Below are 72,089 nucleotides of genomic sequence, written 5' to 3' on the forward strand. Positions count from 1 at the left end.
AGTTGGCTTCCATCCAAGCTTCAATAACACATCAAAGGAATCATTACTCTGCATAAGGAGTTCATCTAATTATCTGACATCAATAAAGAAAACCTTTTCAGATAATTGAATTAGGCAACAACAATCATACCAGGATGCTATGGAAGCATCAAGGCAGGTCACCAATACATGGCGAGAAGCTACAGAGACATAGCAATAACATAGGACATTAAGTAAAAGGCATGAGTAATGAGCCAGTAAGTAAATCACTAGCACATGATGATCATTTGACCATTTAGAGCATGCACACACAAGCAATAGCAACAGTAGTTCACCAGGACAATGACAACAACAATGACAGCAAGCTAGCAACCGTAGTTCACCAGGACAATGACAGCAACAATGACAACAAGCTAGCAACAGTAGTTCACCAGGACAATGTACAACAACAATGGCAACAATGACAACAACAATGACCTTGTGCTCACGCGGGAGAGGAATTAAGAGGGAGGGGAGGGGAGGGGAGAGAGTTCACCAACGACAGGGGTGGAGGAGGAGGTTGACGATGACGGCAGGGGTGGAGGAGGAGGAGGACGCGGCGGCTCCTCCACCATGATGCGATGCCGGCCCCTCCTCCACCTTGATGCGGCGGCACCTCCTCGCCGCAGCGGCAGCTTGTGCTGTAGGTGGCGGGGATGGGAGGAGCGTGGCGGCATGCGGCCCTCGCGGAGGAAGGCGACGGCAACGCCAGCGCTCACTGATACGCGTGAAGTACACGTCCGTTGGGAACCCCAAGAGGAAGGTGTGATGCGTACAGCAGCAAGTTTCCCTCAGTAAGAAACCAAGGTTATCGAACCAGTAGGAGTCAAGAAGCACGTGAAGGTTGATCGTGGTGGAGTGTAGTGCGGCGCAACACCAGGGATTCCGGCGACAACGTAGAACCTGCACAACACAATCAAAGTACTTTGCACCAACGTAACAGTGAGGTTGTCAATCTCACCGGCTTGCTGTAACAAAGGATTAGATGTATAGTGTGGAAGATGATGTTTGCAAAGAACAGTAAGAACAAGTATTGCAGTAGATTGTATTCGATGTAAAAGAATGGACCGGGGTCCACAGTTCACTAGTGGTGTCCCTCCAATAAGAAATAGCATGTTGGGTGAACAAATTACAGTTGGGCAATTGACAAATAAAGAGGGCATAACAATGCACATACATGTCATGATGAGTAGTGTGAAATTCAATTGGGCATTACGACAAAGTACATAGACCGCTATCCAGCATGCATCTATGCCTAAAAAGTCCACCTTCAGGTTAGCATCCGCACCCCTTCCAGTATTAAGTTGCAAACCATGACAATTGCATTAAGTATGGTGCGTAATGTAATCAACACAAATATCCTTAGACAAAGCATTGATGTTTTATCCCTAGTGGCAACAGCACATCCACAACCTTAGAACTTTTTGTCACTGTCCCAGATTAAATGGAGGCATGAACCCACTATCGAGCATAAATACTACCTCTTGGAGTTACAAGTATCAACTTGGCCGGAGGCTCTACTAGCAACGGAGAGCAGGAAAGATCTTAAACAACACATATATGATAGATTGATAATCAACATAACATAGTATTCCATATTCATCGGATCCCAACAAACGCAACATGTCGCATTACAAATAGATGATCTTGATCATGTTAGGCAGCTCACAAGATCGAACAATGATAGCACAAGAGGAGAAGACAACCATCTAGCTACTGCTATGGACCCATAGTCCAGGGGTGAACTACTCACACATCAATCCGGAGGCGATCATGGCGATGAAGAGTCCTCCGGGAGATAATTCCCCTCTCCGGCAGGGTGCCGGAGGCGATCTCCTGAATCCCCCGAGATGGGATTGGCGGCGGCGTCTCTGGAAGGTTTTCCATATCGTGGCTCTCGGTACTAGGGTTTTCTCGATGAAGGCTTTTTATAGGCGGAAGAGCAGAGTCGGGGGGCTGACGGGGGCCCCACACGCTAGGGCGGCGTGGGCCCCCCTAGGCCTTCGGTCTTCTGGAAGCTTCGTGGAAAAATAAGACCCTGGGCATTGATTTCGTCCAATTCCGAGAATACTTCCTTTGTAGGATTTCTGAAACCAAAAACAGCAGAAAATAGCAACTGGCTCTTCGGCATCTTGTCAATAGGTTAGTGCCGAAAAATGCATAAATATGACATAAAGTGTGTATAAAACATGTGAGTATCATCATAAAAGTAGCATGGAACATAAGAAATTATAGATACGTTTGAGACGTATCAAGCATCCCCAAGCTTAGTTCCTACTCGTCCTCGAATAGGTAAACGATAAAAAAGATAATTTCTGAAGTGACATGCTATCATAATCTTGATCAATACTATTGTAAAGCACATGAGATGAATGAAGTGATTCGAAGCAATGGTAAAGACAATGAGTAAACAACTGAACCATATAGCAAAGACTTTTCGTGAATAGTACTTTCAAGACAAGCATCCATAAGACTTGCATAAGAGTTAACTCATAAAGCAATAGATTCATAGTAGAAAGCTTTGAAACAACACAAAGGAAGATATAAGTTTCAGCGGTTTCTTTCAACTTCAACATGTTTATCTCATGGATAATTGTCAACACAAAGTAATATAACAAGTGCAATAGGTAAACATGTAAGAATCAATGCACAGTTGACACAAGTGTTTGCTTCTAAGATAGAAAGAAGTAGGTAAACTGACTCAACATAAAAGTAGAAGAAAGGCCCTTCGCAGAGGGAGCATGGATTACTATTTTTGTGCTAGAGCTTTTATTTTGAAAAAATAGAAACAATTTTGTCAACGGTAGTAATAAAGCATATGTGTTATGTATAAGATATCCTATAAGCTGCAAGCCTCATGCATAGATTACCAATAGTGCTCGCACCTTGTCCTAATTAGCTTGGATTTACATGGATTATCATTGCATAGCATATGTTTCAACCAAGTGTCACAAAGGGGTACCTCTATGTCGCCTGTACAAAGGTCTAAGGAGAAAGTTTGCATTAGATTTCTCGCTTTTGATTATTCTCAACTTAGACATCCATACCGGGACAACATAGACAACAGATAATGGACTCCTCTTTAATGCATAAGCATTCATCAACAGATAATATTCTCATAAGAGATTGAGGATTGTTGTCCAAACTGAAACTTCCACCATGGTTCATGGCTTTAGTTAGCAGCCCAATGTTCTTCTCTAACAATATGCATACTCAAACCATTTGATCATGATAAATGAAGGGATTCGTTGCATAGAAAACAAAAATTTTCCTACCGCGAGAACGCAATCCAAGCCAAGATGCAATCTAGAAGACGGGAGCAACGAGGGGATGATCGAGACTCACCCTTGAAGATTTCCAAAGCCTATAAGAGTAGGCTCTTATTGCTGCGGTAGACGATCACTTGCCGCTTGCAAAAGCGCGTAGAAGATCTTGATCACGGTGCCACAATCGGGCAGCACCTCCGTACTCGGTCACACGTTCGGTGTTGATGAAGACGACGTCCTTCTCCCCGTTCCAGCGAGCAGCTGTTGCGGTCAGAAACCCACCGGCGAGCAGCGACGGGCAACACAGTAGAGCCAGGAGGCTCCCAGGACTGCGGCTGGCCCTGGTCCCTCCGAGCGACAGCCCGCAAAGACTCGGCACGCACGTCCGATGCTGGTGCAAGGGCGTGCCACCTGACCTATACCTGGTCAGGAAGGTGATGGATGTGCCTCTCTTAGTTTCCTGCATGGCATACACGTAAACATTAAATACGAGCCTCGATCGGCTCTCAGGTTGTCCTGTGAATCGGCTCAAAGAGCCGATCCACCCATGATCCGTACGAGGTGTACGAATATATGGTGGTCCTGCTTGATCAAAATAAAGCTAAAACGACCTACTATGATCTAGGGTTTTCACCACATAATCGGAACATCCTACTCGTGATTGAGCCTGGCGGCCACGCACGGTGATCGTAAACCGACCCTAGACAAGGCCTAAAAACCAACACGAGGTTGATCCCCGGAACATCCTGTCAAGGGCTAGCAAACTACACCCTACGCGCCACTGGATCCTTCAACCCGTTTGTAAGGCCTAACGATGCAGATATTAAACTAATCCTTGAAGAACAAGGAGCAACCATAACGGATCGGATCTACTAAATAATGATCAAGCGGGGTGCCGCCCTTACACCTAAGATAGGTGTAAGGGCGGCTAGACGTCTCAGGGTTGCACGACGACAGCATATGAAACGATGAACAATGCTAACCCTAATACGTCTAAGATAACTACGTTGCTCGCCATAAAAAAGGCTTCAGTACGAGCAACGCATGAACAGCGGATAAACGTGTACTGCCTAGATCGCAAGATGCGATCTAGGCAGCATGATGCTTACCTGGAAGAAACCCTCGAGACAAGGGAGTTGGCGATGCGCCTAGATTGGTTTGTGGTGAACGTGATTGTTGTTTATTTCATAAACCCTAGATACATATTTATAGTCCGTAGACTTTCTAACGTGGGAATAATCCCAACCGTGCACGAGCCAAACTCTAACTAACCGACACGTATCCTACTATATTACAGATACACGGGCAAACTAGCCCAAACTTTGCATATAAGGCCGATTCATGTATTTCTTCCATGTATATCCTTCAAGCCCACCTTTAATCGTGGCCCACCTCTGATCCGGTCAAATTCTGGTGATAACACATGCCCCCCTGGTTTTGGAATTGATAATTCCAAAATCACTCTGCTTTTTCTTCGTCGGGTCATGTCGTGGCAGAACCGTCGCAGTATCCTTCATCATGATGCCTTTCCTCTTCCACTTCTGCGTGTCCTGGCAATTTTTTTTTCGTTGGGCACCACTTCCTCGGAAACTGCTATGGCATTGAATTTCCACTATATCCCCTTTTATTTAACCGCTCCAAACAGTTTGCTTCTTCATCCCCTTCGCATTAGCACTCCAAAAGCCCTCCTGCGCCACCATGTCTTCTTCCTCCTCTACCTCATCGGGTCCTTCCACCCAATCCTCCTCCTCCCGCGAGCCGACGCCGGAGTGGAACCCGGAGGAGGCTCATGCGGCCAACATCCGCCGCGCCATCGAAGCCGGGGAGGAATCCAGTCACGATTTCTCCGTCTGGTCTGAGGACGACAAGTCCTCGACCGACGGGGAAAGTGACCTCCGCTTCCTTGCCGACGGGGAAATGGAGGAGGAGAGCGATGACGATCGCTTCTCCTGTGATGACTTCACCTCCCCCGAGGAGGAGGAGGAGGAGGAGAAGGAGGAGGAGGACGACACCTCCTCCGACGAACCGCCGGCCAAGCGCTTCTGCCCCTGGCCGGGGAACCTCAGCGACTTCGACAGCGACGACGACGACGCTGACGAGGAGGACGAGGACAATGAGGGCCCGGCCGGCGGCCGCTGCAGCAGCGACGACGAGCCCGCCGGGAGTAGCGCCGACAGCGGCGACGACGGCGACGACGAGGGCAGCGACGGCCCGTAGATAGGACCCTTAGCATAGGATCAGCAGTAGTAGATGGGGCAATGTACCCCCTAGTATTTCCTTTTGAGAGCAATCGGCTCTTTATGTAAGAAATCCTATTTATCAATGAAGAATTTCCCCCAGTTTGATTTTGCCGATTCCCTTTAAGCTAATTTAGCCGATTCCCCCTCATACTGACTTTGCCGATTGTTCACTTAGCCAATGCTCAATGAGCCGATAGCAACGCATCGGTTCTTCACAATCTATCCTTCAATTCTTCAACTGATGACTTTGAGATCTGGTGGATAATGTGGAGTCTTCAAGAGAGCCCTTAAATTCCTCCCACAGGTCCAGTGATCCTCTTCTGCAAGAACTCACCATTTTTGAAGAAGGTTGCGACGAAGGATCAGCCGATGACACCCCAATCGGCTTCTAAAACAGAGCATCTACCAGGCCAGCTGGCCCCCGAGCCTCAGTCAAGGCAAGAATATCGGTGAGGATGCACAGATCAGACAAAGGGCTTTGAACTCAGGTAATTCTGAGACAGCCACCCCCGAGCTAGCCAAACTTGCCCCCATCGATCGCATCTTCCTCCGTTGAAAGCCGATATTGTAGACGAAACACCAACGGCTTAATGAGCAAAAGGCTGCCTTGCATGCCAAAACTGACGCTTACGTCGATCTTTGAACTGGCGCAAAGGGTTGGAAGTCCTCGAAGAGAAAGTTCGGGCACCAAAATCGGCTCATTGCGGCTGAGGAAGCTCTCATTGTTCACTCCCTCAAGGAAGCAGAAGGCCTTGAAGCTGAACTGAAGACCGACTTGGTGAAAATCCGCGTCTTGAACACGCAGCTGGTAGATCTTGTGTAATTTGTACTAGAGTCGATGGCTGTGCATCGGCTTTGTTTCTTAGCTCTAAAGTCGATGTCCATGCATCGGCTGTATACAATGAGAAATTTTTTTTTACTGGCCGATTTTTCTATCGGCCCCCAATATTTCACTGCACATGTATCGCACATGTTCATCTGATTAGGTGCCCCCCGAGCCGAATCTGCTGTGCTTGCGGATATCGGCTTTGTAGTTAGCCAAGGCACTGTATTTGCGCGTCGGCACCGGTAGGACCAATGTTGATTTTTTCAGCTCATCAGCCGACGTAAAACCGCTGCCCATTAGATCGATGTTGAACACAGGCAGAATGTGTGGTGAGGATAATTTTGGCCGATTGCTGGAATCGGCCTCCACGTTGATTGAATCGCTCAATGAAGGTTTTGCAATGTTCCTCCATAGATCTTTGGGGCCGATCCCAAGGATCGGCCTCGCCACGTTTGTCCATACGTTTGTTCTTGCTAGACGGTCAGGCCGGTGGATAAGACCAGCCTAACCCCGTCCTTCGTCACGTCGATGCGCTCGCAGTCGTCCAAATTGATGCCTGAGAGTGGCTCTTGGCCTGTTGTCTCCCAAGCGTTCATGCCAGCCGTTGAAATCTCGGCTGAGTCATCTGCATGGACGACCTCTACTTCATCTCCATCCCACTGTATTACGCATTGGTGCATCGTGGACGGAATGCAACAGTTGGCGTGGATCCAATCTCTTCCTAGCAGGACAACATAGGTGCTCTTGCTATCGACAATAAAGAACGTCGTAGGGATGGTTTTCCTTCCTACGGTCAGGTCCACGTTCAGAACACCTTGTGCGTCAGACGCCTGGCCATTGAAATCGCTCAGTGTCACGTTGGTCTTGATCAGATCCGAGCTAGAGCGTCCCAACCGACGTAGCATGGAGTATGGCATAATGTTGACTGCCGCTCCGGTGTCCACTAGCATCTTGTTGACAGGCTGCCCATTGATATAACCTCGCAAGTACAGGGCCTTCAGATGTCTGTAGCTTCTTTCTCGTGGCTTCTCAAAGATAACTGGCCATGGGCCGCAGTCAAGTTGTGCCACAGGTGCTTCGTCTAATCCTGGAGCACTAAACTCCGTCGGAAGGATGAACACCATGTTTGTGCCAGCCGATGTTTCATCATCGGCTTTCTTTTGTCTGGGGCACCACTCTTTCCTTTGTGGCCGACCCTCTTCGTCCAGGGTTCGCTGAATTTTAGCGGCCAGATCAGGCCGCGCCTTCCTCAACGTGTGCAGGTATAACCTTTCGGCTTCCTCCAAACCACGTAGTCGCTGAACCCTACGCTTTTGGGAACGGCTGAGTCCATCAGGGCACCACCTTGGTCGGTGGTACTTATCTTCTTCTTCTTCTTCTTCGTCGTCTTCCAATTCCTCGAGATCTTCCACCCGAGAGGACTTAGCGTGCTTGTTCCGAGGCGGGAGAGGCCCTAGACGTTTGAACACGGACACGTTAGCTGCATCCTTCCTCTTCTGTCTACATTCTGGGCAGTTGCCGATTGTAGGCAATTGGCTCATTCCTGAATCCCAGCAGTGTCTGAAGAAGGGGCAGTCCCAGTGCCTATCCTCGTCGTCTTGCTCTCTTGACTTTTCCTTGGCGTGGCGCTCATATCTCTCCTCGTCGCGATCATGCCGACGATGTCTCCTGGCGTCCCTAGCCAGACGATCTCTTTCATCATCGTCGTTGGGTCGTCGGCGTTGGTCATATTGACTCACATACTTGTTGAGGAGGTGATCAGAGAGAGGTCGCTGATATCTCACGTTCCTCACTTCTCCCTCTGTGATGTAGCGCTTGCCATCGTGACGGAGCCGATCACGTGGAACGGCTTCCTCTGTGTCCTTGCTACGAGAGCAGTTGCCCTCGTCTCCGTCCTTACCAGAGTGGTGTCCAGGTCCTACCATGTTGATATTGTACGAGAATCCTGGCTGGCACCCTCCAGGGTAAGTGCACTCCACCATGTTAACAGCGGGGAAAGGGTGCGTGTCGACTTTCATGGCGTACTGGCTGAAAATTAGACGCCCTTGTTCTATCGCCATTTGGACTTGTTGCCGCCACACCCTGCAGTCGTTGGTGGCATGGGTGAACGTGTTATGCCACTTGCAGTATGGCTTTCCATTCAGCTCCTGCGCCGTGGGGATCTTGTGGCCTTCGGGTACTTTTAGCTGCTTCTCCTTAAGTAAGAGGTCGAAAATCTGCTCAGCTTTGGTAACGTCGAAGTCAAACCCTCTGGGAGGACCTTGTGGCTTAACCCACTTGCAGGACACGGGGCTTGCCCCCCGAGTCCATTCAGCCACTGCTACCTCTTGATCTCCCGCAGAGCCTTCGTCTTCATCTGCCTCAACCAGGACCACCGCACGCTTGAATTTATCCTGGTATACATCTGGGTGGCGCTGTTCATATATCGACAGCTCACGCACCATGTGCGCCGGTGAGGGGTAGTACGCTTGGGAGGCCACGTCCTTGATCGGTGATGCGAGACCCACCACCGCCAACTCGATCGCTTCTTTTTCAGTCACACGAGCCGAATAGCATCGGTTCCTAACGGTCTGAAGCGCCGGACGTATTCGACACCGTTTCTCCGCGCTTCGACGTACTTGTGTTAAATCGGCAATGCCGGCCTCGGAAGCCTACGAGTGATACCGCATGTGGAATCGCTCTTCCAAGCTGCTTCCAAGTCCGGATCGAGTGCGGTGGCAGCGATGTGTACCACCCGAAAGCCGATCTGTGAGGGACTGTGCGAAGAACCTCACACGCAGCTCATCGATGCCGAGATCGTGCCCACTGTGCCAAATATCGGCTCACATGCTCGATGGAGCTGGAACCATCTGATCCATTAAACTTGGAGAAATCAGGGAGCCGATATTTGGGTGGTAGCGGGATCAACTCGTACTCGTTGGGGTACGGCTTGGAATAGCCGATTGTCCTCCTTTTTGGCACCATGCCGAACTGGTCTCTCAGGATGGTGCGATCTGATCCGCGGTCTTGGGCTGCGGGGAGTCGAACTACGAAGATTCGCCGGAGTGGCATACTTAGCCAGCCATGCTTGCTTTTCTAGCTACGAGCCAAGCTGCGGGAGCTGAGCTCTGGAGGTTTGTCGGAGTGGCATACTTAGCTAGCCACGTCTCGCTTCTCAAGATCTGTTCCCGAGTTCCTCTGTTGTTCCGAAGTCCCTGTTGCGATCTGGTTTGTGAGTGCCCGATTCTGCGATCGGCACGTATGTGCACGTGTATCTGTGAGGGATCTCCTTAGGCGCCTCATGCAAGAACTGGTAGTCACTAGGGTCACCACCGATCTTGTAGACGACGTATGCCGGTGAATTCGGCACTTCTGGTGCTGCCAACGCGAATGGCAGCGGTGGACGGGACTGGAGTGGCATTTCTCCTTGGTAAGTCCCGAGAGCTGGTCCTGACGGAGAATGCGATGCCTCATGATTTCTGGATCACCCGAAGAGCGACACGCTCCAAAGTGTTCACCAGGCTCTCGTAATGGCGGTGCAGCGAGTGAGCTACCATGAAGTTAACCTCTGACGCGGGGACCTGGTGCGTTCTTCGACGGGGCGGACAGGTCCACTCCATCGAGCGCGCCTTCAGGTGAGAACCCTTTCCACGATGCCATGTGAGCGGGTTCTGTGAAAAGAGCCGATGAGGTCGGCTTCGAGGATTGCTTTGACCTCGTCATACTTCTTCTTGAGCTCCTCGGTCAGATCCTCGTACGTGACTGGGGTGCCTTCCGCCATCTCAGATGTAGATGGCAATGCGGTTGATGTCGAAGATTGTCCCACCGGGCGTGCCAGAATGTGTTGCGGTCAGAAACCCACCGGCGAGCAGCGACGGGCAACACAGTAGAGCCGGGAGGCTCCCAGGACTGCGGCTGGCCCTGGTCCCTCCGAGCGACGGCCCGCAAAGACTCGGCACGCACGTCCGATGCTGGTGCAAGGGCGTGCCACCTGACCTATACCTGGTCAGGAAGGTGATGGATGTGCCTCGCTTAGTTTCCTGCATGGCATACACGTAAACATTAAATACGAGCCTCGATCGGCTCTCAGGTTGTCCTGTGAATCGGCTCAAAGAGCCGATCCACCCATGATCCGTACGAGGTGTACGAATATATGGTGGTCCTGCTTGATCAAAATAAAGCTAAAACGACCTACTACGATCTAGGGTTTTCACCACATAATCGGAACATCCTACTCATGATTGAGCCTGGCGGCCACGCACGGTGATCGTAAACCGACCCTAGACAAGGCCTAAAAACCAACACGAGGTTGATCCCCGGAACATCCTGTCTAGGGCTAGCAAACTACACCCAACGCGCCACTGGATCCTTCAACCCGTTTGTAAGGCCTAACGATGCAGATATTAAACTAATCCTTGAAGAACAAGGAGCAACCATAACGGATCGGATCTACTAAATAATGATCAAGCGGGGTGCCGCCCTTACACCTAAGATAGGTGTAAGGGCGGCTAGATGTCTCAGGGTTGCACGACGACAGCATATGAAACGATGAACAATGCTAACCCTAACACGTCTAAGATAACTACGTTGCTCGCCATAAAAAAGGCTTCAGTACGAGCAACGCATGAACAGCGGATAAACGTGTACTGCCTAGATCGCAAGATGCGATCTAGGCAGCATGATGCTTACCTGGAAGAAACCCTCGAGACAAGGGAGTTGGCGATGCGCCTAGATTGGTTTGTGGTGAACGTGATTGTTGTTTATTTCATAAACCCTAGATACATATTTATAGTCCGTAGACTTTCTAACGTGGGAATAATCCCAAACGTGCACGAGCCAAACTCTAACTAACCGACACGTATCCTACTATATTACAGATACACGGGCAAACTAGCCCAAACTTTGCATATAAGGCCGATTCATGTATTTCTTCCATGTATATCCTTCAAGCCCACCTTTAATCGCGGCCCACCTCTGATCCGGTCAAATTCTGGTGATAACAGCAGCGGAAGTAGTAGATCCTCCACGGAATCCAGGCAGCACGACGGCATGGTGGCGGTGTCGATGGAGATCTCCGGCGGAGCTTCGCTAAGCATATGCGGGAGAAGTAGTGGAGGAGGGGTGCTAGGGTTTGGGGAGAGGGGGTGCCTTGGGCGCCGGCCACAAAGGGGGCAGCCAAGGTTGGAGGCAAGAGTGGCCAGCCACCCTCCCCTTGTCCCTCATTATATAGGTGGAAGCCCCAAGAGTTGTAGTCCAAGTCTTCGAATAAGACCCCAACACCAAAACTTCCCAAAGGTGGGAAACCTACTCAAGGGGGGAGTCCTACTCAAGGTGGGATTCCCACCTTTCCTTGAGGTGGGGCTGGCCGGCCACCAAGGTGGAGCCCACCTGGGACTCCTTCCCCTTAGGGTTTGGCCGGCCATGCTAGTGGAGTCCCCACCTTCCATAGTTCCTTTCTTCCGGACTTTTCTAGAACCTTCTAGAACCTGCCATAAATGCACCGGATCATTTCCAAACTTGGAATATGACTTCCTATATATGAATCTTATTCTCCGGACCATTCCGGAACTCCTCGTGATGTCCTGGATCCCATCCGAGACTCCGAACAAAACTTCGAACTCCATTCCATATTCCATATCTACTAAAACGACATCAAACCTTAAGTGTGTCACCCTACGGTTCGCGAACTATGTAGACATGGTTGAGACATCTCTCCGACCAATAACCAATAGCGGGATCTGGAGATCCATAATGGCTCCCACATATTCAACGATGACTTAGTGATCGAATGAACAATTCACATATGATACCAATTCCCTTTGTCACGCGATATTTTACTTGTTCGAGGTTTGATCATCGGTATCACTCTATACCTTGTTCAACCTCGTCTCCTAACAAGTACTCTTTACTCGTACCGTGGTATGTGGTCTCTTATGAACTTATTCATATGCTTGCAAGACATTAGATGACATTCCACCGAGAGGGCCCAGAGTATATCTATCCGTCATCGGGATGGACAAATCCCACTGTTGATCCATATGCCTCAACTCATACTTTCCAGATACTTAATCCCACCTTTATAACCACCCATTTACGCAGTGGCGTTTGATGTAATCAAAGTACCTTTCTGGTATAAGTGATTTACATGATCTCATGGTCGAAAGGACTAGGTAACTATGTATCGAAAGCTTATAGCAAATAACTTAATGACGTGATCTTATGCTACGCTTAATTGGGTGTGTCCATTACATCATTCATATAATGACATAACCTTGTTATTAATAACATCCAATGTTCATGATCACGAAACCATGATCATCTATTAATCAACAAGCTAGTTTATACAAGAGGCTTACTAGGGACTCCTTTGTTGTTCACATAACACACATGTATCAATGTTTCGGTTAATACAATTATAGCATGGTATGTAAACATTATCATAAACTTAAAGATATATTATAATAACCATTTTATTATTGCCTCTTGGGCATATCTGCAACAGTCTCCCACTTGCACTAGAGTCAATAATCTAGTTTACATTTGTAGAGATATAACACCTTGGCCTTCCGGTGCTTTATCATGTTTTGCTCACGGGAGAGGTTTTAGTCAACAGACCTGATATGCTCAGAACCGTATGTATTTTGTAATTCATTTGCGTCTCAACGCATCACTCATTTCCAAATGAGTCGGCATTAAATATGTTTGGTCTTCTGGTGGAACCTTAATTTCGCGGTCTGAAATATGTCACTAATATTGTCACACACAATATAGCTTCAAACTTCTGACTCTGTCGGAACTACACCAAGTTCTCAAAGAACCTCTTGACTTAACATCCTTTGCTATTGTCAAAACAATGACATACTCTGCCTTCTTTTGTAGAATCCGTCACAATATTTAGAACTCTTCTAAATCTAGCATAGACAACTTCTAGCTCATTGTGCTACCTTTTAAATAACACTTAGTCTAATTTGAGATTGAAATTTTATTTTCATATGTGACAAAACAAATATTGGTGCAACATCTTATAGCGATTTGTTTGTCATTTCTCCATACAAAACTATATATATATATATACTTGGTTCTTTAAGAATATTCTTACTGTTTTTCAATGATCATCACATGAATCATTCTGGTACATGCTCATAACACTTTTAGAGCATAGGACATCTGATTGTTAACATATTATTCGTGATCTATAATCACTCATGTGTTTTTACTCATTGAGTGTCAGATACACTCAAGTCTTGTTAAACCTTCACATGACAAGAACATTTTCTTAATATTTCTATATTGAACTACTTCAATATCCATCCTATGTACTTTGACTTAAACTTATTTATGTGTTTCAATCTATCTTCATAGATCTTGACACTAAATTTGTTTCAGTCCATATCCTTTCATTGAAATTAATTCTCAATGAAACCTTTTTAATCAAGTATATAATTACATCATTTATAACCAACTATATGTCATCTACATAAAGTATTATAAATATGTCTCAGCGCTCCCACTTAATTTCTTGCAAATGCAAGCCTCTTCATCGTTTCTGATGAAATCAAAAACTCTTTGACTATTTCATCTGGTGAAGATTCCAACTCCATGATACTCACTTCATCCAATTGAAGTTTGTATACCTATTTAGTATTCCACGGACTAGCAAAACAATTGGTTGTATCTTGTATACACCTTTAATACACACGTCTGATAAGTAATGTATTTTGCCAAGTAATGTATTTTGCCATCCTACTAGCATATCTCATAAAAGAAATATGTAGTGATTACTAGAATAATCCACATAGACTATAAGCATTGCTACGGAAGATCTAATCTTATCGTAGTCAACTCTTTGAACTTTGTCGTAAACAACTTTTCGATAAGTCAAGCTTCATCAATTTTTATAGATCCATTTACTTTCAAAAAGTATTCATCTATCTTGGATTTCATGGCGTATAGCCATTTTAACGGAGTCAGGGCCCATCATAACTTCTTTGTTTGTAGTTGGTTTATCATTGTTCAAAATCAATCCTTTATCCACAAATCATTTATTTGATCACAAAGTAAACCATACCTACAAGGTTCAATATGTACTTCGATCTCCATGGCTAAAACACTTTGTAGTCATGGGAGCCATGATCGTCATGGCCGCTTCCGGAACCAATTCCGATGCTGCGCTACTCTGATCATTATGCTCAGGTTCATAAACTTTATCAAGTTCTATTGTCCTCCCACTCAAAAACTTCGCTAGAAACAATTTCTTGGAAATAAGAAACATTGACAAACACTTTTGTCTTTGTCTCCATAGTGGGAAGAATTCCCAATCAATTCTCTGGGATAACCAACAAAGACATTCATCCGATTTTGGTTGTAAACTTATTTACTTATGCTATGCATACCAAAATTTAAGAAAAGACTATCAGGGTTCATACCCATGCCATAACTCGTATGGTGTCATTTCAACGGATCATGATGATGCTCTATTCAGTGTAAAAGCGGTAGTCACTAAAGCATAATCCACAAAATATAATGGCGTCATAATATTTTATCTCATCATTAATCCAACAAGATTTGGATACATCTCTCGGATACTATATCATCATTATGATACTCCAAGAAATGTGAGTTGTAGAACAATTTCATGACTCTCTTAGATGTTCGCTAAAACTCGTAATTCAAATATTTTCCCAATGATCCAATCATAGATATTTGACTTTTCTATTACGATGATTTCCACTTCATGCTGAAATTTATTTGAATCCATTCAAATGTTTCAAACTTCTTCCTTATCGAATATATCCACATATATATACTCAATTCATTGTTGGAAGTTTTCATGAAGTAGAAGAATCTCCCGCACACAACTATGCCCAGTGAACCACATACATCATCATGTATTTTTCCACTAAGTTTGTTGCCCGTTCAACTCTTGGCCTATGAACGGTATTTTAATCATTCTCTTTAGAAAAGATTTGCAAGCGCCAAATGATTCAAAAATCAAATGACTCCAAAAATCCATTTGCATGGAGTTCCTTCATGCGTTCCTTTCTAACATGACCTAAATGGCGGTTCCACAAATAAGTGGAATTCAAATCATTTGCCTTATGGCATTTTAGCGTCAGTGTTATGTATGTGTGTTTCACCATTAAGATTTATAATAACTTATCCATCGTACATGGAGTAATGTCATAATTTGAACAACTCATTGTTTTCATTTGACCAGAGCAAAATAACAATTATTAAGTTCTTTATTATAAATTCTAAGGGCTAGATAGAATGCCAACGACGAACATAATAACACTTTATTTTGTTCCAGACGTGTATTCCTATCATATTCCTTGTCAGTCACTTAGGCCATTGTATTCTTGTATTGTGTTGTTTTGTATGACACTTCATACCAACCAATATAGTACTAATACCCAAGAATTTCATAGTGTGACTTAACTAGGAATACAACCATAACATGTATATCATTTATATACACCTGAGCTAGACTTTCTAGTCTTTTCTTTTCTTTTTGCCAAAATATCTTTTGCAGTTTCTCTTTTAGCTTTCCTCATTATTCAGAAAAACACTTTAACATTATTAACTTCTAGGTTTGTTGGTCAAATACCAATAACCTTGAGGTTCTTACTTTAAGTTGATCATCATATGACAAGTGTTTCAGATTTCACTATTAGTAACTTTGTAATATGATGAACAATTTCACTCATAATTTTATCCATCATATCATGACGACTTTCCGAGACCATGTCTGTACATGCTAGGCTCGTAAAGTTTTAACCTTGGTATTCGCATGTCCAAATCTGGCTTGCACCCGTTGTATGCACACGTAGAATCTATCACACCCGATCATCACGTGATGCTTCGAAACGACGAGTCTTAGCAACGGTGCATACTAAGGATGATAACTTCATGGATATGCGAATATTATTAGTGCCCCATTAGTTGGAGGATTGTGACGCCTGGCGTCTTCAACCTTCATACATTCCCATAAAACTTATGAGTTTATGTAGTCTCACCAAATTTATATTCTATCATCTTGCAATAAGGTCTTAGATATCACATATATCTCATACCTTGATTATTTCTGAAAACTAAATTTTCAGCTCCTTACTTTTCAAACAGATTTGAACTTCAAGTTTCACGGAGACAAGATAACTTTAGGTACTAATTGAAACCATAGCTCTTTGAATCAACAATGTGAGGTTTACTAAAAGTTTGCAATAGGACTTAATCAATTCTTGATTCTTTAACAATACGGTACCAATCCGTAAAGTTTCTTGTCAGATTTTAACAATATTTCTATCTCAATAACAAGACTAGCGCATGGTAGAAAATGGATGCCAATACTACAAAATTAATTCAAAATACTACTCAGACTAAGTTCATGATAATTAGTTCATGTTTTAATCTAATTACTAATGAACTCCCACTTAATACAACATCCCTCATAGTTGTTAAGTGGTACACGATCCACATCCACTACACCAAAACCGATCATCACGTGAGATGATGTAGCTTCAATGGTGAACATCAACATGTTGATCATATCATCCATATGACTCGTGTTCAACCTTTCGGTTTCTGTTGTCCCGAGGCCATGTCTGTACATGCTAGGCTCGTCAAGCAAACCCAAGTATTCCGCGTGTGCAACATTGCTTACACCCATTGTATGTGAACGTTGAGTCTATCACATACGATCATCACGAGATGCTTCGAAACGATGAACTGTTACAACGGTGCATACGAGGGGAGAACACTTTATTATCTTGATATTAATGTGAGGGATCATCTTATAATGCTACAGTCGCGTTCTAAGCAAAATAAGATGCATAAAGGATTAACATCACATGCAGTTCATATGTGATATGATATGGCCCTTTTGTCTTTGCGCCTTTGATATTCATCTCCAAAGCACGGACATGATCTCCATCATCAATGGGCATGATCTCCATCATCGTCGGCGTAGCGTCAAGGTTCATGGCGCCGTCTTCATGGTTGTTCACCTCATGTAGCAACTATTACAACTACTTTGAAATACTACTCAACATGAAATTTAAAAACAACCATAAGGCTCCTGCCGGTTGGCACAATACAATAATGATCATCTCATACATATTCATCATCACATTATGGCCATATCACATCACCAAACCCTGCAAAAACAAGTTAGACGTCTCTAATTTGGTTTGCATATTTTACGTGGTTTAGGGTTTTCGAGTAAGATCTAATCTACCTACGAACATGAACCACAACGGTGATACTAGTGTTGTCAATAGAAGAGTAAATTGAATCTTCACCATAGTAGGAGAGACAGACACCCGCAAAGCCTCTTATGCAATACAAGTTGCATGTCGAACGAGGAACAAGTCTCATGAATGCGGTCATGTAAAGTTAGTCCGAGCCGCTTCATCCCACTATGCCACAAAGATGCAAAGTACTCAAACTAAAGACAACAAGAGCATCAACGCCCACAAAACCATTGTGTTCTACTCATGCAACCATCTATGCATAGACACGGCTCTGATACCACTGTAGGGATTCGTTGCATAGAAAACAAAAAATTTCCTACCGCGAGAACGCAATCCAAGCCAAGATGCAATCTAGAAGACGGGAGCAACGAGGGGATGATCGAGACTCACCCTTGAAGATTTCCAAAGCCTATAAGAGTAGGCTCTTATTGCTGCGGTAGATGATCACTTGCCGCTTACAAAAGCGCGTAGAAGATCTTGATCACGGTGCCACAATCGGGCAGCACCTCCGTACTCGGTCACACGTTCGATGTTGATGAAGACGACGTCCTTCTCCCCGTTCCAGTGGACAGCGGAAGTAGTAGATCCTCCTCGGAATCTCGGCAGCACGACGGCATGGTGGTGGTGTCGATGGAGATCTCCGGCGGAGCTTCGCTAAGCATATGCGGGAGAAGTAGTGGAGGAGGGGCGCTAGGGTTTGGGGAGAGGGGGTGCCTTGGGTGCCGGCCACAAAGGGGGGCAGCCAAGGTTGGAGGCAAGAGTGGCCGGCCACCCTCCCCTTGTCCCTCATTATATAGGTGGAAGCCCCAAGAGTTGTAGTCCAAGTCTTAGAATAAGACCCCAACACCAAAACTTCCCAAAGGTGGGAAACCTACTCAAGGGAGGAGTCCTACTCAAGGTGGGATTCCCACCTTTCCTTGAGGTGGGGCTGGCCGGCCACCAAGGTGGAGCCCACCTGGGACTCCTTCCCCTTAGGGTTTGGCCGGCCATGCTAGTGGAGTCCCTCCGGGACTCCACCTTCCATAGTGCCTTCCTTCCGGACTTTTCTAGAACCTTCTAGAACCTGCATATGACTTCCTATATATGAATCTTATTCTCCGGACCATTCCGGAACTCCTCGTGATGTCCTGGATCCCATCTGAGACTCCGAACAAAACTTCGAACTCCATTCCATATTCCATATCTACTAAAACGACATCAAACCTTAAGTGTGTCACCCTACGGTTCGCGAACTATGTAAACATGGTTGAGACATCTCTCCGACCAATAACCGATAGCGGGATCTGGAGATCCATAATGGCTCCCACGTATTCAACGATGACTTAGTGATCGAATGAACCATTCACATATGATACCAATTCCCTTTGTCACGCGATATTTTATTTGTCCGAGGTTTGATCATCGGTATCACTCTATACCTTGTTCAACCTCGTCTCCTGACAAGTACTCTTTACTCGTACCGTGGTATGTGGTCTCTTATGAACTTATTCATATGCTTGCAAGACATTAGACGACATTCCACCGAGAGGGCCCAGAGTATATCTATCCGTCATCGAGATGGACAAATCCCACTGTTGATCCATATGCCTCAACTCATACTTTCCGGATACTTAATCCCACCTTTATAACCACCCATTTACGCAGTGGCGTTTGATGTAATCAAAGTACCTTTCCGGTATAAGTGATTTACATGATCTCATGGTCGAAAGGACTAGGTAAATATGTATCGAAAGCTTATAGCAAATAACTTAATGATGTGATCTTATGCTACGCTTAATTGGGTGTGTCCATTACTTCATTCATATAATGACATAACCTTGTTATTAATAACATCCAATGTTCATGATCACGAAACCATGATCATCTATTAATCAACAAGCTAGTTTATACAAGAGGCTTACTAGGGACTCCTTTGTTGTTCACATAACACACATGTATCAATGTTTCGGTTAATACAATTATAGCATGGTATGTAAACATTATCATAAACTTAAAGATATATTATAATAACCATTTTATTATTGCCTCTTGGGCATATCTCCAACAATAAATCACCCTTACTTCAGACAAGACGAACATGCATAGCAACTCACATGATATTCAACAAAGGTAAAAGTTGATGGCGTCCCCAGAAACATGGTTACCGCTCAACAAGAAACTTATTAAGAAATAAGATACATAAGTACATATTCAATACCACAATAGTTTTTAAGATATTTTCCCATGAGCTATATATTGCAAAGACAAAGAATAGAATTTTAAAGGTAGCACTCAAGTAATTTACTTTGGAATGGCGGAGAAATACCATGTAGTAGGTAGTTATGGTGGACACAAATGGAATAGTTTTTGGCTCAAGGATTCGGATGCACGAGAAGTATTCCCTCTCAATACAAGGCTTAGGCTAGCAAGGTTGTTTGAAGCAAATACGAGTATGAACCGGTACAGCAAAACTTACATAAGAACATATTGCAAGCATTATAAGACTCTACATTGTCTTCCTTGTTGTTCAAACACCTCACCAGAAAATATCTAGACTCTAGAGAGACCAATCATGCAAACCAAATTTTAGCAAGATCTATGTAGTTCTTCATTAATAGGTGCAAAGTATATGATGCAAGAGCTTAAACATGATCTATATGAGCACAACAATTGCCAAGTATCAAATTATTCAAGACATTATACCATTTACCACATGAAGCATTTTTCGTTTCCAACCATAATAATGATGAACAAAGCAGTTTCAACCTTCGCCATGAACATTAAGAATAAAGCTAAGAACATATGTGTTCATATGTAACAGCGGAGCGTGTCTCTCTCCCACACAATGAATGCTAGGATCCAATTTTATTCAAACAAAACAAAAACAAAAGCAAACAGACGCTCCAAGTAAAGCACATAAGATGTGACGGAATAAAAATATAGTTTCACTAGAGGTGACCTGATAAGTTGTCGATGAAGAAGGGGATGCCTTGGGCATCCCCAAGCTTAGATGCTTGAGTCTTCTTGAAATATGCAGGGATGAACCACGGGAGCATCCCCAAGCTTAGAGCTTTTCACTCTCCTTGATCATATTGTATCATCCTCCTCTCTTGACCCTTGAAAACTTCCTCCACACCAAACTCGAAACAAACTCATTAGAGGGTTAGTGCATAATAAAAATTCACATGTTCAGAGGTGACATAATAATTCTTAACACTTCTGGATATTGAACAAAGCTACTGAAAGTTAATGGAATAAAGAAATCCATCAAACATAGCAAAACAGGCAATGCGAAATAAAAGGCAGAATCTGTCAAAACAGAACAGTCTGTAAAGACGAATTTTTCTGTGGCACTTAACTTGCTCAGATGAAAATGCTCAAATTGAATGAAAGATGCGTACATATCTGAGGATCACTCACGTAAATTGGCAGATTTGTCTGAGTTACCTACAGAGAATACTACTCAAATTCGTGACAGCAAGAAATTTGTTTCTGCGCAGTAATCCAAATCTAATATCATCTTTACTATCAAAGACTTTACTTGGCACAACAATGCGATAAAATAAAGATAAGGAGAGGTTGCTACAGTAGTAACAACTTCCAAGACTCAAATATAAAATAAAAGTGCAGAAGTAAAATAATGGGTTGTCTCCCATAAGCGCTTTTCTTTAACGCCTTTCAGCTAGGCGCAGAAAGTGTGTATCAAGTGTTATCAAGAGATGAAGCATCAACTTCATAATTTGTTCTAATAATAGAATCAAAAGGTAACTTCATTCTCTTTCTAGGGAAGTGTTCCATACCTTTCTTGAGAGGAAATTGATATTTAATATTACCTTCCTTCATATCAATAATAGCACCAACAGTTCGAAGAAAAGGTCTTCCCAAAATAATGGGACAAGATGCATTGCATTCAATATCCAAGACAACAAAATCAACGGGAACAAGGTTATTGTTAACCGTAATGCGAACATTATCAATCCTCCCCAAAGGTTTCTTTGTAGAATTATCAGCAAGATTAACATCCAAATAACAATTTTTCAATGGTGGCAAGTCAAGCATATTATAGATTTTCTTAGGCATAACAGAAATACTTGCACCAATATCACATAAAGCATTACAATCAAAATCATTGACTTTCATCTTAATGATGGGCTCCCAACTATCTTCCAACTTCCTAGGAATAGAAGTTTCAAGTTTTAATTTCTCTTCTCTAGCTTTAATGAGAGCATTTGTAATATGTTTTGTAAAGGCCAAATTTATAGCATTAGCATTGGGACTTTTAGCAAGTTTTTGTAAGAACTTTATAACTTCAGAGATGTGACAATCATCAAAATCTAAACCATTATGATCTAAAGCAATGGGATCATTGTCCCCAATATTTTGAAAAATTTCAGCAGTTTTATCACAAGCAGTTTCAGCAGTTTTAGCAGTTTCGGGCAGTTTTGCACGCTTTGCATTAGGAGTAGAAACATTGCCAACAACAATTATTTTACCATTGATAGTAGGAGGTGTAGCAAAATGTGAAGCATTATCATTACTAGTGGTGGTAATAGTCCAAACTTTAACTACATTTTTCTCTTTAGCATTTTCTTCTTTTCCCACCTAGCACGCAATTCAGCCATCAATCTAATATTCTTATTAATTCTAACTTGGATAGCGTTTGCTGTAGAAAATGACTTAATATCTTTATTTTTATTAGGCATAACTTTCAATTTTAAAAGATCAACATCAGCAGCAAGACTATCAACTTTAGAAGCAAGAGTATCAATTTTACCAAGCTTTTCTTCAATAGTTTTGTTAAAAGCAGTTTGTGTACTAACAAATTCTTTAAGCATGGCTTCAAGACCAGGGGGTACATTCCTATTAGTGTTGTAAGAATTCCCATAAGAATTACCATAACCATAACCATTATTAGAAGGATATGGCCTATAGTTGTTACTAGAATTATTCCGATAGGCATTGTTGTTGAAATTATTATTTTTAATGAAGTTGACATCAACATGCTCTTCTTGAGCAACCAATGAAGCTAAAGGAACATTATTAGGATCAACATTAGATCTACCATTCACAAGCATAGACATAATAGCATCAATCTTATCACTCAAGGAGGAGGTTCTCTTCAACAGAACTAGCTGGGTGGCCCGCGAATTCGCGGGTCTAGACAATCTTTGGGCGTTAGATAATTTACGGCTGTTACATTTTCCTTTAAGTTTTTTGAAATTATTATTCAATATTGATATACACGTTTAATATTTCCATAATATTTGATTTAATTTTAAAATTTTATCATTGAATTTCTTTTCTCACATTTGTCTAAATGAGAGCAAACTATTTATTTCCCCATTTGCTAATTTAGACTAATATGTTTGGAATAATGAATTTGTTGATGTTGCATTTTGCTCTCAAATATTTTCATCCAATTCGTATTTTTACGGATTATATGTTAGTTTCCCTAGCCTTATTTTTGTATTGGCATTATTCAATTTTTGAAAAACATCTATGCACCCTTTTTTTTCTTAGCTCACCATAATTATTTTTCCAACAAACTTTGTTTCATTTGTAACCATTTTCCTCTTACTTATTTATTTGGTATATACATGCTCGTGGTCGACCTGGTGAAATTACCAATGCGGCCACTGCAAGGTACAAACCAGGCACAATAAGCTGCATGAATCATCAAGTTGTCCTTGATGCAAACTACATACGGTATCATCAAGTTTTCATTGATACTCTTATGCCATGCATGAATTAAAAAAGTGACAAAATAGTTAATGCAAGCAATACAAATTGGGAATATAACCTTTATTATTAGACTGATATCTGCCGAACATCTTTGCTGATGGAACCTTACCAAATAAATCTGAAAAAATTAACTAAAATTCGGCCTATCATGTTTAACTTGGGTAGAGACTCAAGTATTTGCACATTGAAAAGAAACTACAAAAGCTCAATTGTAGGTGGTTGATAAATAGGTTCGGCCATCAACAAAAAATTAATTATACCACAGGTAGAACCTAAATTTTAGTTGCGCTCTGATTTGGTACCAATTATAAATTCTTTGGAGCAATCAATCAATATGTCACTATCACTGGAGAAAAGAAGGTTTCAAGTTTCTCAGATGAAAATCTGACTGTCTGGTCGAAATAGCTAGAGTAGTCGGATCTGCTCCATGTATCAAAACAGTGTGCAGTTCAACTTGAGTCCGATATAGAATCGCCCTCCTTTGCTCGTGACATGGAACGCCGCTGCCGCATCCTCCACCTTGAATTACTCATGCAGCTAGTGGACTTCATATCAAAGCTATTAATTGGAGAAATACTGAAATCACCAACATGTTTATCCAGTATCTTTAAACACATCTTAGAAAACAAAATTCAGTTAAACATTGTCCATTAGAATCACTAACCAAGAAAAAAAATCATTGCACTGAGTAAAAGAAGTCAGTAAACTCATTTACCTAAATCTTAAAAAGATATATACTTGGACAAAAAATAATGAACACGTGGGAACAATAGTACTTTCATGGCCAACTTGTTAATGTTTTATCTTCAGTTCAAAGGAAGATTTGAAGATTAAAAAAGCTTATTGCCATCCTTTTCTTTGATGTTCAAATCTATCGTGAGTTCGTGACCCCACTACATTCCTGCAGCAATGGTGTGAGTTTAATTTGAATCGGCAGACAATAGTAATCTGTGTGGAAATTTATCAATTTCATCTCATACGACTCAAATCGAGACAAAATATTTTAACAACCCAACCTAGAACCTGTAACATAAATATGTACAATTGCAATGCATCAACAAAGCTACGAATCCAAACCTCTTGGCAGTCAGCACCATTTGTGAATAGAGATATTATGTGATGCCTGCCATCGTCTGTTCGAGTTCTCCAAGCTGACGACCTCCTTTCTGGTGCCAGGAGCATAGGGCAGGAGACCGCCACTCTCCATCTCGTCGGCGAGGCTGAAACCCTATGTATAGGTGCTCTAGTTGCTTGGGCATCGGTACGCTGAGTATAGGGACAATAGAATAACGTGCTAGCTTTTTGTACGATTGGCGCTGTGGTAAAGAATCTGCAAAAGATGCCACCATATTTGAAATTAGTCTGATTAAAAGTAAATTCATAATTGGGGTGAAATATTAAACAGAAGTGTTGGAGATCGCCCATACATTGGGTATAGGCTGCCCAGCAATCATTTTTCTCGGTCCAGTAGATGCTCATGCTCGTGATCGACTGGATCAAATTCCCTAGTCATGAGTCATGACGCACACGTTACTCGTGTATACTAAACACGGGTATGATGTAATCTCAAATCTATGGCATTAATCTACATGCATATTTCTCACAAACGGATGTTTGTAAGCAAGCAGCTAGCTTGTACGATAAAGTATAAAACGATTTTAATCAATGGTACCTGGTCGTAGTTCTTAATGGCAAACATTGTAAGTACGATTGTGAGTGTTCGTCATCATCTTTTCCTCCTTATTCCAGCGAAATCCAGCTCGTATTTTACTTCTTCTCAATCGTAGGCTTGCGCAGGAGCAAATCTAGTTCATAGAGTCCCAGTGACGATCGTTGTGGCGGCTGCAGGATATACATCATGAGAAGAAGTCTTGTATGAATCTGTATATGTCTGAGAAACTGAGAAACAACGATCCAAGAAATTGAACTTACCCGCAGCCATCCAGGAGTACATGGACCACCTAGTGTGTCGAAAGGGAAAAAAATTTGTTCCTCATCGTTGTTCTTGTCGTGCTCTTCTGCTGTCGTTGCCATCCACGACCTTGGTGGACTGGTTCCAGCGCACATGGGTGCACCGTCAATTGAATCCTTGAGGCGAATGATCAATAAGACAAATCTGTGTGAATATCCGTTGGCTTAGTGATGCAACAGAGACAAATCTGAATATCCATTGGATCGGTGATGCAATGCACCAACCCCATCTTAAAGCATTGGTACCTCATGGTCGCGCATAGCTTCGAACTTGCAGCTGAGCTGTGTTGGGCGGCAGCAATGGCGGCCACAGGACTGGCGGCTACTGATTAGGGTTTGTTTAATCCTGGAACCTGAGAACTATTTTCACGGAAGGACACGCTATAAGCAGCGCATTAGGAAGCAAATCTTGGCCATTATTATTGATTTGTCTTATTCTTAGCTAATCTACACCGTTGGTTGGTTGTTGTTTTAATAATATAACTAGCTGAATAGCCCGCGCATTTGCGCGGCTAGATTCACTGTATATTGTTGTTTTTTAGCGTTCTTACTCCAATAATTATCTCATATCACAATCAGATATTGTTTCACCTTGTATTGTATATTATACTTGCTCCGTTCGGAAATAAGTACCTCGGATTGATTCACATGTATCTAAATTTGATTTAGTATGTAGGTTCTCACGAATTTAGAGAAATCCGAATCACGTATTTTGGAATATGTTGTCTCCAAACTTATTGATCTCACATGATTTAATTTTTCACTGATTAGATGTTATTGAAATAGACTGCACCTAAATTTTAACTGCTAAACACGATTCATGCCCATGGAGAAATTATAAAAGAAGAAGGTATATTAATTTACTAATCAGTTGACAAATAGGTTGATTTGTACTAACAAACATGAGACAAACGTAAGATTATATATAGGTTTTCGTACTGACCTTCATATTCTTCTTCGTTAATCTTCTCCTCATCATCTTTTCAGTTGTAGGTTTTGTGCACATCTTAACAAAAAAAAGGGTTTTCAATTTTTTATTTCTTGTCTAAATTCAACATACATAGGTTATAGCTTTTTCTAGAAAATAGGAAACCCCCAGCCTTGATTTAGGTGCACCTATGTAATATGACTTCAAAAAATGACATTCTCTCTCTCTCACTCCAGTTCCTTCATAGCTTGACTCATCTTAATCATGTCCGTGTTGAATTAACTTTCCTATTTCGTATTTCGCAAAAAAAAAACTTTCCTATTTCGTATAACATGATTTTTGCAGGAAACTGATCCTATTTTCCTATTTCCTATTTCGGTTCCGCTAATAACATGATTTTTGCAGGAAACTGATCCTACTTTCTGTTGTTCATGCAAATGACCATATTTTCCGTCTGCAATACAGGTAGAAGATACCGAGTTGTTCAGATGTTAAAAAAAACATCTCCAAGATCATAAACGATCAATCATGCAAATATATTTCATAGTCTGCAGAGGTAAACCGTACATAAAACATTGTCTTTTATGGCTTAATCTCCTATGGCACCATGATCGATGTGCATATGTTTATTGCTCAGCGTCGTATTTTGTTCTCTGCCTATGGAAAAAGAATCTCTTGTTTACCTTCATGGCTTCATCAAATCCTCGGATGACCAACTCGCATGCCCCACGTGCTGTCTCAAGAAAAACTGAAGGTACTTGAAATCGACTTCATGCAAGTAAAGTGTCGCAGATTCTGTGCGGCTGCTGGGTCTTCCGCGTCCATGGTATCCATCGATCCTTTTTTTTCGAGATGTTCGATCCTAAATCTTACCTCTGCGTATTGTAGACTCTGAAGCCTCTGTAGCTTCGTCAGAGCAAGATCATGCGTAGCCGTTGCTGCGTGACGCTGCCATCTCCTGATTTGGCAACCGCCATTGTTGTTGCTGCTGCATAGCATATCCTTTAATTTGCGGCCAACGTTTCATGCTTCTATCGGCCGGTGCTGGCATGCCTCGGCCATCCGCCGCTGCCGCGATTTGTTGCCTTGTACAACCCGCAAACTTAATTCGTGATGGTTGATCCGAGAAATCCGGCTGAATTGTGGCTTATGTGGGCATATATAGGAGTTCTTTTAGAAGAGATAAGAGTTGTTGTTCAGATAAACGTGGAGTTTCGTATTGCACATGTATAACCAACTTTCAAGTTTCAATCAGTTGACGTATCAACGTAGGAAAATGATTCGTTACCCCCGGGGGATAAGGCGCTCCCAGCCCCCGGGTCCTCAGCCATCGGATCAACCATTTTGATGGTTAGATTTGCATGTAGCAAACAAACACCTCCGGCAGCAAAAAATCACCCCCGGCAGCAAATGACTGAAGCAAAAAACGGTTCGTTCAGAAAAAGAAAAATAAAAAGGCTGGGCTCGCTGGAGACCTCCCCGGAGACCACGTAGCAAAAAAAATGTGATGATGTAGCAAAGATGAAAATCGTCAGAGACATCGCCGGATACAACGTAGCAAACATATTATCACGATGTGATGCTATTTTTTTGCTATAATTATTTTGTTGTTTTGCTACTTTAATTTAAAAAATTTGCTACGAGCTCTCCGGCGAGATCTCCGGCGAGGTCTCCGGCCAGCTCAGCCTTTTTATTTGATTTCGTAACTGAACCGTTTTTTGCTACAATGTAGCAAAAGCGGGTTATGTTTTTGCTGCCGGGAGGTATTTTTTTGCTACATTCAGTAGAAGCAGATCTGACCGTCCAAGATGGCCGATCTGACGGCTGGCGACCCGGGGGCTGGGAAATCAGATCCCCCGGGGGACGCCCAGCAGTTCCCATCAACGTAACAGTTTTGTGTGTGCAAAATAACAGATGCTGGTACATGTAACGTTTCATAGTTTTTTGTCCGTGGCTCTCTTTAAATCTGAGACGTTCTTTTCTCAGTGCTAAATCTTGCACACGTATAACCAACTTTCAAGTTTCAATCAGTTGACGTATCAACGTGACAGTTTTTTCTGTGCAAAATAACAGATGCTGGTACATGTTACGTTTCATAGTTTTTTGTGTGTGGCTCTCTTTAAATCTGAGACGTTCTTTTCTCAGTGCTAAATCCGTTTCATAGTTTTTTTTGTGTGGCTCTCTTTAAATCTGAGACGTTCTTTTCTCAGTGCTAAATCCGAGCCGTTATTTGTCTTCTGTTTTATAATAGATAGATAGATAGATTCAGACATACCAAACTTACGTAACAGAACGGTCACACCAGTTTTGTTGCCAGGAACACAACAATATAGAAACCGGCCGGGTGAAACAAATAATAATAATTTTTTTATTTTATAGATTTGCTTACATAAGGATATGTATTCAACCCTGCAAACAAAAGGATAAAATGTCCTTTGCAATTCTTCGCATGTAGCCGTGTTGATTAAATTTTCCATGAACCCAGAAATTCCGAACACATATGGAAATCAACAGATATTTCACGTATGGAAATGAATTGATAAAGATATACAGTCTCTAACAAATTAAGTGGGTATGTACCTTTTGAGTTCTCACCTCTTTGCCCGCCACCACTTTTTCGCATACTGCAAAAGAGAACTTCGCATACTGCAAAAGAAGCATCATGGCATCAATAGTCTTTATTCTGGTGCGCCTGCCTTGTCTGTAGCCTAAGAAACAAAAAATAATCAGATTGATCGAACTTGTTCTAAATTATTAAAAATTCACTGAAAACCCCACATACATGGAAACTGAGTAGAAAGAAAGCTCAAGCTCGGAAGTTTGAACCAATCACTCGCATCAGTTAGGTCCTCAGATTCTTCTTGTGTGCTGAAAAATCCACAAAGGAAAAAAACAATATTTTTAGATACCACGGCCACAAAATAGCTGATGTATCATATTCTGGCTTTTTTTAATAAAAAATACGGGATCAACCGGATATTTTGTGATTGCGATGAAAAACTCATAGTCAATGGATGGAAAATAGACAAATAAATTGCAAGATTTGAGAGTCCTTACTTCCTTCGTGAGAGTACGAATAACCAGCAACAAATTCGAAAGGTGCCTGGGAGGGCGAGCAATCGCGACACCGTCTGGCCGATGAAATTGAGACCGCCATCGCTACTTCTTTTTCTTCCACCTCGATGTGGATGAGAAGGCTCGGTGCTAGAGTTATTTGATAGCACGCGGGTGTTGTTACCTCAGAACCAATCCATGTATCATGTAGGTGCCCCCAAGCTCGTGGTCATATATACATGGTTCAAAGTTGTAGTCTTGTCCAGCTCGTTGATTTAGATATCATGTGCTTGTATCAGGTCCTGATCGCAGGTGTGATCTATGCGTAGCATGGAGAACTCGCTGCATGGCTCCGGATGTGGCGGAGCGAGGCTGCTGGCAGCACGTCAACCATTGACATGCAGACTACACGCACGGCTTCGTCTTCTCCGGTGTGAGCTACGCCATCGGCCGCCTCGGATCTTGCTGCATGTACGATCTTTGTCTCCGGATCGAACCCGAGATCGGAATAAATTTGTTCTTTCGACTTTGTGGGAAGACTCCCGTGAACAACAGCCCCTTATCATGACCGTGGCACAGCTTCGTCTTCTCTGGTCTCGGCTACGCCATCGGCCGCCTCCGATCTCGCTGAACGATCTTCATCTCTAGATCTAACCCGAGTAGATCGGAATAAATTTGTTATTTCGTTTTTGTTGGAGGACTCCCGTGAATCTTTTGGACTCCTAACAACGCACCCCTATCAAGTTTGCCATGTGACTCATATTAAGTTTGCCCGAGCTATTACTCCATTGTGCGGATCAGAAGTGCCTTTTTTCCAATTGTAGGTTCATTAAATCTGATCCGTTCGCTTCCAAACGCTCAATCGGAGCCACTGGTTGTCTTTTGTTTTAATTATATAATAGATTTACCTTCTTACCTTGTGGAGCTCTTTTCGTGTGCCATTCAGAGTAATTAATCATCATATCATCAAGAAGCTTTGTTGCGGCGCCTAGAGTGATGGACATAAAAGTACCTCCAGCAGTTGAATCCAATAGGTTCCGCGAATAAAAATTCAATCCTGCATAAAAGGTTTGGATGATCATCCAAGTAGTCAGTCCATGGGTTGGGCAATTTTTAACCAAAGATTTCATTTTTTCCCATGCTTGAGCAACATGCTCATTATCCAATTGCTTAAAATTCATTATGCTACTTCTCAAAGATATAATTTTAGCAGGAGGATAATATCTACCAATGAAAGCATCCTTGCATTTAGTCCATGAATCAATACTATTCTTAGGCAAAGATAGCAACCAATCTTTAGCTCTTCCTCTTTAGGAGAAAGGAAACAATTTTAATTTTATAATGTCACCATCTACATCCTTATACTTTTGCATTTCACATAGTTCAACAAAATTATTAAGATGGGCAGCAGCATCATCAGAACTAACACCAGAAAATTGCTCTCTCATAACAAGATTTAGTAAAGCAGGTTTAATTTCAAAAAATTCTGCTGTAGTAGCAGGTGGAGCAATAGGTGTGCATAAGAAATCATTATTATTTGTGCTACTGAAATCACACAACTTAGTATTTTCAGGAGTACCCATTTTAACAGTAGTAAATAAAGCAAACTAAATAAAGTAAATGCAAGTAACTATTTTTTTGTGTTTTTGATATAGAGAACGCAAGCAAGATAGTAAATAAAGTAAAACAAGTAACTAATTTTTTTGTATTTTTGATATAATGAGCAAACAAAGCAGTAAATAAAATAAAGTAAAGCAAGACAAAAACAAAGTAAAGAGATTGGAAGTGGAGACTCCCTTTGCAGCGTGTCTTGATCTCCCCGGCAACGGCGCCAGAAAATGTGCTTGATACGCGTGAAGTACACGTCCGTTGGGAACCCCAAGAGGAAGGTGTGATGCGTACAGCAGCAAGTTTCCCTCAGTAAGAAACCAAGGTTATCGAACCAGTAGGAGTCAAGAAGCACGTGAAGGTTGATGGTGGCGGAGTGTAGTGCGGCGCAACACCAGGGATTCCGGCGCCAACATGGAACCTGCACAACACAATCAAAGTACTTTGCCCCAACGTAACAGTGAGGTTGCCAATCTCACCGGCTTGCTGTAACAAAGGATTAGATGTATAGTGTGGAAGATGATGTTTGCAAAGAACAGTAAGAACAAGTATTGCAGTAGATTGTATTCGATGTAAAAGAATGGACCGGGGTCCACAGTTCACTAGTGGTGTCTCTCCAATAAGAAATAGCATGTTGGGTGAACAAATTACAGTTGGGCAATTGACAAATAAAGAGGGCATAACAATGCACATACATGTCATGATGAGTAGTGTGAAATTCAATTGGGCATTACGACAAAGTACATAGACCGCTATCCAGCATGCATCTATGCCTAAAAAGTCCACCTTCAGGTTAGCATCCGCACCCCTTCCAGTATTAAGTTGCAAACAACAGACAATTGCATTAAGTATGGTGCGTAATGTAATCAACACAAATATCCTTAGACAAAGCATTGATGTTTTATCCCTAGTGGCAACAACACATCTGTTGGGGGGATGACCCCCGGTATGCCAAAGGCATGCCAAACCGGATGGTTTGAGCCATCAAGACACCAGTTTAATATTCTTACCGGAGCACAAAGATAAGAATTTGGCTAAGTGAAGCTAAGCCGGTATCCCCAAGAGGGGTATACCGGAACCGGATAAAGAAGATACCGGAAAGAAGGGCCTGTCGGCAAGACTGGTCAAAGATTCTCTTCAGAGCTAGAAGACAAGGATGAGCTAAGCAAAGTGACTTTAATCGGAGCCCTAGCGCCAAAGAGAGGGGTGACGCTGAAAGAAGCCGGAGGACGTCAGCGTCCCTGATTAAAGAAGACCCCGTCGTCATCCATGATTAAAGTAGCTTTGTAAAGTAGTTTGTCCAGTCAAAGATGCCATTAGGTTTCTTGCTCTGTAAGCCACCCTCTCCCCTATATAAGGAGAGGGGGCACAGCCTCTTACAGGCGCGGGTTGATAGAGGAGATTAGACGATAGACCTTGTATCCAGGAATCTGTAACCATGTTGAGATCAATGAAGCTAGCGATCTAGTGCAGAGTTCTTCCTCTTGTCTCTCTTCTTGCATACCAGCCTTTGGTTGTGTTCTTGAGGAAAGCATCCGGAAGTTCATCCCATCTAGTCGCAAACCCTCCCCCGAATCCTCTAGCGCCCATTCGGCCCCAACTTAAGCCATCCCATGGCATCTTCTCGTTCGCCACGACGACAGTTGGCGCCCACCGTGGGGCATGAAGTGGCGCTTGCTGGAGTTCACATTCGGGCGGGCATCCTCGACGTCGCTGGCCAGCGCACGGTCTCCGCGTTGGTGCAGCGCATCTACGCCATGGACTTCATCAACGACAACGCGGGTTGCTTCGCCAACGGCGGCATCTTCCCCAAGAACGGCCGCATCATCGAGTTCGGCAGCCACCGCATCTACTTCGGCACCGTCCCTGTGCGCCAGTGCCTCTCGCCGGTGCTGGTGGCGCCGGATCCGCCAAGGTGGCTACATGCAGGCTGCGCTCCTGGCAGTGTGGAGGTGATGATGGCAGGCACGGTCGACGCCGGCAAAGAAGCTGCAGAGGAAGGCGTTGGGCGTGCGGTTTCGACCCGTGCGGCCAAGCCACCGCTGGAACGCGGCGCAGGCGCAGCGGGAGCATCATCCGCGCCTCCGGAAACACCACTCCAAGCGGCGATGAACATCCTCGCCACCCCCATCGCGCAGAACATCGACCCGGCAGCGGCTCAGGCGGAGCTGGAGGCGCAGCGCCAAAAGATGCTCGAGAGCGGCAAAGACATCGTCAGGGCGCAGCACGAGCTGAACCTAACCGTACGTGAGTATAACACTGCCCATGGCTTTGCTTCTGTTAGCGCTCATGCCGCTAGGATACCGGAAAACCGGCTTAAGGCTCGCAATCTAGACCAGGATTTGCGCAAAGAAATTGCTGCCGGCAAAAGCACATCTGCATCTGTGAGCATTGTAGAGAAACCTAAGTACAGCAGCCCGGATAAAATAATAAAAGCTGCTAAAGCTGCTGTAGCGCTGTGTGATTCGCTTTCCAGGGACGTTCTGGCAAAACAACAAGAGCGTGTCCGGGAACTTCTTGAGACTATTGAGCAGCAAAATGCTGAACAGCTTGATAAGCTGAACAAGGCTGTGGCTTCAAAATCCGCGCGTTCAACATGGAATGCCGGTAGCAAGTCCCATGGGCAGGCTTCGTCCCCCCATCCGGACAGAAGAAGAGAAAAATAGGTGAATGCGCAGCAGATGACTGTGTATGATCCGGTTCTTGCCGGAAAACAACAAGCCGGGCAATTTGATGCCGGCAGAAAAGGCCAAGGGGCAAACAGAGGCTATGCCAGAGAGGGCTATGCCGGAAACAATCATGCCGGTAGACAAGAAACCGGGCAAAATTATCGAGCTGCAAGGGCGGCGTATGATGAGGAAGAAATAGATCCCCCAAGGTACCGGCAGGCAAGGGCCGCGGTACCGGAATGTTATGATGAGGCCGATTCCGCAAGACCGGCAGCATACCGGAACCCGTTGGGAGAATGCTTGGGAGAAAGATACCTACCGGAACGAGATACGAGGCACCGTCTGGATAGAATATACTTGTCAGAAATGATTGAGGAAGAAGGTCCCCCGGGCCCAAAGTGTTTTGGTCCAAGGATCATGAAAGAAAAGCCACCAGTTCGCAACTTTATGTTGCCTCGTGACACAAAAACATATGATGGCACTACGAAGCCGGAAGACTGGCTCGCGGACTACGTGACCGCGGTATACGTCGCAGGCGGCGGAGGAACCGTAGCTGGAGGAGGAAACCGGAGATGGGCCGTGAGAATCATACCGTCGTTTTTGGTTGGACCGTCAAGAATCTGGCTAAACAACTTGCCGGCAGGAAGCATAAATGGCTGGTTGGACTTTGAGGAAGCTTTCGTGAGCAATTTCAGCAGCACCTATCAGAGGCCAAACAGGCCGCAGCAGCTCGCTCTGTGCACACAGCGCCCGAATGAAACAGACCGGGATTATCTGGCCTGGTGGAACACAACAAGGAACTCCTGTGAAGGGGTAATCGAGGCACAAGCCATTGCTTGGTTTAGCAGTGGGTGCATGAGAGGTTCACCGTTGTGGCAAAAGCTGCAGCGGAACATGCCGACAACGTTGGCAGAGATGATACGTGTGGCAGATAGCTATGCGTTGGGAGACCCAACGCAGCCGGCAGTGCAACCTGAGCCGGAACAGCAGCGCCAAGAACAACACCGGGATAACCGGAACAACAAAAGAAGGGAAGATTTTCCGGATCGAAGGTACGGTCCGCAGCAAGTTGCTGCAGTGCAAAAAAACTCTGAGGCCAGCGGCAGTCAGAGGCAGAGAACCGGATCGCAGCCATGGGCGGTTCCTAAAAAACAGTGGGTAGAAAAGAAGCCTTGGGTTCAGAAAAAGAACTGGCAAGAACCCGCGAAGTACACCATGGAAGCTGCCATGGACCAACCTTGCCGGTGGCACACACCGAATCCGGCACACCCGTCAAACCATCTGACGAAGGATTGTACCTGGACCAAGTACTTGATGCAAAAGGGAATGGTAAAAGATGCACAACCGCCACAAGACATGCCGCGGCAACAACAGCTACCACCACCACCACCGCTTACCGGGGCAAACGCCTTACCGGTGCAGCCAAACCGGCAGCAGTACCAGCAAGTTAACCAGGTGGTGGAAGGCAATGGCCAACCACCTCCACCGGCACCTTTGGGCCGGAATGTTTACAAAGATCCAGATATGTGCTGCGTTGTGTTCGTAACTGAGCCAACCGACAGACAGAGCCTATATCGCCGTTCTATGGAAGTGAACACGGTGATGCCAGCAGTACCAAAATATATGCTGTGGTCTGATCAAGAGATCTCGTGGTCATTCAAGGATCACCCTAAGATCATGCCTAACCCGGGTGGCTATGCTCTTGTCTTGGACCCAATCATGCAAGGGCCAAATGCTCGAGTCAAATTCAGCAAGGTGCTGATAGACAATGGGAGCAGCATAAACATCATGTACCGGCACACCATGAACATACTGGGCATAACAGAAAACATGCTTCAACCAACGCGCACAACGTTCCATGGAATCGTTCCGGGACTGTCCTGCGCACCGGTAGGAAAAGTCCGGGTGGATGTATCGTTTGCAGGACGTGACAATTGCCGGGTTGAAAACCTTGAGTTTGAGGTGGTGGACTTAGATAGTCCTTACCATGCTTTGCTGGGGAGACCAGCGTTGGCTGCTTTTATGGCCTCGACTCACACGGCATATCTCAAGATGAAGATGCCGGCACCTCGTGGGCCCTTGACTGTGGTGGGAAACTACAAAGTCTCACTGGAAACAGCTTCCGCCGGATCAAACCTGGCAGAATCGCTGGTGATTGCTGAAGAAAAGAGGAGGATGCAAACTGCAATTGCGCTGGCTCAGTCCTCTCAGCTGAGTTTAGCGGCAATGAGTGCGAACCTGGGTGCACCAGCATTTAAGCCGACCAAAGAAACAAAGGACATTGTGCTAGATCCGGCTTACCCTGAGCGCACCGTTCGTATCGGTGCCGGCATGAATGAGGCATAGGAAAGCGTGCTCGTCAGCTTCCTCCATGAGAATCGGAATATCTTTGCCTGGTCTACAGATGACTTGGTAGGTGTTCCGAGGGAGCTGGCTGAGCACTCATTAAATGTCCGGAAAGATGCAAAGCCTGTAAGGCAGCCGCTGCGCCGGTTTGCTGAAGACAGGAGAAAGATCATTGGAGAAGAGGTGACAAAGTTACTGGTAGCCGGTTTCATTGTGGAAGTACTGCACACTGAGTGGCTAGCCAATCCGGTGCTGGTCGAGAAGAAAAAAGAAGAGAACATGGAAGCAAAAGCTCCAAAGGTGTGGCGCATGTGCATCCACTACACCAACTTGAACAAAGCTTGCCCGAAGGACCCTTTCCCTTTACCTAGGATCGATCAAGTGATTGATTCCACTGCAGGATGTGAGCTGTTGTCTTTCTTGGATGCTTATTCCGGTTTCCACCAAATCCCCTTGTAAAAGGAAGATCAAATAAAAACTGCGTTCATTACCCCGCACGGGGCTTATTGCTATGTCACTATGCCTTTTGGTTTGCGCAACGCTGGTGCAACGTACCAGCGCTATATGCAAAAATGCTTGTTTGATCAAATCGGAAAAAATGTGCAAGTCTATGTGGACGATGTTGTGGTAAAAACTAAGGTAAAAGAAACCTTAATCGATGACCTCCGGCAAACATTTGATAACTTGAGAAGATTCCGGATGAAACTCAATCCGGTAAAATGTACCTTCGGTGTCCCTGCCGGCAACTTGCTCGGTTTTCTCGTATCAAGCCGGGGCACTGAGGTCAATCCGGTAAAAATCCGGGCAATTGAAAGAATGACCATACCGCGCGATCTAAAAGACGTGCAGAAGTTTACCGGAAGCTTGGCATCGCTAAGCCGGTTCATAAGCAGGTTGGGAGAAAAAGCTCTGCCGCTCTATGCTCTCATGAAAAATCTGACACGGTTCGTCTGGACCCCTCAGGCAGACGCAGCGTTTAAAGAGCTGAAAACAATGTTGGCCACAGCGCCTATACTAGCTTCACCTCTAGAGAGAGAGCCTATGCTATTATACATAGCAGCAACAAACCGGGTTGTGAGCGTAGTAGTTGTGGTTGAAAGAGAGGAGGAAGGAAAAACCGTCCAGAGGCCGGTATACTACCTGAGCGAGGTGCTCTCCCTCTCAAAACAAAACTACCCTCACTTCCAAAAAATGACTTATGGTGTGTACATGGCCGCCATCAAGCACAAGCACTACTTTGAAGAGCATCCCATGAAAGTGGTGAGCGAAGCACCCATTTCTGATATCATGTGCAACAAGGACGCTAGCGGAAGGATTGCAAAATGGGCAATTCAGATATCACCGTATGTGCCTGTGTATGAAAGGAGAGATGCCATAAAGTCACAAGCTTTGGCTGATTTCCTCGTTGATTGGGCGGAAATGCAATACAAGCCGCCAGATCAAAGAATAGAGTACTGGAAGATGCACTTCGACGGATCCAAATTGAAAGAGGGTCTAGGTGCTGGTGTGGTGCTTACCTCGCCTAAGGGAGATCATCTCCGGTATGTTCTGCAAGTGCAGGCATCGAATAATGTCGCTGAGTATGAGGCTCTGATCCATGGGCTCAAGGTAGCAAAAGAAATCGGTGTGCACCGGATCATTTGCTATGGAGATTCAGATCTTGTGGTGCAGCAATGTTCCGGAGATTGGGACGCAAAAGATGCTAACATGGCTTTGTACCGGTTTCACGTGCAAAAGATTGCCGGCTTCTTTGAGGGCTGTTAGTTTCACCATGTACCACGAGCGGAAAACGAAGCCGCGGATGCTTTGTCCAAACTGGGCTCATCTAGGCAGGAAATTCCTCCCGGAATAGCCTTGGAACATTTAAGGGTACCATCAATCAAACCAAGCCCGGAATCGGAATCAATTTTCATACCGGAATCACACATAGTACCCATGGACATCGATGAAGGGAACCCGGGGACTGCTCCGGTAAACTCGGGGACTGCTCCGGCAAGCTCGGGGACTATTGCAGTTGTACCGGAAGAAACAATGCTGGTGGATAACATGGAGATAGATGCACCAGTGTTTCTAGTTCGAGAGACACCGTCGTGGGTTAAACCTATTAAGGAATTCCTGATCAACGGCACCTTGCCAGATGACGAAAATGAATCAAGAAGAATCCAAAGAAGGTCCAAGGCATACACATTCATCAATGGCGAGGTGTACAAGAGAAGCGTTACAGGTGTCCTTCAAAGATGTGTGGAGCCAGAAGAAGGAAAGGAAATGCTTGAGGAGATTCACCAAGGAGAATGTGGGCACCACGCTTCATCAAGGGCGCTGGTAGCAAAAGTATTCCGGCATGGGTTCTACTGGCCTACTGCTTTGGAAAACGCTGAGGATCTGGTAAGAAAATGCAATGGGTGCCAGAGGTACGCCAAGCAAAATCATACCCCAGCGTCCGGTTTAAAGACAATACCACTAACATGGCCATTTGCTGTTTGGTGCCTTGATATGGTTGGCCCATTCAAAACTGCAAGGAGTAGCATGACTCACATCTTGGTTATGGTGGATAAATTCACCAAGTGGCTAGAAGTGAAACCTATCGCAAAGTGTGATGGGCACACAGCGGTGAAGTTCTTAAAGGATGTCATTTTGCGGTATGGATACCCGCATAGCATCATCACTGACAATGGAACCAACTTTGCTCAAGGTGAGTTCAAAAGGTTTTGTGAGGACAACAACATCCGGTTGGATTTGTGCTCGGTGGCACACCCACAAGGCAACGGCCAGGTGGAAAGAATGAATGCTTTGGTACTTTCCATATCAAACCGAGGCTCATCGAAGCGGTAGAAAAGTCACCAGGGTGTTGGCTTGATGAGCTACCATCAGTGTTGTGGAGCATAAGAACAACTCCAAACCGGTCCACCGGATACACTCCATTCTTCATGGTATACGGAGCAGAAGCGGTCATACCAACAGACATCATTCATGATTCACCAAGGGTACAGCTCTATACCGAGCAAGAGGTCAAAGAGGCCAGAGAAAATGATGTGGACTTCCTAGAAGAAGCAAGAGAGTTGGCTTTGGCAAGAACAGCCATTTACCAGCAAAACCTCAGACGCTATCATAGCCGGAAGGTTAACCCGAGAGTATTCCGGGAAGGAGATCTGGTGCTACGCCTAGTGCAGCGCACTGAAGGCCGGCATAAGCTTTCAGCACCATGGGAAGGTCCCTTCATTGTGAGCAAAGCTCTTCACAATGACTCCTATTACTTGATCGATGCACAGGAGTGGAAAAAAGGAAAGGCGGACAAATCCGGAGAGGAGAGCAAGCGTCCATGGAACGTAGCTCTGTTGCGTCCTTTCTACTCTTGAAGTTGTGGAGTAAGAAGTTCCTTTTTTGTGCCTTATATGCTATGAATAAAAAGATGTCGGAACCTCGAATGAATCTCGGGGACTACCCCTAAAGTTGCATGCAATATGTTTATTTTTTCAGTTCACCGGTTGCTTAGCGAACATTTTTTCATTCCGGTTTAGTAGCGTGCTAAACCTACCGGAGTCTTCGACTCTGCTGCTGTCCGCAAACCGGCTTCATGGCAAGCAAGATAAACCGGTAGCAACTAAGCAAGCGAACTGCGAAAAGAGAGTGGGAACAAGCAATCCGGAAAAATTTAACTAACCCCGGTTAAACCGGTTTTTTGCAAAATTTCGAAGTTATTTCTAAGTTCAAGAAAATGCTTGTTTGGTGAAAGAACCTTGTGCTCATACGCCAAAGAACGCCCAGAGAAGGCAGGCAGAGCCAAGGCAAAAGAACCAAGTGTGCATCGAATTGGATGCGGAAACAATTTGGAAATCTTTGCAGTGCAGGATAAAATCAAAACCATGAGCAAATATGCTAAGGCAAACATAAGATAATTAACTACCGGTATAACTTACCGGCATAAACTGTTGTGCAGCAACCAAAAGGAAACTTAGAGTTTTACATCATAAACCCCGGCATACCGGGGTAGAATTTAACGGGCATTGTTTTGAGACAACCAGGACAAACGTACATATCACAGGCAAACACTTAATAGAAGATCATCAGGCAGCAGGGGCTTCCGGAGGAGCATCGCCAGCACCAGCATCGTCTAGAGGCTCCTCATCGGCTTCATCCTCCTCCTCGTCGAGATAGTCCTTGACGTCAGGAGGGGGAGGGATGAAGGTGCGCATATCGGTGTACTCCGCGATGTGGTACGCGCGATCTTGCCGCTTAGCTGTGAGGATCGGGTCCAGATCGGTTTCCGCGCCTTCATGCACTCCGGTGAGGGCGTCCAGGTTCAGCTCCGGATACCAAGAGCAGGCGACGCGGAGTGCGGAGTCTGCCCCAGCGCGGGCAGCGGAGCACTGCCATTCGCGGATCTTCCTGCCGGCACCCTTGAGGCGGTCGCTGATCAAGGTGAAGGTATCTGGCACCACTTCTCCAGGCCACAGAGTCCTGAAGAGCTGGGTGGCTACATCAGGAATATCAGAGAGATTCCGATCAATGGCGCGCATGTGAGACACCCGCGCGTTCAGTGCAACCAGATGGTCATAGGGGGTCCATGGCACGCCAAGATTCTCCTGGGCCTAGCCAACGCGATGCTCCTCAACCCTCTTTATGGCAAACGCCTGGGAGTCCGGGAAGAGGCCTACGTAAAGAAAGAAAGAGGCTAAGAAAAGGCAGCCGGAAGAAAATGCAACCGGAAGGAAAGACAACCGAAAGAAAATGCAACCGGAAGAAAAAAGCTTATAAGCAGAAATCGGAAAAGGGAAAAAAGAAGGAACTTACGGAAGGCATGCGCATCAGTCTGCGTAATTAGCCGGTCATATTCCTTCTGCTCCGCCTCCAGCCGCGCGCCCTTGTCCTCGACACCTTTCAGCACCTTGGCGGCCTCCTCCAGCTCGGCCTGCAACACCATATTGGAGTTGCCGGCATCCTCAAGAGCTTCATGCTTCTTGGCCGCCGCGTCGGCTTCAGCAGCCTTTAGCGCCTTGGCATGGTCAAGGCCCAGCTAGATGAGCTGAGCCTTGAGCTCCTGATAGCTGGTCTTCTGGGCGCCCAGCTCCTCCTGGTGCTGCCGGATAAGCTGCTCCTTCTCCCCTGAAACCCGGAAAAGAAGATGTTAACAAAGTCGTACTGTTAAGATGAAAAGAAAAGCAGGCCAACCGGAGAACAGGAAAGTCGTACGTTGGGCGGCGGCGAGCTGCTCCTTGAGGGCCTCAATGGAAGCTTCCGGGATAACTGTTAAACGAAGATCGTAAGTGTTAGGAGAAAGAAAGATTTCCGGTAAAAAGATGCCGGTGGTACAAAAACTTACCTTGGCACTTATCATGTGCCTTAGCAAGATCCCGGTGCTCCCATAGAAGCTCCTCAAAGAGGACCTTCCGAGCGTCAGCCGTGAGCTGTTCAAGAAAAAGAGATTAGTTAAAATTTTGCGCTAAGAACAGAGTTCTTAACCCGAAACTCGGGGACTGGCAATGCCGGTTTCGCGCGTTTTTGAGTTAAGTTTCGTGCTAAGACCTACGCTCTTAACCCGAAACTCGGGGACTGGCAATGCCGGTTTCGCGCGTTTTTAAGTTAAGTTTCGTGCTAAGAGCTACGCTCTTAACCCGAAACTCGGGGACTGGCAATGCCGGTTTTGCGCGTTTTTAGTTAAAGTTTTGCGCTAAGAACAGAGTTCTTAACCCGAAACTCGGGGACTGGCAATGCCGGTTTTGCGCGTTTTTAAGTTAAGTTTCGTGCTAAGAGCTACGCTCTCACCACAAAACTCGGGGACTGGGAAGATAGACAAGATTCAATAAGAGAGAAACCGGCATAGAAAAATTTTCGGAAGTAGGAAAACCGGTAAAAGTTGAAAAGAGTTGCTGGAAACTTACCATCAAGTTGTTCGTAGCATCATACCACGCACTGTCGAGCTCCTTCACGGCGCGGTGAAGCCGCATGAAGTGCTCCTCGGAAGACCGATCCCCAACAGGATCAGGTGCTGGCAGCCTGTCCTTGCCGATGCCGCAGGTTGCCGGGGTCATATCCGCGGCGTTCCACTTCTCTGCGTAGGGCAGAAGATGCCCCAGCTCCCGGCCCTCGCGCTGAAACTTGGTGATCCGGCCGAGCAGGCCGGTGGCCTTCTCGCTGGCAGCGCTGGCGGCCTTGGAGACGTGCAGCACCAGGGGCTGCTGGCCGCCGGAAGGGGCGTTGGAGGCCGTCGCCTTCCCCTTGATAAGCTTGGAGATCTTGGGCGGCGGCGCAGTTGGAGCAGCCCCGGAGGGCTTGATGCGAGGAGCATCTGGCGGTGGCGTTGGAGCAGTTCGTGGAGAAGGGGGAGCGCTAGGCGCGTCACCCAGGTTGGAACTCTCCAGCGCAGAAGTTCCCGGCGCGGAAGTTTTCTTCTTCTCAAGGACGGGAGGAACCAAAGGTTCCGCCCGCCCGGCAGCTTCTTCCTCGGCGCCGATGTTGCTGGCGCCGGTATCTTGGTTTTCTGGAGGGGAGACAAAATCCTCCTCCGTGCGGTGTTCTGGCGATGTAGGGGCCGCACGCCCCGAACTTGTAGTGCCCCCCAGAGGGGAGGCGGAGATGTTGCCGGCACCAGAAGGTGCCAGGCTTGAGTGAGGAGGAGGGGTTGAGGTCCTCGCGGAACCCTCAGAGCCCGCTGGCCTTGAGCCAAGCTTCAACGCAGGGCTAAACAAGAGAAAAAGCAAAGATTTTGGAAAAAGCAACCGGCAAAAGAACTTGGTAAAAAGAAACAAGCAAGAAAAGGAAGAAGCTTACCCGGAGGCGGTCGGCATCTGCTTGCGCTTGTAGCGCCGCATGCCCACTTCCTTCTCCCCCAGAGGCTCCGTCCGGAAGCGCTTAGAGGGAGGGGCCTGGCTGGAACCGGCATCAGATGCCGGCGCCTTGTTCTTCTGGCCCTGGGCCATGAGCTTGTCCACAAACTCATGACCGGCCTTGGCTCACAAGGGCGGCGCGTGCTCGTGGATCTACGAGTTCAAGATAGCTGAGAAAAGATCCGCAAAAGAACAATAATGAAAGAAGTAAAAGAAACTGGAAAAGAAAGGTACCTCGAGCAAGGTCAGGTCATCGGAGGAACCGGTTGGTTTCGGCACGGATCTGTCGAGGCGCGAGGCTTGGGTCTTGCCCATCTTCAGATCCTTCCAACGGATATATGGATCCGGATCGACAGAATCAAGCGCACGCTTCACGCAAGGGCCTCGCCACTCTGCGTGAATGGTGGGGAAGCGATCCTTGGCCTGAAACGAGAAAAAAGAAGGTTAATCACAGTAAAAGTTACCGGTAAACCGACCCGAATTGCGTAATCTCTTACTTCTTGGGTCGGAGGGTTAGTAGTGCTGAGAGGAAGGAGGCCCCATTCCCAGTCAACCGGCATGGCAGTCTGGCAGATCTGCCTAGCCTTGCGGACGATGTCCTTCTTGGAGAGGGGAAGGCCGGTGATCTTGGTGGGATCGCCAGGACCATACATTTCGCTCATCCTATGCTGCCGGCGCTTAAGAGGAAGCACCCGGCGCGAGATAAAAGTGCGGATAATATCATCCGAGCAGATGTTGGTTTCCTTCACCAAGTTCGCCATGAAGCGCACCACCCGGTTGGTTTCGATATGGTCCGTCTTCGGGTTGTAGCTCCAATTGGCTCTGCTGGGAGGCGCCGCGTTGAAGGGCGGCAGATCGATGAGGTTCGCCGGGCCGTTGTTCTTCACGTAGAAGAAGGTCCCTTGCCATAAGCGGCAGGACTCGAGGCCGGAGAATTTGAAGAAAGTGCTCCCTTGGCGGGAGCCGATGATGCAAGACCCGCACTGCACGGGGGGTTTGGGCTTAGGAATTTCCTTGCCCTGAACGGAATTGATCCGCAGAGCAAAGAAGCGGGCAAACGTCTCGTGAGTGGGACGAATGCCAATGTAAGCCTCCATGAAGGTGGCAAAGCAGGAAAGATAAAAGATGGCGTTGCCAGGGAGGTGATGAGGTTGAAGTTCATAGAAATCTAAGAACTTCCGGAAAAACGGCGAAGCCGGAAGGCCGAAGCCGCGCTAAAAGTGAGCAAGGAAAACAACATGTTCACCGGGCTCAAGCACCGGTTCGATCTCGTCGCCAGGAAGCCGGCAGGTTACCCCTTCCGGAATCCTTCGCGACCGGTAAAGCCAGTCAATCTCGTATTCAGTGACGTTGGAGCCCATCCAGGCTCCACGAGTGACAGGGGAAGGATTTATACCGGAAGCTTGGCTAGAGCTACCGGATTCTCCGTGGCTACCGGAATCGGTATCCATCGAAGCTGAATCAGCGGATCTATCGGAAGATTGCCTACGCCGGCTACCGGAAGAAGAGGCAGAGGAGGAGGCAGAGGAAGATTCCTCGCTAGACATCGGTTTAGACGCAGAAAAACAGAAATCCCATAGTTTGCCCCCGCGCGAAGATCTACGAGTAAGAGGAAAATCAAAAGAAAAGGGGAGATAAAAACACTGTCGACCCAAGATCTAGAAAACGAGCAAAGGGCAAGCAAAATGATATTGGAACTAACCTGAGGCGGCGCGCTCGCTGGGGAAGACATTCACCGGTGAAGGAGCGGGACTACGGTCGCCCACGAGCACCGTCGACGGCGGAGCGGAGAAGGGCGCGAGGAAGCTTGAATGCAGCGCTCGCAGCGAGAGCACTGCGACGAATCTCCGCACGGTGAGGTCCGGCGGAGAAGCGGCGTGAGTTCGCCGGGCGGCAGGGCTCGAGCGAACGGCGCCGGACGGAGAACAGCGGAGGCGCAGAGAGCGAGGAACACAGTGCGCGAAGAGTGGGAAATGCGAGAAGAGGAAGAAGAGGCGACGGTTCCACCTTATAAAGAAGAGAGAAGATGGGCCAAAAACCGTCGGGCCGCAGCGGTTCGCACCGCGGGCCGTGACGGTTCGCACCACGGGCCGCCACGTGGCGAGGAGGTACACGCAAAGAAATGAAAAGACACAGGAGGGCGCACACGGATCTGAAGTGGCGAGTGAGATCCGCTGTGGAGCATTTAATACACGCGCGGGAGTCGAAGCGAAGTGACCTCTGACACTGGCGCGCCAGTTAACAGTGCGCATGTCACTGACAGGTGCGGGGCCCGAGATATTCTCGACTTCGCCGAGGAGAGAGTAAATGCAAAGGATACCGGAGAAAAAAGATGCCGGGGGATACCTTGCAAAGAGAAAAAAGAAAAGTCCGGGCAAAGAAGCCGGATCCAAGCTAAGCGCCAGAATGATTAAACCGGTATCCTAAAAGCATGAGAACCTGGCATGGTCTGTAGGATAGAATCCGACAGACTATACCAGCTTCGGGGACTAATGTTGGGGGGATGACCCCCGGTATGCCAAAGGCATGCCAAACCGGATGGTTTGAGCCATCAAGATACCGGTTTAATATTCTTACCGGAGCACAAAGATAAGAATTTGGCTAAGTGAAGCTAAGCCGGTATCCCCAAGAGGGGTATACCGGAACCGGATAAAGAAGATACCGGAAAGAAGGGCCTGTCGGCAAGACTGGTCAAAGATTCTCTTCAGAGCTAGAAGACAAGGATGAGCTAAGCAAAGTGACTTTAATCGGAGCCCTGGCGCCAAAGAGAGGGGTGACGCTGAAAGAAGCCGGAGGACATCAGCGTCCCTGATTAAAGAAGACCCCGGCGTCATCCATGATTAAAGTAGCTTTGTAAAGTAGTTTGTCCAGTCAAAAATGCCATTAGGGTTTCTTGCTCTGTAAGCCACCCTCTCCCCTATATAAGGAGAGGGGGCACAACCTCTTACAGGCGCGGGTTGATAGAGGAGATTAGACGATAGACCTTGTATCCAGGAACCTGTAACCATGTTGAGATCAATGAAGCTAGCGATCTAGTGCAGATTTCTTCCTCTTGTCTCTCTTCTTGCATACCGGCCTTTGGTTGTGTTCTTGAGGAAAGCATCCGGAAGTTCATCCCATCTAGTCGCAAACCCTCCCCCGAATCCTCTAGCGCCCATTCGGCCCCAACTTAAGCCATCCCATGGCATCTGCTCCTTCGCCACGACGACAACATCCACAAACTTAGAACTTTCTGTCACTGTCCCAGATTAAATGGAGGCATGAACCCACTATCGAGCATCAATACTCCCTCTTGGAGTTACAACTATCAACTTGGCCAGAGCCTCTACTAGCAACGGAGAGCATGCAAGATCTTAAACAACACATATATGATAGATTGATAATCAACATAACATAGTATTCCATATTCATCGGATCCCAACAAACGCAACATGTAGCATTACAAATAGATGATCTTGATCATGTTAGGCAGCTCACAAGATCGAACAATGATAGCACAAGAGGAGAAGACAACCATCTAGCTACTGCTATGGACCCATAGTCCAGGGGTGAACTACTCACACATCAATCCGGAGGCGATCATGGCGATGAAGAGTCCTCCGGGAGATGATTCCCCTCTCCGACAGGGTGCCGGAGGCGATCTCCTGAATCCCCCGAGATGGGATTGGCGGCGGCGGCGTCTCTAGAAGGTTTTCCGTATCGTGGCTCTCGGTACTGGGGTTTTCTCGACGAAGGCTTTTTATAGGCGGAAGGGCAGAGTCGGGTGGCTGACGGGGGCCTGATACGTCTCCGACGTATCGATAATTTCTTATGTTCCATGCCACATTATTGATGATATCTACATGTTTTATGCACACTTTATGTCATATTCGTGCATTTTCTGGAACTAACCTATTAACAAGATGCCGAAGAGCCAGTTGCTGTTTTCTGCTGTTTTTGGTTTCAGAAATCCTAGTAACGAAATATTCTCGGAATTGGACGAAATCAACGCCCAGGGTCCTATTTTTCCACGAAGCTTCCAGAAGACCGAAGAGGAGACGAAGTGGGGCCACGAGGTGGCCAGACTATAGGGCAGCGCGGCCCAGGTCTTGGCCGCGCCGACCTATAGTGTGGGCCCCTCGTGTGGCCCCCTGACCTGCCCTTCCGCCTACTTAAAGCCTCCGTCGCGAAACCCCCAGTATCGAGAGCCACGATACGGAAAACCTTCCAGAGATGCCGCCGCCGCCAATCCCATCTCGGGGGATTCAGGAGATCGCCTCCGGCACCCTGCTGGAGAGGGGAATCATCTCCCAGAGGACTCTACGCCGCCATGGTCGCCTCCGGAGTGATGTGTGAGTAGTCTACCCCTGGACTATGGGTCCATAGCAGTAGCTAGATGGTTGTCTTCTCCCCATTGTGCTTAATTGTCGGGTCTTGTGAGCTGCCGAACATGATCAAGATCATCTATCTGTAATTCTATATGTTGCATTTGTTGGGATCCGATGAATAGAGAATACTTGTTATGTTGATTATCAAAGTTATGTCTATGTGTTGTTTATGATCTTGCATGCTCTCCGTTATTAGTGGATGCTCTGGCCAAGTTGATGCTAGTAACTCCAAGAGGGAGTATTTATGCTCGATAGTGGGTTCATGTCTCCGTGAATCTGGAGGAGTGACAAGAACCTCTAAGATTATGGATGTGCTGTTGCCACTAGGGATAAAACATTGGTGCTATGTTCGAGGATGTAGTCACTGATTACATTACGCGCAATACTTAATGCAATTGTCTGTTGTTAGCAACTTAATACTGGAGGGGGTTCGGATGATAACCTGAAGGTGGACTTTTTAGGCATAGATGCATGCTGGATAGCGGTCTATGTACTTTGTCGTAATGCCCAATTAAATCTCACTATACTCATCATAATATGTATGTGCATGGTCATGCCCTCTTTATTTGTCAATTGCCCAACTGTAATTTGTTCACCCAACATGCTGTTTATCTTATGGGAGAGACACCTCTAGTGAACTGTGGACCCCGGTCCAATTCTCTATACTTGAAATACAATCATCTGCAATGTTTTACTGTTTTCTGCAAACAATCATCTTCCACACAATACGGTTAATCCTTTGTTACAGCAAGCCGGTGAGATTGACAACCTCACTGTTTCGTTGGGGCAAAGTACTTTGGTTGTGTTGTGCAGGTTCCACATTGGTGCCGGAATCTCTGGTGTTGCGCCGCACTACATCCCGCCGCCATCAACCTTCAACGTGCTTCTTGACTCCTACTGGTTCGATTAAACCTTGGTTTCTTACTGAGGGAAACTTGCCGCTGTGCGCATCACACCTTCCTCTTGGGGTTCCCAATGGACGTGTCAACTACACGCATCAAGAAAATTTCTGGCGCCGTTGCCGGGGACCTGAAGAAAAGCTACACCACAAAGATTTCTATCTCCCACGCCAACTTCACGCCAGCAGCAAATTTCTGGCGCCGTTGCCGGGGAGATCAAGACACGCTGCAAGGGGAGTCTCCACTTCCCAATCTCTTTACTTTGTTTTTGTCTTGCTTTATTTTATTTACTACTTTGTTTGCTGCACTAAATCAAAATACAAAAAAAATAGTCGCTAGTTTTACTTTATTTGCTATCTCGTTTGCTATATCAAAAAAACACAAAAAAATTAGTTACTTGCATTTACTTTATCTAGTTTGCTTTATTTACTACTGCTAAAATGGCCACCCCTGAAAATACTAAGTTGTGTGACTTCACAACCACAAATAATAATGATTTCTTATGCACACCTATTGCTCCACCTGCTACTACAGCAGAATACTTTGAAATTAAACCTGCTTTACTGAATCTTGTTATGCGAGAGCAATTTTCTGGTGTTAGTTCTGATGATGCTACTGCCCATCTTAATAATTTTGTTGAACTATGTGAAATGCAAAAATATAAAGATGTAGATGGTGACATTATAAAATTAAAATTGTTCCCTTTCTCATTAAGAGGAAGAGCTAAAGATTGGTTGCTATCTCTGCCTAAGAATAGTATTGATTCCTGGACTAAATGCAAGGATGCTTTTATTGGTAGATATTATCCCCCTGCTAAAATTATATCTTTGAGGAGTAGCATAATGAATTTTAAACAATTAGATACTGAGCATGTTGCACAAGCATGGGAAAGAATGAAATCTTTGGTTAAAAATTGCCCAACCCATGGACTGACTACTTGGATGATCATCCAAACCTTTTATGCAGGACTGAATTTTTCTTCGCGGAACCTATTGGATTCAGCTGCTGGAGGTACCTTTATGTCCATCACTTTGGGGGCGGCTACAAAGCTTCTTGATAATATGATGATCAATTACTCTGAATGGCACATGGAAAGAGCTCCACAAGGTAAGAAGGTAAATTCTGTCGAAGAAACCTCTTCCTTGAGTGATAAGATTGATGCTATTATGTCTATGCTTGTGAATGATAGGACTAATGTTGATCCTAATAATGTTCTGTTAGCTTCATTGGTTGCACAAGAAGAACATGTTGATGTAAACTTCATTAAAAATAATAATTTCAACAACAATGCTTATCGGAACAATTCTAGTAATAACTATAGGCCATATCCTTATAATAATGGTAACGGTTATGCTAATTCTTATGGGAATTCTTACAATAATAATAGGAACACACCCCCTGGACTTGAAGCTATGCTTAAAGAATTTATTAGTACACAAACTGCCTTTAACAAATCTGTTGAGGAAAAACTCAATAAAATTGATATTCTCGCTTCTAAGGTTGATAGTCGCCTCTGGTGTTGATCTTTTGAAATCGAAAGTTATGCCTAATAGGAATATTGAAAATAAAATTGTTACTACAGCAAATGCCATCCAAGTTAGAATTAATGAGAATATAAGATTGATGGCTAAATTGCGTGCTAGGTGGGATAGAGAAGAAAATGAAAAACTAGCTAAAGAGAAAAATGTAGCTAAAGTTTGGACTATTACCACCACTAGTAATGCTAATGCTACACATGTTGCTGCACCTCCTACTATTAATGGTAAAATAATTGGTGTTGGCAATGTTTCTACTCCTAGTGCAAAGCGTACAAAACTGCCTGAAATTGCTAAAACTGCTGAAACTGCCTGTGATAAAGCTGCTGAAATTTTTTCCAACATTGGGGATGATGATCCCATTGCTGTAGCTCATAATGATTTAGATTTTGATGATTGCCACATCTCTGAAGTTATAAAGTTCTTGCAAAAACTTGCTAAAAGTCCTAATGCTAGTGCTATAAACTTGGCTTTCACAAAACATATTACAAATGCTCTCATAAAAGCTCGAGAAGAGAAACTAAAACTTGAAACTTCTATTCCTAGGAAGCTAGAGGATGGTTGGGAACCCATCATTAAAATGAGGGTCAATGATTTTGATTGTAATGCTTTATGTGATCTTGGTGCAAGTATTTCTGTTATGCCTAAGAAAGTCTATGATATGCTTGACTTGCCACCATTGAAAAATTGTTATTTGGATGTTAATCTCGCTGATAATGCTAAAAAGAAACCTTTGGAGAGAGTTGATAATGTTCATATTATGGTTAACAATAACCTTGTCCCCGTTGATTTTGTTGTCTTGGATATTGAATGCAATGCATCTTGTCCCATTATATTGGGAAGACCTTTTCTTCGAACCGTTGGTGCTATCATCGATATGAAGGAAGGTAATATAAAATATCAATTTCCTCTCAAAAAAGGTATGGAACACTTCCCTAGAAAGAGAATGAAGTTACCTTTTGATTCTATTATTAGAACAAATTATGATGTTGACACTTCGTCTCTTGATAATACTTGATTCACACTTTCTGCGCCTAGCTGAAAGGCGTTAAAGAAAAGCGCTTATGGGAGACAACCCATGGTTTTTACTACAGTACTTTGTTTTTATTTTGTGTCTTCGAAGTTGTTTACTACTTTAGCAACCTCTCCTTATCTTAGTTTAGTGTTTTGTTGTGCCAAGTAAAGTCGTTGATAGTAAAGTTCATACTAGATTTGGATTACTGCGCAGAAACAGATTTATTTGCTGTCACGAATCTGGGCTGTTTTCTCTGTAGATAACTCAGAAAATTATGCCAATTTACGTGAGTGATCCTCAGATATGTACGCAACTTTCATTCAATTTGAGCATTTTCATTTGAGCAAGTCTGTTGCCTCGATAAAATTCGTCAATACGAACTGTTCTGTTTTGACAGATTCTGCCTTTTATTTCGCATTGCCAGTTTTGTTATGTTCGATGGATATTTCGATTCCATTGACTTTCAGTAGCTTTGTGCAATGTCCAGAAGTGTTAAGAATGATTGTGTCACCTCTGAACATGTTAATTTTTATTGTCCACTAACCCTCTAATGAGTTGTTTCGAGTTTGGTGTGGAGGAAGTTTTCAAGGATCAAGAGAGGAGTATGATGCAATATGATCAAGGAGAGTGAAAGCTCTAAGCTTGGGGATGCCCCGGTGGTTCACCCCTGCATATTCTAAGAAGACTCAAGCGTCTAAGCTTGGGGATGCCCAAGGCATCCCCTTCTTCATCGACAACATTATCAGGTTCCTCCCCTGAAACTATATTTTTATTCCATCACATCTTATGTGCTTTGCTTGGAGCGTCGGTTTGTTTTTGTTTTTGTTTTGTTTGAATAAAATGGATCCTAGCATTCACTTTGTGGGAGAGAGACACGCTCCGCTGTTGCATATGGACAAGTATGTCCTTAGGCTCTACTCATAGTATTCATGGCGAAGTTTCTTCTTCGTTAAATTGTTATATGGTTGGAATTGGAAAATGATACATGTAGTAATTGCTAAAATATCTTGGATAATGTGATACTTGGCAATTGTTGTGCTCATGTTTAAGCTCTTGCATCATATACTTTGCACCCATTAATGAAGAAATACATAGAGCATGCTAAAATTTGGTTTGCATATTTGGTCTCTCTAAGGTCTAGATAATTTCTAGTATTGAGTTTGAACAACAAGGAAGACGATGTAGAGTCTTATAATGTTTACAATATGTCTTTTATGTGAGTTTTGCTGCACCGCTTCATCCTTGTGTTTGTTTCAAATAACCTTGCTAGCCTAAACCTTGTATCGAGAGGGAATACTTCTCATGCAGCCAAAATCCTTGAGCCAACCACTATGCCAGTTGTGTCCACCATACCTACCTACTACATGGTATTTCTCCGCCATTCCAAAGTATATTGCTTGAGTGCTACCTTTAAATTTCCATTCTTCACCTTTACAATATATAGCTCATGGGACAAATAGCTTAAAAACTATTGTGGTATTGAATATGTACTTATGCACTTTATCTCTTATTAAGTTGCTTGTTGTGCGATAACCATGTTTCTGGGGACGCCATCAACTATTCTTTGTTGAATATCATGTGAGTTGCTATGCATGTCCGTCTTGTCTGAAGTAAGAGAGATCTACCACCTTATGGTTAAGCATGCATATTGTTAGAGAAGAACATTGGGCCGCTAACTAAAGCCATGATCCATGGTGGAAGTTTCAGTTTTGGACAATATCCTCAATCTCAAATGAGAAAATTAATTGTTGTTACATGCTTATGCATAAAAGAGGAGTCCATTATCTGTTGTCTATGTTGTCCCGGTATGGATGTCTAAGTTGAGAATAATCAATAGCGAGAAATCCGATGCGAGCTTTCTCCTTAGACCTTTGTACAGGCGGCATGGAGGTACCCCATTGTCACACTTGGTTAAAACATGTGTATTGCGATGATCCGGTAGTCCAAGCTAATTAGGACAAGGTGCGGGCACTATTAGTATACTATGCATGAGGCTTGCAACTTGTAAGATATAATTTACATAACTCATATTCTTTATTACTACCGTTGACAAAATTGTTTCTTGCTTTCAAAATAAAAGCTCTAGCACAAATATAGCAATCGATGCTTTCCTCTTTGAAGGACCATTCTTTTTACTTTTATGTTGAGTCAGTTCACCTATTTCTCTCCACCTCAAGAAGCAAACACTTGTGTGAACTGTGCATTGATTCCTACATACTTGCATATTGCACTTATTATATTACTCTATGTTGACAATTATCCATGAGATATACATGTTATAAGTTGAAAGCAACCGCTGAAACTTAATCTTCCTTTGTGTTGCTTCAATACCTTTACTTTGAATTATTGTTTTATGAGTTAACTCTTATGCAAGACTTATTGATGCTTGTCTTGAAGTGCTATTCATGAAAAGTCTTTGCTATATGATTCACTTGTTTACTCATGTCATATACATTGTTTTGATCGCTGCATTCACTACATATGCTTTACAAATAGTATGATCAAGGTTATGATGGCATGTCACTCCAGAAATTATCTTTGTTATCGTTTTACCTGCTCGGGACGAGCAGAACTAAGCTTGGGGATGCTGATACGTCTCCGACGTATCGATAATTTCTTATGTTCCATGCCACATTATTGATGATATCTACATGTTTTATGCACACTTTATGTCATATTCGTGCATTTTCTGGAACTAACCTATTAACAAGATGCCGAAGAGCCGATTCTTTGTTTCTGCTGTTTTTGGTTTCAGAAATCCTAGTAACGAAATATTCTCGGAATTGGACGAAATCAACGCCCAGGGTCCTATTTTGCCACGAAGCTTCCAGAAGACCGAAGAGGAGACGAAGTGGGGCCACGAGGTGGCCAGACTATAGGGCGGCGCGGCCCAGGTCTTGGCCGCGCCGACCTATAGTGTGGGCCTCGTGTGGCTGACCTGCCCTTCCGCCTACTTAAAGCCTCCGTCGCGAAACCCCCAGTACCGAGAGCCACGATACGGAAAACCTTCAAGAGACGCCGCCGCCGCCAATCCCATCTCGGGGGATTCAGGAGATCGCCTCCGGCACCCTGCCGGAGAGGGGAATCATCTCCCGGAGGACTCTACGCCGCCATGGTTGCCTCCGGAGTGATGTGTGAGTAGTCTACCCCTGGACTATGGGTCCATAGCAGTAGCTAGATGGTTGTCTTCTCCCCATTGTGCTTAATTGTCGGGTCTTGTGAGCTGCCGAACATGATCAAGATCATCTATCTATAATTCTATATGTTGCGTTTGTTGGGATCCGATGAATAGAGAATACTTGTTATGTTGATTATCAAAGTTATGTCTATGTGTTGTTTATGATCTTGCATGCTCTCCGTTATTAGTGGATGCTCTGGCCAAGTTGATGCTAGTAACTCCAAGAGGGAGTATTTATGCTCGATAGTGGGTTCATGTCTCCGTGAATCTGGAGGAGTGACAAGAACCTCTAAGATTATGGATGTGCTGTTGCCACTAGGGATAAAACATTGGTGCTATGTTCGAGGATGTAGTCACTGATTACATTACGTGCAATACTTAATGCAATTGTCTGTTGTTAGCAACTTAATACTGGAGGGTTCGGATGATAACACTGAAGGTGGACTTTTTAGGCATAGATGCATGCTGGATAGCGGTCTATGTACTTTGTCGTAATGCCCAATTAAATCTCACTATACTCATCATAATATGTATGTGCATGGTCATGCCCTCTTTATTTGTCAATTGCCCAACTGTAATTTGTTCACCCAACATGCTATTTATCTTATGGGAGAGACACCTCTAGTGAACTGTGGACCCCGGTCCAATTCTCTATACTGAAATACAATCTCTTGCCAATACTTGTTTTCTTGTTTTCTGCAAACAATCATCTTCCACACAATACGGTTAATCCTTTGTTACAGCAAGCCGGTGAGATTGACAACCTCACTGTTTCGTTGGGGCAAAGTACTTTGGTTGTGTTGTGCAGGTTCCACGTTGGCGCCGGAATCTCTGGTGTTGCGCCGCACTACATCCCGCCGCCATCAACCTTCAACGTGCTTCTTGACTCCTACTGGTTCGATTAAACCTTGGTTTCTTACTGAGGGAAACTTGCCGCTGTGCGCATCACACCTTCCTCTTGGGGTTCCCAACGGACGTGTCAACTACACGCATCAAGCAAATTTCTGGCGCCGTTGCCGGGGACCTGAAGAAAAGCTACACCACAAAGATTTCTATCTCCCACGCCAACTTCACGCCAGCAGGGCCCCAGACGCTAGGGCGGCGCGGCCCCCCTAGGCCGCGCGGCCCTAGTGTGGCGGCGCCTCGTCGCCCCACTTCGTTTCCCCTTCGGTCTTCTGGAAGCTTCATGGAAAAATAAGACCCTGGGCGTTGATTTCATCCAATTCCGAGAATATTTCCTTTGTAGGATTTTAGAAACCAAAAACAACAGAAAACATCAACTGGCTCTTCGGCATCTTGTCAATAGGTTAGTGCCGGAAAATGCAAAAATATGACATAAAGTGTGTATAAATCATGTGAGTATCATCATAAAAGTAGCATGGAACATAAGAAATTATAGATACGTTTGAGACGTATCACTCACCATGGCGGCGCGCGGCGGTAGGGATCGGAGGAGAGGGGAGAGGTGTACGGGCGCGCGGAGGTGAACGGGCATGGGGAGGGTACGGGGCATGATATAAGTTCCACAATTTCTGTGGTGCACCATATCTAGTGCGCCACAGAACAAGTTATTCCTGTGGCGCACCACACCATGTGCGCCACTGAACAGTTTATTTCTGTGGCGCACCACGCCTGTGCACCACAGTTATAGTGGAATCTATGATTAGGGGTGGCAGGGTGTGGGCCCCTTCTTGTTTCTGTGGCGCACCTATCTTCGCTGCACCACAAAAATAAGCTATTTTTGTGGCGCACCGAGCCAGGTGCGCCACAAAAGAACTTTCTGTGGCGCATATTCGTCCAGTTCGCCACAAAAATAAGATTCACCTATAAGGCTTTTCCTACTAGTGAGTCCCCGGGCTCGAACCTAGATTGCTAGAACCTCGAACTCAAGTTGTTCCTTCATGAAGTTATCGGGTTTTCAAAAAACAAGGTCCAAGGAGATCTTGCCGAGAGAGTATGCGGGCAGGGTCGGGATGATACCGTGGAAACCTGTGTCGGATTGTTGCAGCATGTCAGTTCTGATGCCCATTGCTTTTATTGTGCTTGCAAACAAAAGGTTTAAGCCGCTGCCTCCATCCTTGAATGCTTTAAACATATTGAATCCGCCAATATGTGCTTCGAGTACTAGAGCAGCGTGACCTAGCCTGGGAACGGCCATTGGATGATCGGCCCTGCTGAATAGAATGCTCTGCTCAGACCAGTCGATGTATTCTGGGATGTTTGCCATGGTGACTTCCGCGAGGTTTATCTACCGCGTAATTTTTTTAGCTCCCTCTTGGAGACGCCGGTCTTGAGGATCATGTTCACCTGTCCCCGCGGTGTAGGGAAAACTTCTGCCGGAACTCGAGGTTGGTCCTGTTGGGACTGCAGTGCGGGCGGTTGACTAGAGGCAGGTGCACCCTGTATCGTCAGGTGAGCCTGTGTATTAGAGCCAGATCTAAATGTTTCGCACAACTTCTGAAGCTCAAGGAACTGCCGACAGTCCTTGAGCAGGTGAGATTCTTTCTTAATATTGTCTTTCAAGTCAACGTAGGCATGCAAATAACATGGAGCGTTCAGTTTCTCCATGGTCGGCAGGTCGGGCATCCGTGGAGGGTGGTTTTGTCGGTTGCTTCCGGATCCACTACGGCTGTTATCCCGACAATCATTATATTTTTCGTTGCACTGGTCATTGCTCCAATCAGTGTGATCGGTGGTAACCATGTTGGTGCAATCAGTTGCTTTGTAGCCGCGACCTCTTCTCCTTTTGCGGCGATCCTATCAGCTCCCCGAGTTATTCAGGCGTCTTTGATTGCTTTCGCTGTCGTTGTTGCATGGGCGGGATTTCCGCACGTGGTCTTCGCCATCAGCCAAACTACGGGTGGTCTCCATCAGTTTGGTGATGGACTTGGATAGATTAGCTGTCAACCGGCATCGATTGAGTTCTGATTGCTCTCTAACCAGTCGGACATAATTTTGCGTTGCATCCCATTCCGTCTGAGAGACTAAGATGGTAGGATTGGCGTTGCTGTCGCTAGTTTCGCCATCCTGCTGTCGATTGTTTCTGGCCTGCGCAGTATTGTCGGACGCAGGAGTTTCGGTTCCGACCTATGGGTCAAAGGTGACATAGACCTAGTACTGCGCCAGCCGTCTCGTGGACAGAGGGATGATGTTGCCATGGTGGCCAATACTTTCTTTGTTAGAGGAGTACTTGATGCCGCACACGAAGGGAGGAGCGTCCGAGATGAGCTCGTGCCTATTGTCGCAGTCGAGGCAGTAGTACGACATTAGATCTGATGACTCGGAGTCATCAGACCCGAGAAACAGGGTGGACATAGAGCGGCGTGATGATGACGCTGATGGCGATGAAGGAGCTGACATAATCGACGTTGGTGATGCAGTGGTCGTTGAAGTGGGTGTTGGAGATATGCCCAAGAGGCAATAATAAAAGTGGTTATTATATATCTTTATGTTTATGATAAATGTTTATATACCATGCTATAATTGTATTAACCGAAACATTGATACATGTGTGATATGTAAACAACAAAGAGTCTCTAGTATGCCTCTTAACTAGCTTGTTGATTAATGGATGATTAGTTTCATAATCATGAACATTGGATGTTATTAATAACAAGGTTATATCATTGTATGAATGATGTAATGGACACACCCAATTAAGTGTAGCATAAGATCACGTCATTAAGTTATTTGCTATAAGCTTTCGATACATAGTTACCTAGTCCTTATGACCATGAGATCATGTAAATCACTTATACCGGAAAGGTACTTTGATTACATCAAACGCCACTGCGTAAATGGGTGTTTATAAAGGTGGGATTAAGTATCCGGAAAGTATGAGTTGAGGCATATGGATCAACAGTGGGATTTGTCCATCCCGATGACGGATAGATATACTCTGGGCCCTCTCGGTGGAATGTCGTCTAATGTCTTGCAAGCATATGAATAAGTTCATAAGAGACCACATACCACGGTACGAGTAAAGAGTACTTGTCAGGAGACGAGGTTGAACAAGGTATAGAGTGATACCGATGATCAAACCTCGGACAAGTAAAATATCGCGTGACAAAGGGAATTGGTATCGTATGTGAATGGTTCATTCGATCACTAAAGTCATCGTTGAATATGTGGGAGCCATTATGGATCTCCAGATCCTGCTATTGGTTATTGGTCGGAGAGTACTCAACCATGTCCGCATAGTTCGCGAACCGTAGGGTGACACACTTAAGGTTTGATGTTGAAATGGTAGAACTTGAATATGGAATGGAGTTCGAAGATTTGTTCGAAGTCCCGGATGAGATCCCGGACATCACGAGGAGTTTCGGAATGGTCCGGAGAATAAGATTCATATATAGGAAGTCATATTCCAAGTTTGGAAATGATCCGGTGCATTTATGGAAGGTTCTAGAAGGTTCTAGAAAAGTCCGGAAGAAATCATTTTGGAAGGCGGAGTCCCGAAGGGACTCCACCAACCATGGCCGGCCAACCCTAGGGGTGGAATCCCAGGTGGACTCCACCTAAGGTGGCCGGCCACCCCCTCCCAAGGAAAGGTGGGAATCCCACCTCAAGTGGGAGTCCTAGCTTGGGTAGGTTTCATGTCATATGGAAGGTTTTGGTTTGGGGTCTTATTCGATGACTTGTAGACCAACTCTTGGGTGTTCCACCTATATAATGAGGGCCAAGGGGAGGGGGCCGGCCACCCCAACACCACAAGGTGGCCGCACCCCTTAAGTGGCCGGCGCCCCCCTCTCCCCAAACACTAGCCGCCCCACTCCTCCTTCTCTCCCGCACGCTTAGCGAAGCTCCGCCGGAGTTCTCCACCACCACCGCCACCACGCCGTCATGCTACCGGATTCAAGAGGAGCTACTACTTCCGCTGCCCGCTGGAACGGGGAGGTGGACGTCGACTTCATCAACACCGAACGTGTGACCGAGTACGGAGGTGCTGCCCGATCGTGGCACCGTGATCAAGATCTTCTACGCGCTTTTGCAAGCGGCAAGTGAACGTCTACCGCGGAAACAAGAGCCTCATCTTGTAGGCTTTGGAAATCTTAAAGGGTGAGTCTCGATCATCCCCTCGTTGCTACCGTCTTCTAGATTGCATCTTGGCTTGGATTGCGTGTTCGCGGTAGGAAATTTTATGTTTTCTATGCAACGAATCCCTACAGTGGTATCAGAGCCGTGTCTATGCATAGATGGTTGCACGAGTAGAACACAATGGTTTTGTGGGCGTTGATGCTCCTGTTATCTTTAGTTTGAGTACTTTGCATCTTTGTGGCATAGTGGGATGAAGCGGCTCGGACTAACTTTACATGACCGCGTTCATGAGACTTGTTCCTCGTTCGACATGCAACTTGTATTGCATAAGAGGCTTTGCGGGTGTCTGCCTCTCCTACTATAGTGAAGATTCAATTTACTCTTCTATTGACAACATTAGTATCAACGTTGTGGTTCATGTTTGTAGGTAGATTAGATCTCTCTCGAAAACCCTAAACCACGTAAAATATGCAAACCAAATTAGAGACGTCTAACTTGTTTTTGCAGGGTTTGGTGATGTGATATGGCCATAATGTGATGATGAATATGTATGAGATGATCATTATTGTATTGTGGCAACCGGCAGGAGCCTTATGGTTGTCTTTATATTTCATGTTGAGTAGTATTTCAAAGTAGTTGTAATAGTTGCTACATGAGGAGGACAATCATGAAGACGGCACCATTGACCTTGACGCTACGCCGATGATGATGGAGATCATGCCCGAAGATGATGGAGATCATGTCCGTGCTTTGGAGATGAAGATCAAAGGCACAAAGACAAAAGGGCCATATCATATCATATGAACTGCATGTGATGTTAATCCTTTTATGCATCTTATTTTGCTTAGATCGCGACGGTAGCATTATAAGATGATCCCTCACTAAAATATCAAGATAATAAAGTGTTCATCCTTAGTAGCACCGTTGCCAAGACTTGTCGTTTCGAAGCATCTCGTGATGATCGGGTGTGATAGAATCAACAAGTGCATACAACGGGTGCAAGCCAGTTTTGCACATGCGGATACTAAGGTGGCCTTGACGAGCCTAGCATGTACAGACATGGTCTCGGAACACGTGATACCGAAAGGTAGAGCATGAATCATATGGTTGATATGATGAACACTTTGAGTGTTCGCCATTGAAATTACACCTTGTCTCGTGATGATCGGACTTAGGTGTGGTGGATTTGGTTCGTGTGATCACTAAGACAAAGCGAGGGATATTGTTTTGAGTGGGAGTTCACCTAGATTTTTAATTATGTTGAATTAAAATTTGAACTCAATTTGTCATAAACTTAGTCTAAACTTTTGCAAATATATGTTGTAGAGATGGCGTCCCCAATCAATTTTAACCAGTTCCTAGAGAAAGAAAAGCTTAAGAGCAACGGTAGCAACTTCACCGACTGGTTCCGTCATGTGAGGATCTTCCTCGCTGGCGGAAATCTGCAATATGTGCTTGATGCACCGCTAGGTGACCCTCCTGCAGAAACTGAAACCGAGGAAGTAAAGAATGTTTACGCAACTCGGAAAGCTCGGTACTCTCAAGTACAGTGTGCCATCCTCTGCAGTCTGGAATCCGATCTTCAAAAACGTTTTGAGCACCACGATCCTCATGAGTTGGTCAATGGGCTGAAAGCTATATTTGAGACTCATGCGGCCGTGGAATGCTATGAAGCATCGAAACATTTCTTTAGCTGTATGATGGAAGAAGGCAGCTCCGTTAGTGAGCACATGCTCGTTATGACCGGGCATGCGAAGAAACTCAGTGACTTGGGAATAGTGATTCCTAACAGACTGGGGATTAATCGTGTCCTTCAATCACTGCCACCAAGTTACAAGAACTTTGTGATGAACTACAATATGCAGAACATGAACAAGGAGTTACCTGAACTCTTTGGCATGCTAAAAGCTGCTGAGATTGAGATCAAGAAAGAGCACCAAGTGTTGATGGTCAACAAGACCACCAGTTTCAAGAAACAGGGCAAGTCTAAGGGAAAATTCAAGAAGGGTGGCAAGAAAGCTGCCACGCCTCCTGTGAAACCTAAGAACGGCCCTAAGCCTGATGCTGAGTGTTATTACTGCAAGGAGAAGGGACACTGGAAGCGTAATTGCTCCAAGTATCTGGCTGATCTGAAGAGCGGCCTTGTCAAGAAGAAGAAAGAAGGTATATGTGATATACATGTTATAGATGTTTATCTCACTGGTTCTCGTTCTAGTACCTGGGTATTTGATACTGGTTCGGTTGCTCATATTTGTAACTCGAAACAGGAACTAAAGAATAAACGAAGACTACTGAAAGATGAAGTGACGATGCGCGTTGGAAACGGATCCAAAGTCGATGTGATCGCTGTCGGCACACTTCCTCTACATCTACCTTCGGGATTAGTTTTAAGCCTAAATAATTGTTATTTTGTAACCGCGTTGAGCATGAACATTATATCTGGATCTTGTTTAATGCAAGATAGTTATTCATTCAAGTCTGAGAATAATGGTTGTTCTATTTTTATGAATAATATCTTTTATGGTCGAGCACCTGAAAAGAATGGCTTATTTCTGTTAGATCTCGATAGTAGTGATACGCATATACATAACATTGATGCTAAGCGAATTAAATTGAATGATAATTCTACTTATATGTGGCACTGTCGTCTTGGTCATATTGGAGTGAAACACATGAAGAAACTCCATACCGATGGATTACTTGAATCACTTGACTTTGAGTCACTTGATAGATGCGAAGCATGTCTAATGGGAAATATGACTAAGACTCCATTTTCTGGTATGATGGAGCGAGCTACTGACTTATCGGAAATCATACATACCGATGTGTGCGGACCAATGAGCGTAGCATCGCGCGGTGGTTATTGTTATGTTCTAACCTTCACAGATGATCTGAGTAGATACGGGTATATCTATTTCATGAAACATAAATCCGAAACTTTCGAGAAGTTTAAGGAATTCCAAAGTGAAGTAGAAAATCAACGTAACAAGAAGATTAAATTTCTACGATCTGATCGCGGAGGTGAATATCTGAGTTATGAGTTTGGCATGCATTTAAAGAAATGAGGAATACTTTCACAATTGACACCGCCGGGAACACCACAACGAAACGGTGTGTCCGAACGTCGTAATCGAACTCTCTTAGATATGGTTCGTTCTATGATGTGTCTTACTGATTTGCCATTATCATTTTGGAGTTATGCATTAGAGACAGCCGCATTCACTTTAAATAGAGCACCATCAAAATCCGTAGAAACGACACCGTATGAATTATGGTTTAATAAGAAACCTAAGCTGTCATTCTTTAAAGTTTGGGGTTGCGAAGCCTATGTAAAGAAGTTACAACCGGACAAGCTAGAATCCAAAGCGGAGAAATGCGTCTTCATAGGATACCCTAAGGAAACTATAGGGTACACTTTCTATCACAAATCCGAAGGCAAAATCTTTGTTGCTAAGAACGGAACCTTTCTTGAGAAAGAATTTCTCACTAAAGAAGTGACTGGAAGAAAAGTAGAACTCGATGAGATTGATGAATCTATACTCATTGATCAGAGTAGCGCAGTACCGGAAGTTGTACCTATACCGCCTACATCGGCAACAGAGGAAGCTAATGATAATGATCATGAAACTTCGAACGAGGAAACTACTGAACCTCGCAGATCGACAAGGGAATGTGCCACTCCTGATTGGTATGATCCTTGTCTAAATGTCATGATTGTGGATAACAATGATGAGGACCCTGCGACGTATGAAGAAGCGACGATGAGCCCAGATTCCGACAAATGGCAAGAAGCCATGAAATCCGAAATGGGATCCATGTATGATAACAAAGTATGGACTTTGGTAGACTTACCTGATAGCCGCAAGGCTGTCAAGAATAAATGGATCTTCAAGAGAAAAACAGATGCCGATGGTAACATTACTGTCTATAAAGCTCGACTTGTCGCAAAGGGTTTCCGAAAAATTCAAGGAGTTGACTACGATAAGACTTTCTCACCTGTAGCGAAGCTAAAATCTGTGAGGATTTTGTTAGCAATAGCTGCATTTTTCGATTATGAGATTTGGCAGATGGATGTCAAAACGGCGTTCCTTAATGGAGACATTGAGGAAGAGTTGTATATGGTACAACCCAAAGGTTTTGTCGATCCTAAAAATGCTGACAAAGTATGCAAACTTCAGCGTTCAATCTATGGACTGAAGCAAGCATCAAGAAGTTGGAACCGACGCTTTGATAAGGTGATCAAAGACTTCGGGTTTATACAGTGTCATGGAGAGGCCTGTATTTACAAGAAAGTGAGTGGGAGCTCTGTAGCATTCCTGATATTATATGTAGATGACATATTATTGATTGGGAATGATATAGAACTATTAAGCAGTGTAAAAGGTTATTTGAATAATAGTTTTTCAATGAAAGACCTTGGTGAAGCATCGTACATATTAGGCATCAAGATTTATAGAGATAGATCAAGACGCCTAATAGGGCTATCACAGAGTACATACCTGGACAAGATTCTAAAGAAGTTTAGAATGGACGAAAGTAAGAAAGGGTTTTTACCTATGTTACCAGGCAAGGTCTTGAGTAAGACTCAAGGACCGCCTACGGCAGAAGAAAGAGAAAGGATGAGTAATATCCCTATGCCTCGGCAGTAGGATCTATCATGTATGCCATGCTATGTACTAGACCGGATATAGCACATGCTGTTAGTTTGACTAGCAGATATCAAAGTGATCCAGGAATGGAACACTGGACAACGGTCAAGAATATCCTGAAGTACTTGAAAAGAACTAAGGATATGTTTCTTTGTTATGGAGGTGACCAAGAGCTCGTTGTAAGCAGTTACACCGATGCAAGTTGGAACACTGATCCTGATGACTCTAAGTCTCAGTCTGGGTACGTGTTTATATTGAATGGTGCTGCAGTAAGCTGGGCAAGCTCGAAGCAGTGTACGGTGTCGAAGTCTTCAACAGAATCAGAGTACATAGCGGCTTCAGAGGCTTCATCAGAAGTGGTATGGATGAAGAGGTTCATTGTAGAGCTCGGTGTGGTTCCTAGTGCATTGGACCCATTAATCATCTACTGTGATAACATGGCTGCCATCGCCAATGCACAAGAACCAAGGTCACACAAGAGGCTGAAGCATATCAAGCTGCGTTACCACTCGATTCGCGAGTACATCGAAGATGGAGAAGTAAAGATTTGCAAAGTACACACTGATCTGAATGTAGCAGATCCGTTGATAAAGCTCTCCCTAGGGCAAAGCATGACCAACACCAGAATGCCATGGGTGTTAGGTACCTTACAATGTAATCTAGATTATTGACTCTAGTGCAAGTGGGAGACTGTTGGAGGTATGCCCAAGAGGCAATAATAAAAGTGGTTATTATATATCTTTATGTTTATGATAAATGTTTATATACCATTCTATAATTGTATTAACCGAAACATTGATACATGTGTGATATGTAAACAACAAAGAGTACCTAGTATGCCTCTTAACTAGCTCGTTGATTAATGGATGAATAGTTTCATAATCATGAACATTGGATGTTATTAATAACAAGGTTATATCATTGTATGAATGATGTAATGGACACACCCAATTAAGCGTAGCATAAGATCACGTCATTAAGTTATTTACTATAAGCTTTCGATACATAGTTACCTAGTCCTTATGACCATGAGATCATGTAAATCACTTATACCGGAAAGGTACTTTGATTACATCAAACGACACTGCGTAAATGGGTGGTTATAAAGGTGGGATTAAGTAACCGGAAAGTATGAGTTGAGGCATATGGATCAACAGTGGGATTTGTCCATCCCGATGACGGATAGATATACTCTGGGCCCTCTCGGTGGAATGTCGTCTAATGTCTTGCAAGCATATGAATAAGTTCATAAGAGACCACATACCACGGTACGAGTAAAGAGTACTTGTCAGGAGACGAGGTTGAACAAGGTACAGAGTGATACCGATGATCAAACCTCGGACAAGTAAAATATCGCGTGACAAAGGGAATTGGTATCATATGTGAATGGTTCATTCGATCACTAAAGTCATCGTTGAATATGTGGGAGCCATTATGGATCTCCAGATCCCGCTATTGGTTATTGGTCGGAGAGAGTACTCAACCATGTCCGCATAGTTCGCGAACCGTAGGGTGACACACTTAAGGTTTGATGTTGAAATGGTAGAACTTGAATATGGAATGGAGTTCGAAGATTTGTTCGAAGTCCCGGATGAGATCCCGGACATCACGAGGAGTTCCGGAATGGTCCGGAGAATAAGATTCATATATAGGAAGTCATATTCCAAGTTTGGAAATGATCCGGTGCATTTATGGAAGGTTCTAGAAGGTTCTAGAAAAGTCCGGAAGAAATCATTTTGGAAGGCGGAGTCCCGAAGGGACTCCACCAACCATGGCCGGCCAACCCTAGGGGTGGAGTCCCAGGTGGACTCCACCTAAGGTGGCCGGCCACCCCCTCCCAAGGAAAGGTGGGAATCCTACCTCAAGTGGGAGTCCTAGCTTGGGTAGGTTTCATGTCATATGGAAGGTTTTGGTTTGGGGTCTTATTCGAAGACTTGTAGACCAACTCTTTGGTGTTCCACCTATATAATGAGGGCCAAGGGGAGGGGGCCAGCCACCCCAACACCACAAGGTGGCCGCACCCCTTAAGTGGCCAGCGCCCCCCTCTCCCCAAACCCTAGCCGCCCCACTCCTCCTTCTCTCCCGCACGCTTAGCGAAGCTCCGCCGGAGTTCTCCACCACCACCGCCACCACGTCGTCGTGCTGCCGGATTCAAGAGGAGCTACTACTTCCGCTGCCCGCTGGAACGGGGAGGTGGACGTCGACTTCATCAACACCGAACGTGTGACCGAGTACGGAGGTGCTGCCCGATCGTGGCACCGTGATCAAGATCTTCTACGCGCTTTTGCAAGCGGCAAGTGAACGTCTACCGCAGAAACAAGAGCCTCATCTTGTAGGCTTTGGAAATCTTCAAGGGTGAGTCTCGATCATCCCCTCGTTGCTACCATCTTCTAGATTGCATCTTGGCTTGGATTGCGTGTTCGCGGTAGGAATTTTTTTTTTCTATGCAATGAATCCCTACAGTGGGAGCCGATAAGTCAGCCACGATTGGTGATGAAGCGAAGGATGTGGCAGTCGATGAAGTCGCGACTGCTATGAGGACCGAAGTGATCGGGTCCGGAAGCCGCAGAGCTCCATCATCGCTGATGTTGATGTGGACGCTCCTGAATGCTATGTCCATCCCGCCGCGCAGGCCCGAGAAGGACGAACGCGACAAGAAGGCGTGGGGGGTTGATACGTTGCAAACGTATCTATAATTTTTGATGCTCCATGCTTGTTTTACACCAATTGTTATATGTCTGGTTTACACTTCGTGGCATTTTTATGCATTTTTTTGGAACTAGCCTATTAACAAGATGCCACAGTGCCAGTTCCTGTTTTCTGCTGTTTTTTGTATTTCAGAAAAGTTGTTTTGGAAATATTCTTAGAATTGGACGAAACAAAAGCCAAAGTTCCTATTTCTCTGTCACGAAGACGGAGTCCAAAGGGGAGACGGAGAAGAGCCGGGAGGCGGCCACACCACCCCTAGGCGCGGGCCCCTAGCCACGCCTAGCCATGGTGTGGGCCACTCGGGCACCCACCGACATCTCCCTTTCGCCTATATATTGCTCCAGATGAGAAAACCCTAAATCAATCAGCCTCCATCCACCAAAAGTTCTGTAGCTCCGTCGCCATCGAAGAAAGTTTTGGGGGACATAAATCTCTGTTCGGGCACTCTACCGGGACGGGGACTTGTCCCTGGAGCCATCTCCATCGACTCCACCGCCATCTTCATCGCTGTTGCTGACTCCCATGATGAGAAGGGAGTAGTTCTCCCCCAAGGCTGAGGGCTTTACCGGTAGCTATGTGGCCTATCTCTCTCTCCCATGGTGTGATCTTTGTGTGATCATGAGCTCTGTAATCTAGTTGAATAAGTAGATGTTACTCTTAATCTATTATGCTACTCAACTGGTTTTATTATTGTGATCTCCGGAGACACCTTGTCCCACGGTGTGAAGGTGACAGTGTGAGCACCGTGTGTATCTCTTAGGCTAAAGATTATAATTTGAGTTGTGTCTCTATGAAATTGTGGCGTTTGTTAGTACTATCTTTGGATGCTCAAAGTAACAGAGTGGGGCGTCCCTAGGTTTGGAACACAAACTTTAAGGAGTGCTTTTGCAGCCCTACGGGGTGAATTGGTGTTCGTTATCCAACCGGAGAGTGGTTCAGAGTAGCATAGTGAAGAGATTATATTTATTATCCAATTACGATATCATTTTTGAGAGTGTCCACTAGTGAAAGTAAGATTCCTAGGCCTTGTTTCTAAGGATTGAAACACCATTTACAACCTGTTCTGCTACATGTTTGGTTGCTGCCATTTTTATTTCAGATTGCAGTTACCACTTATAATCATCCATATTACTTGTATTTCACTATCTCTTCGCCGAACTAGTGCACCTATACACCCGAAAAGTGTATTGGGTGTGTTGGGGACACAAGAGACTTCTTATATCTTAATTGCAGGGTTGCTTGAGATGGATATCTTTGACCTCTACCTCCCTGAGTTCGATAAACCTTGGGTGATTCACTTAAGAAAAACTTGTTGTTGTTCTACAAACCTCTGCACTTGGAGGCCCAACACGGTCTACAAGAATAGAAGCATGCGTAGACATGAGGCTCTTTTCCGGTGTTGTTGCTGGGAAGGTAAGGTAAAAGGTACTCACATCCTATGGCTACTAAGTTATCTTCTAGTACTGTTGTTGGTGTGTGAGTGCTCGAAGTTATTTCCTTTAGATTCTGCAATTATATCTTTTTGTTTCTTGTTTTTATTTTCACTAGTTAGGCTTAATGGTAAACAACAACAAAAAGACACTACAAGAAAAGTTCAAATACACAACGTCCGAAAATCATCCACTAAGGCCCATTTTTCGTCGCCTATGGGCCTAACCCGACGATATGGGTTATGTGGTCGAAACTGCCTCATGCAAAGTCCTACCACGTTTTTTTCGGTTCGTCGTGTTCGGGCGCCCTTCCGCCACGGAAAATCGGACCGTTGCATAAGTGTTTTCGAGAGCCCGTTGACTACTGACCTCATGCAAATTGACACGTGGCAGACGCCGTTAACTGCCAGTTAACGCCGTTAACCGGCTGAAACACCGTTGTAGATGGTAGGCCCACACGAGGCCTGCCACGCCTTAAGCGGGCCGCCCATTTAGTTTGCGGGTCGGGCCAGCTGACTTAGTTTGACCAGTCAACTATATTGCTAGGCTGGTCCATTAGGTACGTGGGCCGGGCCTAACCTCTAAGGTTGATTGGTCAAAATTTAAATGGGCCGGCCACTAAGCCCGTGGGCCGAGCCGGATGTCTTCGTTTGACCAGTCAATAGGCAAACGGGCCGGCCCACTAAGCATGTGGGGCCACTTTTCTATTATCGGGCCGGCCCATTTGATAAGTGGGGTCCACCATAAAGCAAGTAGGCTGGCCCAAGAAGTTACTGGGCCAGCCGAATTATCGTGTGGGTCCCACTTTTTTGTTATCGGGCCGGCCCACTTAGAAAGTATGGTCCACCATAGAGCAAGTGGGCTGGCCCAAGAAGTTAGTGGGCTAGCCCAATAACGGTGTGGGTCCCACTTTCCTTTTATTGGGCCGGCCCATTAAGTAAGTGGGGTCCATCTTTTATCAAGTGGGCTGGCCTAACAAGTTAGTGGGCCAGCCCTATAAGCATGCGGGTCCCACTTTCCTGTTACCGGGCCGGCCTAGTTAGTAAGTGGGGTCCACCATAAAGCAAGTGGGCTGGCCCAACAAGTTAGTGGGCCGGCCCAATAATAAAAGTGGGGCCCACTATAGTGTTAACGGGCCGGCCCAAGTAGCCTGTGGGGCCCATCAGGTTGGCCCAATAAGTATGTGGGTCCCACTTTCCTGCTACCGGGCCGACCCAGTTAGTGAGTGGGGTCCACTTAAAGCAATTGGGCTGGCCTAATAAGTAAGTGGGCCGGCCCAAAATAAAATTGGGTCCCACATTACTGTAAGTGGGACGACCCACTAAGTTGTAGGGCCCTGGTTGTTTGACTAGTCAACTTGCATTCTGGGCTAGCCAAGTTAGGTTATGAGAAGGCCCATTAAATTTCATGAGCCTAAAATCTGATATCAATGATACACACAATTACATACACAAATAAAATAACTAGGAAAATTACAAGGCAATTAATGTGCCCAAATAAAAAAATTACATATAATCATGGAGGACTTCTATTAGCATCATCAATAACACGTTGATATTTGGCAATCGCCTTGATTGAATCTTGTGTACTCTTTTTCAACATATCAGCTACAGATCTTAAAACAACAACACCATGTCTTTCATACAGTACAACCTTGAGATATTTACTATTTGATGAAAGGAATGGTCTAGGTTGACGGCTATTAGAGGATGCATCAGAACAAGTATCAGAACTTTTTGTGGGCCTCTCTTCTGATGAAGATTGCTTCATCACAACTGCATTCTGATAATAATGCAAAAAGAGTTAAACGATGAACTATGCAAACATGTATTAAGAATTGTCAATATGAGATAGTCACAAGTACTAAGCACAGACTTACATTATCTCGTTGCATAGACTCACCCCGGAACCTTTTTTGCCCTCTATCTTCTACTAAGGACTTCTTCATTACAGCTGCATTCTAGTAATATTGCAAACATAGTTACAATAGTGAACTATTCAAACATTTATTATGCAATGTAGATATAAGATAATAACAAGTTGCATAAATAAGACAATGTATGGAACTTGTACTAAGCACAGACTTACATCATAATGTTGCACAGGGTCGCTATAGATCCTTTTTTGGCGACTATCTTCTAATGACGACTGCTTCATGACAACCGCATTCTGGTAATATTGCAAACATAGTTATAACAATTAACTATTCAAACATGTATTATGCAATGTAGAGATCAGATAACATCATGTAGGAGAAATAAGCACAAGATAAGATATGATACATCTACTAAGCACATACTGGCTCGCTGCAGGTCCTTCTCTTGCGTGCACTAGTCGTGGTCGACATGCCTGTCATTTTAGGTTAAGCCATCAGGTGAAATGCTAATCCTCCTGCTCCATTATCCTTAATCTGTGTTTAGATATCACATTTAAGACCAAGTCAGCTAGTTTCAAATAACAAAAAACTCGAGCTGCCAAATGAATAAGCTAATATTTACCAGATATCATATTAAAACCAACTAGATGTTGCTTTGCATGAGATACGAATTTCAGATATTCAGATTTAGAGTAGGGTAATGCCAAGGTTTTCCACATAATGTAAACTGGCATTAAGAATGACCAAATGCCAGGTTCAAATCACCTTCGCAGTTGCTCCAAGACAAGCATATCAAATAGGCAGAAACATAGTAAAGCGTGAATGACATTGCTATGGCAGGGCTCCAAGTGTTAATCTCTTGCATAAGGAACAATGCATATAGGTTATAGATAATAACGGAAGTAAACTGCCAAAATTAACAACCAAGAACTCAGATTCCAACCTTCCCTAGCGTGCCCGCTGTTAATGTTGGATGTTCTAATAAGCGGTTCGCATGATCAATCCCTAGGAAAAATAATATTGACAAGTTAGTCTACGATAATACAAAGACCAGACATGCACGCAACAATAACTATACAAGTTGTGCGACATGAGTATTCATGGAAAAAAATAGCTATAAGCTAATGACGAGGTATAAGAGCAAGCAGATTGGAAATGCACATAGCATGATTATAAAAGCAGTGTTAGAATAGCAGGCACGAGAAAACAGCTAGCGGCTAGTGGTGAGCTAATGACATGGTATAAGAACAACCAGATTGTAAATGCCCATAGCATGACTATAAAAGCAGTGCGACATTAGCATGCAGTACAAAAACAGCTGGTAGCAAATGAATGGGTATAAGGCTATAAATATGTGGATGCACACATGTGTCAGTAGAATGAACAAGATGGCAGCGACCGGATAATGATTTTGTACTGTACAATATTTAAACGAACTTCATGCGAAGAACCACATCAAGAAAGTTAATGGCATATGAGATCTGCAAATAACTACACAAAACATGGCTAAAGAAACATCGCGATCTAACAGGCCAGCGCACTAACAAAGCTGCGGCGGGGTGGACGGGGGCGGCAGCTTGCATTCCAGCGGCGACGAATGCGGGAGACGATGAATCGACCCTGTTTCAGGAGAAGCGGGCGTTAGTGAAGCAGATCTATTGGCTGGCAAGGGATTCGGTGAAGTTGATACAGCCGCTGCGCCGAGGTAGTAAGTGGAATAGATCGGCTTTTGTGGAAGGGAGGGGGCACGGTGAAGTAGACCCGGTTCCATTGGAGAGGATCCGGTGCGTCGACAGGAAAGGCGTTGATTGCTACGATGTGGATGAGGTCGGCGGTGAAGCAGATCCGTCGGTGGCGAGGGCGGCGGGGGAGCGGATCCGGTGGGTGGACAGCCAACACGATCAAGGCTACGCTGTGGAGGAGTATGCCGGCGGCGAAGCAGATCTAGTACTGTAGAGAGTCAGAGCTTTGGCGTGTGAGAGTATTTTTTAGCGAATGGGGCGAATGGTTGGTGGGTGGGTGTGGGCCTGTGGGGAGGGTTCGGGATCTAGGCAAGATATTTCATTGTTACCGAATGAGCCCTCCATGGTCGGTGGGTTGTAGCTTCCGGACCAGGGTTAAAAGGGTAAAACTGGTCAAGGGATTTTCGAATGGATGCGGCAGGATGCTTTGGCGCGCGGCCAAAATTTTCAGTTTCAAGCTACAAGCAGAACGACAAAAATAATGTTCTTCCCCAGGGAGCTCTCATTTCTTCCACTTCTCTTTCTCTCTCGAGTCTCTCCCACTCCCCCGGCTTTTCTCCCCTTCTCTCCGGCGGCCTCGCCGGCCGGAGACGAGGCTGACTTCTCTCTGTATATCGTACACACTCTGATCTAAATTAATTGATTCAACTTTCCTTAGACGTGTATGTATCTAGAGTAAAAACATGTGTGGATACATCCATATTTAGATAAGCAAAGTTGAGTCAGCTAATTTGGATCCGAGGGAGCTAGTGTTGTTGTAAGCTTAGATCTAGTGTTTCCCATGAGGAGAACGGCGCAATGCAGTCGGGGATTTCGTCATCGGCTTCAGATCTGGCCAATGGTGAATATGGCAGATCAGATCAAGCGGATCTTGCCGGCCAAACCCTGATCTGGTGCCATCAAGATGATGGCGCTAATGGTGAGGCTTGCTTTGGTCAGCGCATCAGATCTGT

The sequence above is a fragment of the Lolium perenne genome, chromosome 1 (assembly GCF_019359855.2).
Source record: "Lolium perenne isolate Kyuss_39 chromosome 1, Kyuss_2.0, whole genome shotgun sequence".
Taxonomy (NCBI): Eukaryota; Viridiplantae; Streptophyta; class Magnoliopsida; order Poales; family Poaceae; genus Lolium; species Lolium perenne.